General features: G+C 36.3%; 3 protein-coding genes across 5 annotated transcripts; 1 reads left to right on the top strand and 2 right to left on the bottom strand.

The window, feature by feature from the left end:
• Positions 1–17,757: 17,757 nt before the first annotated feature.
• LOC110710618 lies at positions 17,758–20,478 on the bottom strand. Its single transcript, XM_021888944.1, has 2 exons — positions 18,046–20,478; positions 17,758–17,961 (listed from the first exon to the last, which is right to left on the bottom strand). The coding sequence occupies exons 1-2, from the start codon at positions 20,476–20,478 to the stop codon at positions 17,758–17,760; spliced, it is 2,637 nt and encodes an 878-aa protein (XP_021744636.1).
• Positions 20,479–30,249: 9,771 nt separating this feature from the next.
• LOC110710607 (helicase sen1-like) lies at positions 30,250–40,027 on the top strand. Of its 2 annotated transcripts, none has more exons than XM_021888933.1 (9): positions 30,250–30,400; positions 30,507–30,638; positions 32,725–34,126; positions 34,735–34,923; positions 36,034–36,129; positions 36,213–36,375; positions 36,493–36,622; positions 37,008–38,774; positions 38,886–40,027. In XM_021888933.1, the coding sequence occupies exons 3-9, from the start codon at positions 32,746–32,748 to the stop codon at positions 39,168–39,170; spliced, it is 4,011 nt and encodes a 1,336-aa protein (XP_021744625.1). In that variant the 5' UTR covers positions 30,250–30,400; positions 30,507–30,638; positions 32,725–32,745; the 3' UTR covers positions 39,171–40,027. The 2 variants fall into 2 exon arrangements, with proteins under 2 accessions (XP_021744625.1, XP_021744624.1); XM_021888932.1 differs by having other exon boundaries at positions 30,501–30,638.
• Positions 40,028–42,800: 2,773 nt separating this feature from the next.
• Positions 42,801–47,481, bottom strand: LOC110710553 (probable auxin efflux carrier component 1b). 2 transcript variants are annotated; one of them, XM_021888878.1, is made up of 7 exons: positions 45,358–47,481; positions 45,233–45,267; positions 44,376–44,652; positions 44,193–44,278; positions 43,705–43,862; positions 43,518–43,594; positions 42,801–43,302 (listed from the first exon to the last, which is right to left on the bottom strand). In XM_021888878.1, the coding sequence occupies exons 1-7, from the start codon at positions 46,506–46,508 to the stop codon at positions 43,230–43,232; spliced, it is 1,857 nt and encodes a 618-aa protein (XP_021744570.1). In that variant the 5' UTR covers positions 46,509–47,481; the 3' UTR covers positions 42,801–43,229. The 2 variants fall into 2 exon arrangements, with proteins under 2 accessions (XP_021744570.1, XP_021744569.1); XM_021888877.1 differs by lacking the exon at positions 45,233–45,267 and having other exon boundaries at positions 45,380–46,943.
• Between the last annotated feature and the right edge of the window lie 24,608 nt (positions 47,482–72,089).

Raw genomic sequence — 72,089 nt, 5'->3', positions numbered from 1 at the left:
TCTTGATGTTTGGTAAAAGCATAGTTTTAATTTCAGCCCAAACTTATTAATTAATTCTAGCCCAAACCTTTTTTATTTTATTGTTTTATTATTTATTTTTGGCCCAAACCCTTTATTTATTTTTATTTAATTATTTTCTTATTTTAGCCCGAATAATAAAAAGTCAGAAAAGGCCCGAAATTGTCAATCGACACTTAAAATGCCGAAGGAAATTAGGGTTAAAAATGTATTTAGACGGAAAAAACAGGCAGGAATTTCCCGCGCCACGACAGGTACCTACCGTGTCACGGGAATCCTTCCCGTCTGACGGTGGGATTTCCCGTGACACGGGAGGTCTGCCGTGACACGGGACATTCCGTGTCTTTTCCGCGTAAACCCTTGACGCGTTTTCTATCCTGTTTTCTGAAAATTTTCCGCGTCACGCCAAAAGTGTACCGTGTCACGAGAAAGTATACCGTCTGACGGTGGGGCTTCCCGTGTCACGGTACAGTTTGACCGTGTCACGGGATACTTTTTTAGGATTTTTCTCATTTTAGGGTTCCGTGTGCTCCCTCAGCACATTTTCCCTATAAATACCCCCTAATTTCTGATGAACGGGGCACCGAGTAATTCTCTTATTTTATTTTCTCTCTTCTATGCTTTAGCCTAAACACTAGCATACCCTTTTCACTTTAAAATTCCTTCTTCAAGCACTCAAAGGAGTCCATATTTGACTCGAGGTTCTGTCCTTAAGCCAAGGCGTGAAAGGTAGAATCGTTTGAGGGTTTGGCCCCAAAATCAACCTTATTTTATTTAATTTAATTTAGTTATTGTTTTATTATTTCCTTTGAAGTTACTAACTCGTTTATTATTTTGTAGTTGCAAGCAAACATAATCAAAGTAAGGATCATGCTCCTTTTATTTTTATTATTTTTCTAACGATTTTATGTTGTTGGAATTGTGATTAAATTGGTTTTAAAATTAATGTTTATTCTATTATATTTTTTATGATCACCATATTGCATGTTAAAGGGAATATGTAATTGAAAATCACGCCTAATAAGATAATTTGGACAACCGGCTTAGGTTCCTTTTTAAATTTGTTATTAAATCAAGTGATCACAATATTTTAGAATTATGTGTTGCATTAATATTCAACCAATTTAGCATAATAATAGTTTGGAGCAAATTGAATTTTTGTTTGTATGCCTTTGAGATCGCAGGAATGCTTTTCACTATAAGAATCGAGTAGAGGCCAATAAGGGCGAATGTGACTCCATGACTCACTTCGTACCATCATCCCCGATCCTCCTTTCGTGGTTCCGAACCATATGGAGTTAGTAATCTCACGGATTATGTATGGGGTGTAACCTTCACGGGTCAATCGTTGTTGCCTATCGTTGTCCCTTATCGTGGTTGCCTTTTATGATCCGTGAACGGTTTACAAGTTCCTTAAAAAAAACTTGTTGGCGGCTCCCTACTTTTTTGTCCCTAATCGTATATGTCAATTCCCACTTCCTATGAGGGCCAAGCATATTCACAACATGCTTTTAACCTAGGCGCACTTCGAGCGACGCCTACAAAGATCAATCTCATGCAATTAGGAAACAACTCACACTACTAAACTTAGATTCCTCATTAGTTTAGCAATAAAAGATACATAATCAAATTGCAATAAGTAATGCCATGCTTCATTCACATTTCCATGTCAAACTAAGCATATCATGCTATCAAGCTCCTAAATCAAGGGTAGCTAATCCTATCATTGAAGAACTAACAAGCAATCTCATATAATCAATTTAATTGCAATACAAACATCAATGCTTCTCCCACATTTGCATAATTAACCCAAAAGGTCGAGCTTCACCCAACCCCTAGCAAGTAGACTACTCACAACTCATATTTATCAACATGCAATTCAAACAAGTATTAGGGTTCTAACTTCTTCAATAATTGGGGAAAAGTGATTAACAATTGAAATAACTATCATCCAATAACAAATTATCAAGAACTAAAAAGATTTAAATATCATGCAACAACAAATAAAATCAGAAATTGAATGGAGAAAAGTAGAAGGAAGTTACTAATTGAGGCTTGAAATTGTTGAATACAAAGTGTCAATCTTGAGAAACAAACTTGAAACCAACTATTACAATGATTGAATTGATGAAAATTAAGCTAAATTAACTAAAAGGAATGTTTCAAACTAAGAGGAGTCTCTAAAAACTAGGCTATTTTTGTCTCTCCCACAAATGAACTAAGGGGGAAGTATTTATACTCCCCGAATCACATAGGGAAATCCGTCAAAAGAAAACGAATTCCCAGCGAAGGAGCGCCTGCTCCACGGCCAGGAGCGCCCGCTCCAGAATGTTGCGCGCCCGCTCCAGCTGTCTTCAGAATACATACAATTTTGAAAGTTTGAGGAGGAGCGCCCGCTCCTCACAGGGTGCACTTGACATTAAGTTTGGCAGAAACTTGGCAGAAGGTTTGGAGCGCCCGCTCCTGAGGGGTGCACGCCCGCTCCATTCTCAATTTTCCTTGCCTTGAACACAAACCATGCACCGAATGCTTGCCAAATTGAGTCCATAGACCTGCAAAACATGGACAAACACAAACCAAGAGGGGGAAAGCCGAGAAAAAACATTTTCATTCAAAAATGGGTTTGAAAGAGGGGAAATGAATGCAAAATCGGGTCTAAATTGACACAATAAGTGGTCAAATAAACCACTTATCAAATCCCCCCAAGCTAGCCAAATGCTTGTCCTCAAGCAATTCACATTTCTCAAAAACAAACCCAAAGATCAGTTTGCTTAAAGAAAAGCACATGCATAGATACAAGAATCCTTAAGCAATAAAAACTCGAGCATGAGGTATATGCCTAAGGTCAACCACGGTCATGACTAGCCAAGGCCTAGCTAACCTTCTCGAAAATACTCAACTCAAGCCTATTCAACATATCTTACCGCGACCCTATCAAAAAGTTCAAATCCCCCCTAATGGTAGTGTCTCGTGACTCCTCGAAGGAGCCGGAAAAGCATAGATAAAGCGGGTTTCAAACACTCGACATCTCAATGAAAGAGTACCCTCTCCATATGCTTGAGAATCAACTCCCTCCACCGAAAAAGGCTTCCACTACTCTCCTAATCATTACAAGACTCAAGGGCTACGACACGAAGTTAAGGCATATATATAAAACTAGAAGTGTTTCGCAAATTGAGCCAACTAAAATGTATCATGAATAGCAAACCCCAAGAGGCTTCTAACCTTGACCCAAGTTGCAACTATGAATTTTAAGAGCACACCCCCAAGCTTATTTGGTTGCTAGGGAGGTGACAATACATTCCTTCTTTGCATTATCTCCCTTTTCTTTTTATTCTTCATTCATTTTTTTATTTTTTTTATTTTTTGAAGATTTACATCACTAACTACTAATTATAAAGAACTAGAAATTAAATTATGGAAATAGTAAAAATAGAAATAAGGAAAAATAATATGCCTTAACTCTTTTGTGAATAAACAATACATGACACCTTTTATCAATACTAAGAGTAGTTTAGGCCACGGTCTTGGGAGTTGAGACTCAAGTTCTCGATCTAGGTACCAAATCAAAGAGGATTCCTTGCCACTCATGCAAAATCTAGTAGGCTTGAAAAATAATATAACCTCGCTTTTTTTTGGAACAATGTGGGATCAAATACTACCTTTCGGGGATTAAATTCCTTTGAGATAGGCGGCTCCATCTTACCACAAACCTAGACTTTAAGTCTCGTACATTCGGGAAAGTTATCCTTACACTAGCCTAAACTAGCCAATTCTATGTTCAACCAAGGGCATCTAAACCATGCTCGAAATTTTTTTACAAAAAGAAAACAAACATCCACCACATACAATTTAGTATCATCATTGCAAACCGATCAAAGGCAAACAAACTCTTTTTTTCTCTTTTTTTTTAGAAAGCTGAAAATGGGGGAAAGGAAAACTAATTAAAGAATTTGGATATTAGGGTTTTGGATATTAGGGAATTTGGATGTTAGAGGGGTTAGAGGATAAGAAAAAGAAATTTGGATATTAGGGAAAACCATCATCATAAATCCACACAAATAATCATCAAAAATCATCATCAGGAAAGACCAAGGACAATGCCAATCAACCCATGATACCAACCAACAAGCAAACCAACCAAAGCATAATCATATCAAAGCCATAGATAAGATGCTCCATATAGCACACACATAAGGAGAAGTGATACAAAAACATCAATATGCAATTGTTCTAGCCTAGGCATGCCATAAAAACGTAAAAAGGGCAACAACCAACCTAAAATAGGCATGCAAACTAGAACATAATACCATATGAATCCTACCACAAGTCCTAAAGGCTAAACTAAGCCTTTCATGCCAAACATTCCACATACGAACTCAAACTTCTCCATACATAGCACATAAAGCATCATAAGGAAGCACATATCCTACCAAAACCAAAACCTACTCTTAGGAACATAAACCCATAGACTTCCCCCCAAGCTAGACTTTTGAATACCGTTCCCACAAAAGATAGACACGAAGAGGACAACTCTTCCCCCCAATCTAGGACTCGACACCGCCCTCGGTGTCACAAAATACGGGAAAGAGAAGAAGGGAACGGTAAAGACAAAAGCCTAGGCTTACTCCCGATCACTCCTCCCTACTCGGCGATGGCATGAAATTGTAGTTAGGATCTACATCACCGGAGTAAGAAGGTTGATCCACATAAGGAGGTAGATCATAGTTGGGGCTACTACGATAATGACCGTAATCCAGTGCATCACTAGTGCCCCAACCACCATTATACCCGGGTGGAAACCCGAAGTATCCCCTTTGATTGGGGGTGGTTATCGATCTCCTCAGGAGTCATATTACCACATGTCTCGGGGACGTGGTAATAAGAAGGGTCCCCCCTAAAATCACAACCCCCGGGTTGTGTATAATCGTAGGGAGGGAAGGATTGTAACTCCGAAATGGAGCTACGAGGTCCTTGCCAATAAGAGTAGGTGGGTTGGTTGTTGTTCCAACCCGCAACCGGCCCTTCTTGAACGGGTCGGTGAGGATAGTTGACATAAGGGAGAAAGTCTCCCCTTTCAACGAGGTTTTGGTAGGACATTTGGGAGACATAGCTTTGATATTCATTTTCTTGGAGAATTCTTTGGTTAGAAAGGTTAAGGTGGTGGAAGGTCGACTCGAGGCTGAAGGAGGAAGATGAGGAGGAGGATTGACCGCCCATGAAATTAGGAATGGTAGAAATTCTATGGCGGCGGGGTTGAGATGGTTGATCAAGGTCGGGAACATTGTCGGGGAGTGGCTCATTTGGCACTTGCCAAGTGGTTCCCACGGTGTTCATAACCACAGCATTAGGGAGAATGCAACGGTGTTTCCCTTTGACCAACCAAGAGTAGGTGGTCACATTTCCCCGGATTTCCACAATCATATTCATTGTGGCAAAACCGGCAAGGTCAAGAGCATTTGGGCCTTCAATTGGGGTTAATTAGTTAACCCAACCGGTGAAACCCAATGCCTTGGCGATGATTGTGATCATCCCACCACACTTAATCTCACCCGTCAACTCCGTGCTCATCTTGATGCACTCAATCGGCTCTCCTTCCCCACTAGTCTTTATCACGGTTAGGGTGGATAGGAATTCGAGAGTTAGTGATCCGAATGTTTCCTCCCTTTTTTTAAGGAATTCTAACCATCCGAATTTTGCAGCCACTTGACGAATTTCGTCGTCTATTCCTAGAATTTGGCACGACTCTTGGTCATAGAATCGTGTTGGAAGCATTTTTCGTGAGGATAGCTTTTTATGGTAACCTTTGGATTTTCGGGTATTTTTATTAAAGGGGGAGGAATGGTTTGATCTATTGTTTCGTTAGGGGATTCGGTTGGGCTTTCGATGGAACGATTCTCATTTATTTGGATGCCGGAAGTAGTCTTCCTCTTCTTCCCTCCCGTACCTCCAAATAAACGAAGAACCATTTTGAATTTGGACTAGAAAGCTTACTAAAACACCACCAACACACACTCAACACTACACAAACAATCTCTGAAACTTCAAACCCCCGAATAAATCTAATGTACCTGCTCACAATTCAATAGTAATCTAACAAAACCAACCAACAATCTCAACTCAATAATTTCAACACACCAATTCACAATTTCACAAAGTATAACCAATTTTTCATGCACAAGCCATTCAAACTTTAATCAAGAAATTACCTACAATTCTCTATCCACAATTATCCACAAAAATCCGCAATTTAATTATCAAAGGCAAGAAAAATTTGTTTAAATTACCTAATCATGCAACTAATTACACAACTATCATGAAATAAACAAATTGAGAGAAAGATTGAAGAAAAACCCTTAGGTTTAAGAGGGATAGTGAAGTAGGGAAGAAGATTTTACCACTTAGAGTATGAAAATACTCTAAAATCCTCCATTTTCCCCAAATTTCCTCTTTTTCTAGCAATCTTGGCCCCTTTCCCCTTGATATTCTTCAATTCCCACTTGTGGGTCTTCAAAATTTTTGCCCAAATTTGTGTAAAATTGTGGTTTTTGAAGAGAGAATTTGATGTAGATTAAGAATTTGTGAATTTTGATTGAAGAAAGTTGAGATTTGATGATGAAAATGAAGAGAGAAGTTGGAGAAAGTGAGGGTTTTTAGAGTGAGAAGTAGATGGGAATGAGGAGAGAGAGTATGAATGTAAGAATGATTGGTGAAAATGGGAGAAGGAGATTAAAAGTAGGTGAAGGATTCCCTATTTTTTTACCCGGATCGGCTAGATCAGAGCGGGCGTGCAGGGAAGAGGAGCTCCCGCTCCAGACCTGGGATTTCAAATCCTTTTTTTTTGGATTTTCCTGTGAGGAGCAGGCGTGCAATTTTTGGAGCGCCCGCTTCGAACTCTTCTTCACCCTTATGTTTTTTCTGGATTTGGGTCACCCTGTGAGGAGCGGGCGTGCAAAATTTGGAGCGCCCGCTCGTGGCTTTGGAGCGGGCGTGCAGTTCTTTGGAGCTCCCGCTCCAAATCGTTGGAGAACCTTCTGTTTTTTTTTCCAAATGGGGGTGACCCTGTGAGGAGCGGGCGTGCAAATTTTAGAGCGCCCGCTCCTGGTGCTGGAGCGGGCGTGCATATTGTAGGAGCGCCCGCTCCAATCTCTTCTTCACCCTACTGTTTTCCTTCTGTTTTGGCTGAAAATGACGCCCCCTGTGAGGAGCGGGCGTGTAAGTCTGAGGAGCGCCCGCTCCTCACTGCTTATGGCCTTGATTAAATTCTTCCTTGCTTCCTTTTTTTTGCTTCCTTTTCCTACATTAAAACCATAAGGACATAATTCAACAATATTAGCCAAAATCAGATATTCCCAACACTCTTATTCTTTTCCTCTCTCATTCATCATTTTATTACTCACTCCCCCTTTTTTTTCTTTTTTTTTTCCTCTTTTCTTCTTCTTTTTTTTCTTTTTTTTTACTCGGGTTGCCTCCCAGAAGCGCTTCTTTAACGTCTATAGCTTGAAGACCTCCACACTCAGGAAGTAAGATTACATTGAGTTGATTCTAAAACACCTACATGAGCACCCTCGTAGTAAAGCTTGAGGCGATGCCCATTCACCTTGAAAGATCTCTTGCCGTCCATATCCCAAACCTCCACGGCTCCATGAGGAAACACTTCCTTGACAACAAAAGGTCCACTCCACCTTGATAAAAGTTTCCCGGGAAACAATTTCATCCTAGAGTTGTAGAGGAGTACCTTATCGCCTTTTAGAAATGATTTCTTTTCAATGTTCCGGTCATGGCAATCCTTAGTGCGATTCTTATAGTTGATAGTACACTCATAGGCTTCCAATCTTAGCTCTTCAAGCTCATGCAAATCAAGCCATCTTTCCTCTCCCGCACTAGCCAAGTCAAAGTTAATCTTCTTGATTGCCCATTGAGTTCGGTGTTCAAGCTCCACCGGTAGATGACAAGATTTTCCATACACAAGACGATATGGAGTTGTGCCTATTGGGGTTTTGTATGCCGTTCTATATGCCCATAGAGCATCATCAAGCTTTTCCGACCAATCCTTCCTATTCTTTGCAACCGTCTTCTCAAGGATTAATTTAATTTGACGGTTGGACACTTCCACTTGCCCACTAGTTTGTGGATGATAGGTAAGGCCGAATCTTTGGTGAACCCCGTGCTTTCTCAGCATCTTTTGAAAAGCACTATGAACGAAATGTGAACCGTTGTCACTTAACACTGCTCTAGGAATTCCAAATCTTGGAAATATGACTTTCTTGAACATCTTCATGACTACCTTGTGGTCATTAGTCGGGGAGGCAATGGCTTCAACCCATTTTGATACGTAATCGACCGCCACAAGGATTTATTGATTTCCATAAGAAGTAGGGAATGGCCCCATGAAATCAACACCCCACACATCAAATACCTCTAGCTCAAGAATCGGTTGTTGAGGCATCTCGTTTCGCTTGGATATATTGCCGGTTTGTTGACACCAGTCACAAGTCTTCACAAACCCCCGAGCATCCTTAAAGATGTGAGGCCACACAACCCGCTATGCAAAACCTTCAATGCTGTTTTGTTTGCTCCCATATGCCCTCCACAAGGATCGGAATGACACATCTTGAGCACATTTTGCACTTCTTCATCCGGAACACACCTACGGAGCAAACCATCTACTCCTCTCTTGTAGAGAATGGGGTCATACCACACATAGTGCCTTGCTTCCCTTTTTAGCTTCTTCCTTTGGTTTTTGGAGAAATCGGGAGGGAATTCTCCACAAGCCAAATAGTTCACCAAGTCGGCGAACCATGGAAGCTCCTTCTCATTCAAGATATAGAGCACATCATCTCTCAATTCATCACGAATGGGAATTTCATCATCACTAGCTTTCACATTCTCTAATCAGGAAAGATGGTCCGCAACCACATTTACGGCCCTTTCTTATCCCGGATTTCAACATGAAATTGTTGGAGAGACAAGACCCATCGAATAAGGCAAGGTTTGGACTCTTTCTTTGCCACAAGGTACCTAATAGCCGCATGATTGGTATAAACAATAGTTTTGGAACCAATTAGGTAGTTCCAAAACTTCTCAAAAGCATGCACCACGGCAAGAAACTCCTTCTCCGTTGTGGTGTAGTTCCGTTGAGCTTCATTCAAGGTCTTGGACATGTAGTAAATGACGTGAAGTTTCTTCTCAATTCTTTGTCCCAACACCCCTCCAATTGCAACATCACTAGCATCGCACATAAGTTCAAATGGAAAATCCCATCTTGGCCCTTGCACGATTGGAGTGGAGATCAAAGCCTCCTTTAATTTGTTGAAAGCTTGATAGGCCGTCGTCGAGCCTACCAAAGATAATGATTCCTATCTTGGTCTCACTAACAATAGTAAGGGTAAGAAAGGGTCGAACCCAAGAGAGGCGTTGAATCAATCACCGAGTACTACTGTTTAAATTAGCTAAATGAATTCTAAATTGGGTTGGTTTTGAGTAACTTCTTCTAATTCAACTCAACTAAAGCTAAGAGGAGATTAACAATATTAAGAGGAATCTAGGGCTCGGGTTATACCACTCAATTTCATCACAAATCACAATTAGCATGCAACAATCAAGGTAAATTAATGGGATAAATTAGGGGAAGTCATCTAAGGCACCCAACTACTCTCTCAAGCTAGAGGGATTACTTGAATCATGAATACAACCTACTCTCGTGGTTACATAGCATAAAACAAGTGTTAAAGCATAATCACGATGACATAAACATTCCCTTGACCGGTAATCCCTATTCTCATGGCATTTCGGGTCAATCAAGCATAAGGGAGCTAACTCAAGTTCATCTCTCGATCCTTCGTTGAGAAAGCTTGGATAAATAGTTCTAGCAATGGCCATATACAAGAACTAAGCAATTAAACCACTTAAGCTCAACTAATTAACATCCCACAACAACCAAATTAGCACATGCAACAAGTAATTAGTGACTACATTGAGGGTTTTGCCCAAACCCTAGAATTTAGACTACTCACAATCCATGGGGGTTAAAGCAATTAAAGATTTCAAGCAATTCATGAACAAGTTCAAACTAAGGATTAAGCTAATTAACAATCCAAAACATGCAAGAACTAGCAAATAATTAACAACAAAGTAAAGAGAAGTAGAAAAGATGAGTAAGAAATGGTTACTATGAAGCTTCAAAGTGAGCAACAATGGTGGATTTTGTCTTCCACAATGATTGAATTTGAATGTTTCCAAGCTAATAATTGAGAACTAACTAGTGATTTGAGAATTTAATGTTTTAAGACTACAAACTAAGAGGAAAGCTCTAAAAAACTGCATAATCCCTACAAATGAGCTCAAAGGGGGTATTTATAAGACCCCCAAATAAAAAGGACGGAGAAAACAAGAAACGGGCTTGACTGCAGGTCCGCACGGACGTGCCAGATTCGGCACGGACGTGCAAGCATAAGCACGGTCGTGCCAGATTCGGCACGGACGTGCAGAGGGGGCAGAATTGAGGCAGAACGTACTGCTAAGAATCGAGCAGCTCCGCACGGACGTGCAGATATTGGCACGGACGTGCAGCTACATCTGCATGGGCGTGCTTAATTTGGCACGTCCGTGCAGGCCTTGGTAGAATGTTCTAAGTTTCTGGAGCACTCCTGCACGGAGGTGCAAGGTCTGGCACGGCCGTGCAGGGTCTTCTAAGCCCTGTTTTCCATCTTTTATTCTATATTGCTCCTTTCCTTGGCTTCTTTTAACCATCTTCTTGCTTCTAACCTCGGCTTTGTATCCATGGGCTCCATTTGGTCGTTCTTTTGAACCTAGAATCTCAACAAAAACACCAACAACCCGTGAAGCATAGGATACACAAAAATTGCATAATAATAGAGTAAAAATGAACCAAAACGCAAATTTTATCAAGTAAACTAGGTTCAAAACACCCTAAAATCATATCAAATAGCAAGTTATCAAATCCCCCCAAGCTAAGCTTTTGCTCGTCCTCGAGCAAAACAAACATGTCAAACCATAGGAGGGAAGCAACTTGCTGACATCAATCCAAGGAGAGGCAACAAGGAGGAAGCATAAATAAACAAATTCGCATGGTGACAACCATCATCACTTTTAGCACAAATGAGAAGCAATTTAAACCTCTAAGTCGCCTTAGAGGACGAGTTTTTATCTCGTGAGGGTTTCCATTAAGTTTAACCCACAACTCACACAGACCATGACAAAACTATCAACTACACAAATTCCAATATTTTTATCACCCAAGTCAACTCATTGGGATATAAATCGCAAGCAAGTCAAGTGAGAAACTTTCAAGGATTACCAATCATATAAATGTACACCTGAGTTGGGGGTAAAGAGGGAAATTAAGCAGGGTTGCATTAGGATACTTCCTTAGACCTTTTACTAGTTCATTAGAGCACATCTAGATATTCCAAAGTTGTAACAAGCCCTCTTTCGGTTATAAAATCTCAAAATGCTAGTCCACCTCCCAAAATGCACACCCAAGGCCCCTTAATTACACTCTAACTCGGGAATTTCACAAGAAACAATAAACAACATATTCGACAATGTGTGGGAGGCATCCATAAGTTGACCTCTAAAGAAAAGAAAATCAAAATTTTGAGAATTTTGGGGGAGTTTTTGTTCTCCCTTCTTTTCTTTTTTTTTTTTAACATTATTGCCCTCGCCTCTTTTAACTGTGAGAGGCTCTTTCTTCATTCGAAACGTGTGTCTTATTATGCCACTTATTACACATAATACAAGTAGAGATAATTCCTTAATAGAGTTTCATTTCGGGGAGGAGAGGAGGCACATTAAGGGCATAAGGGACCGCAATTTGACTCAAACATATCCTACTTTGGGCAAGTTTAACAATATCCTATGCTAGACGTGCAATTGAGCATTCATCGACTTTCATTTCATATACACTAATGCAACCAGGATTAATAGACCTCTAAATGACCCCAACTCTTGCATACACCCTTCTAAAAGAACTTTTACTCATCACTCAAGAGTCAAGCAAGCAAAAAATATTAGCGTCGTCATTTGAGTTTCATCCTTGGGCAATTTTTTTCATTTTTCAATATTTTTTTCGTTTTTCGATTTATTTTTTTTTTTGAGTAAGAAATGAAAAATTACAGCATTAGGCTAGCTAAACTAAGCATAAAAATAATAAAAAAAAAATAAAAAAAAAAACTATACATCTAAATGAAAAGATAAGAGAGGTATTCACAAGATAAGAAATTTGGATTTAGGGTATTGGATTTCAAAGGGAGCAAATTTGGATTTAAAGGATTTGGATGTTAGGGAAGAAGAGAATGGGAATAAACAACATGCAAACTCAATCATGGAAACACGAAAACACAACACGAACCAATGACACATGAGAGAACACTCCCCCCCAAGCTATCATAAACATTGTCCCCAATGTTAAAGCAATGCAAGCACAAAGAGAAGGGGAGGAAGAAACTAACTCATTGGTTCGGGCCCCCTTGGGAGCTTGAGCCCCCTGGGTAGAGATGCCGGTACACAGTGCGGAAATCGCCCAACTCCGATCTGAGACTTTCGAAACTTGTTCTCATATTGTCAAAAGAAGACCTCATGTCTTCGGTTGATTTCCTTAAGGTCTCGAATTCGGTGGTCATGCGGGCAAAATTCGCATTCATGTTGGCTACTTGCTGCTCAAAAGAGAGGTATGGGTTATTTTCACCCACACCTTGATCTTGGTAACCCTCTTGGTCCCTTTGTTGGAACTCGTGTTGTTGATGAAATTGTTGTTGCTGAAATTGTTGATGATGTTGATGTTGTTGAAATTGTTGATGATGTTGTTGCTGTTGTTGTTGTTGTTGTTGGAATTGTTCCTCACCGCCTTGGGCTTGGTCATCTTCTCCACCCGGAATCCACTCAAAATCCGGCTCAAAGACCCAATTCTCGGGGTCGTAAATAACCGTGGCTTCCGGATTTGGCAAAGTTGCATAGGGGCGCCTACTTACCATCCACGTGTAGGTCCTACCCTCTTCATCTTCCTCCAAACAACGCATAGCCTTGAGGGAGCGGATGTCAAGTGTCGTTGGTCCGGGAATGATTTCCAAATCTGCAAAATTAAGATCAAGAAAAGCAGCAATAATAGTGATCATCCCCCCAATTGTTATCACTCCACTCCCTGAGGATACATCATCTAGGTGGTCTAAAATCCAAGCCCCTAAGTTCAACCTCTCATCACCCTCACTCAAGTGCCAAAGAAAGAGCAACTCACGGTTAGAAACTACACCCGAACTATCTCCCCTAGCAAAAATAGTATTAGCTATTAGGCGCTGGGATAGTCTAAAGGCGGGGTGTACTATGGTCGTGGCCTTGTCGGTCCTAGGATCTCTAGTAAAAAGGCCGGTGATTTTTCTCCAAAAAGATCCCGGGTTATGCTTTCGGGAAGGCTTATCCTTAGGTCCGAATTTGCCATCCGTTGGCCACCCAAATGCTTGATTTACCTGTTCTATGGTCATCTTGTGATGGGTGTTCATCAATTGGAAGGTCAGGTAACGGGGGTTGTTGTGGTTATCTCGGTGGACATATAGTGAGGAGAGGAATTCTAAGGTAAGCCGTTTATAGGTGTTAGCATGCATTTCTAACCAATTTGGGACACCAGTTTGAAAAAAAAGTTGTCTAACATCATTCTCTACACCTAAGGCTTCGGCTACCTCATGGTTGTAAAATTTCGTTGGCCGAATTCTTCTCCTACTAATTCTTAGGTAGTTGTCCATGAAATCCGAATTATTAAAGACAATACCTAAGGTGTCCACTTGTGGTGGTTCGACGGTTGATGGAGGTGGAGGGTTTCTAAGCCTAGCGGATGAGGTGTTTCTTGGTTGGTTTCTTCTTGACATGATCAAATTTTTTTTAGAACACTTCAAGCAAGCACAACACCTAATGAACAAGTATTTGAACACACAAGGCTCTAAGTCTTCCACCTAACCAACACACAACAAGAACAAGCCCGAAAATTACCAACAATGATCTTATCAATTCAAACAATCAAACACCAAAATTGTCAATGTGCACAATTTACCAACAACAATTCAACAATCCAACACCAAAAGCATCCGTACTCACACAAACCTATCACCAACCAAAATTTCAATGCTCACAATTCACCCAAATTTTTTTTCTTTTATACTACTAAACTAACAACAATCACAATTACTTAACAAAATGTCAACAATTTCAACTATTACTACTCATAATATCAACCAACAAGCATTTAAACTATAAAGGAAGAGCTTGAGATTGGAAAGATTATACCAAGAATGTCGTGGGTGTAGAACCCGCAAATGAACCTTTCTAGTACTCCTTGTTGTTGATTGATGGCCCTTGTTCACCCAATTTGCTTAAAGAATCAAAATTCAAGAAACCCCCAAATCAATTTTGAAAGTTAGGGTTTGAGAAAATTTTGGTACTTTGGGGTTTTGATGGTGAAAGGGGGTAGTAATTTGTGAAGAATGTTGAAAGAGGGGTGAAAATTGTAGTTTAGAATGGGGATTTGAGTGAAAAATGGAGTTTGATGGGTGAGAATAAGGTATGGAGAAATAGTAGTAGTATGGAGTATGGAGTATGGAGGAGGAAGTAGAGTTTGAGTGTGAAAGAGGAGTGAGAATTGTGGGGTGGGGCTGCTGTAAGTTTTATTTATTTATTTTTATAGAAAAATCGGCATATTGCTGTTCAAATTGAATCTGCACGGACGTGCAGGTTTTGGCACGGACGTGCAGATTCCTGGCAGAATGGCAATCTGTTCTGTCCTCGAGTGCACGGACGTGCTGATTTTTGGCACGGACGTGCGAAGCTTCAGATTTCACCAGTCAGGTTCTGCCTTCGTCTGCACGGACGTGCGATGTTCTGCACGTCCGTGCATATCTGATGGTGCACGATTTCTTCTTCTTTCCCCCTTTTTTTTTATAAATACCTACAAAAAGATATATATATATATATAAATAAAATAAAAAGGGTTAATAATAATAAAAATAAAACAAATGAAATAATAATAATTGAGGGGGAGTGAGGAACTCGGGTTGCCTCCCGGAAGCGCTTCTTTAACGTCACTAGCTTGACGACATTGCGGGATCAAATGTTAGTGAGGAATATCGAACTTATCAAGGTGGACAACTTTTGCCTCTTCATTCACAAAACCGTCAAAGTACGCTTTTAGCCTTTGGCCATTTACTTTGAACGGTTCACCATTCTCTTTGGAAATTTCAATTGCACCATATGGGAACACCTTCTTGACGGTAAAAGGTCCACTCCATCTTGATTTTAGCTTACCCGGAAACAACTTCAACCGGGAATTGAATAGTAGGACCTTGTCACCTTCCTTGAACTCTCTTTTGTTGATATGCTTGTCATGCCAAGCCTTGGTCTTTTCCTTGTAGATCCGTGCATTCTCATATGCATCCAATCTTAGCTCTTCCAAGGCATGGAGGTCAAGTAACCTCCTTTCACCGGCACTTTGAAGGTCAAAGTTCAACGTTTTAATAGCCCAATGAGCACGATGCTCAAGTTCTACCGGTAAATGGCATGATTTCCCATATACTAGCTTGTAAGGGGTGGTGCCAATGGGAGTCTTGAATGCGGTGCGGTAGGCCCATAGAGCATCATCTAGCTTCGTAGACCAATCCTTTCTAGACCTATCCACCGTCTTCTCTAAGATCACCTTTATCTCCCGGTTTGAAATTTCGGCTTGACCACTTGTTTGAGGGTGGTAAGCCAATGACACCTTGTGCCTCACACCGTACTTCTCAAGAAGAGCTTGGAAGGACCGCTTTGCAAAATGCGAACCTCCATCACTAATGACGGCACGTGGCACCCCAAACCTCGGAAAAATGACCTTCTTGAAGAGTTTGAACACCACCTTAGCATCATTAGTAGGAGATGCAACCGAATCTACCCACTTTGACACGTAATCGACTGCCACAAGAATGAATTTTTCCCAAAAGAGGTTGGGAAAGGCCCCATAAAATCTATGCCCCATACATCAAAAATCTCCAACTCAAGAATGTTGTTCAATGGCATTTCACTTCTTCTTGAAATATTGCCGGTTCTTTGACACCGGTCACAAGCTTTCACTACACCCCACACATCTTTGAGCATGGAAGGCCAATAGAAACCACATTGTAAGATCTTTGCCAAAGTTTTGTTAGCACTCATATGTCCTCCACAAGGTGATGAGTGACACATTGTGATAACACTTTCAATTTCATCATCCGGGACACACCTTCTAAAAAGGCCATCAACACCTTGTTTAAAGAGCAAGGGGTCGTCCCAAAAGTATTGGCGAACATCATGAAGAAACTTCCTTTTTTGTTGATAGGTGAGGTCGGGAGGAAGAATAGAGCAAGACAAGTAGTTTGCAATGTCCGCAAACCATGGTGCCGGTACTTGAAGGATAGCAAATAGTCGATCATCCGGAAATGAATCATCAATTGGCAAGTTATCAAGATCACCTACAAAGATAGGCAACCGTGAAAGATGATCGGCCACAACATTTTCGGCACCCTTCTTGTCTCTAATCTCAATATCATAATCTTGCAAGAGCAAGACCCACCGTATCAATCTTGGCTTAGGTTCTTTCTTAGACAAGAGGTACTTCAAGGCCGCATGGTCGGTGAAGACTATGACCTTAGAGCCCAACAAGTAGGACCTAAACTTCTCAATTGCATGAACAATGGCTAGAAACTCCTTTTCCGTGGTTGTGTAATTCCTTTGTGCCTCATCCAATGTTTTGCTAGTATAATAGATAGCATGGAGCTTCTTGTCCTTCCTTTGTCCAAGAACGGACCCAACGGCGAAATCCGAAGCATCACACATAACCTCGAAAGGAAGCTCCCAATTAGGGGGTTAAATGATAGGAGCCGAAATCAAGGCCTCCTTCAACCTATCAAATGCTAGCAAACAATCATTAGTAAACACAAAAGGGGCATCTTTTACCAACAATTGAGTGAGCGGCTTTGCGATTTTTGAAAAATCCTTTATGAACCGGCGGTAAAAACCCGCATGTCCAAGAAAACTCCTTATCCCCTTCACATTTGTAGGGGGTGGGAGGCGCTTAATTAATTCAATCTTGGCACGATCTACCTCAATGCCCCTACTAGAAATCACATGACCAAGAACAATTCCCTCCTCTACCATGAAATGACATTTCTCCCAATTCAAAACTAAGTTCACCTCTTGACATCTTTTTAACACTTTAATCAAATTTGAAAGACAAGTGTCAAAAGATGAACCAAAAACAGAAAAGTCATCCATGAATACCTCAATTGATGATTCAAGCATGTCGGAAAAAATAGACATCATACACCTTTGAAATGTGGAAGGTGCATTACAAAGCCCAAATGGCATTCTTCGATATGCAAAGGTGCCAAAAGGACATGTGAATGTAGTCTTTTCTTGGTCCTCGGGTTGGATTGGGATTTGAAAGAATCCCGAGTATCCATCCAAGAAGCAATAATGACTATGTGATGCTAGTCTTTCCAATATTTGATCAATGAAGGGGAGTGGGAAGCGGTCTTTCCGGGTGGATTTATTCAATTTTCGATAATCAATGCACATCCTCCACCCAGTGACCGACCTCGTAGAAATGGTCTCACCATTATCATTTTTGATGATGGTCATGCCTCCCTTTTTAGGCACAACTTGAACCGGGCTAACCCACTTACTATCGGAGATAGGATAGATTATGCCCGCCTCAAGAAGTTTTTAAACTTCTTTTTTTACCACTTCCTTCATATTGGGATTGAGCCTTCTTTGGTGCTCAATCGAGGAAGCATGATCATCATCAAGTAGAATTTTATGCATGCATATGGTGGGACTTATCCCCTTAATGTCATCAATTTTGTACCCAATGACATCTCTATACTTCCTTAAAACAACTAGGAGTTTCTCAAGAGAGGTGTCATCGAGCTTAGCATTGACAATAACGGGATAATTCTCACTATCATCAAGAAAAGCATATTTAAGTAGAGGGGGAAGGGGTTTAAGTTCAACCTTAGGAGGAGGAGTAGTCCTCTCCTCTTTTGCCTCCACGTTAAGCACTTCAAATTTTATCACCTCGTGGGCCAAAGGTTGGTTGAGCAAGAGATCATACCCCTTTGCTTCTTCACCCTCCTCAATTAAGCTTCCCGTTAAGGTAGCTTGTAAAGGATCTCTTTCATACAATCTTTCTCGGAACTCTTCTAAGTCCCTCTCCAATGTGTCAATTCTATGAACTTCATCAATCAATGGCTTTTTCAAAGTTTGTGAGAATGAAAATGAAATTTTCTCATCTCCCACATTCAAAGTCAATCTTCCTTCCTTCATATCAATCACCACTCCCGCGGTGTTCAAAAATGGTCTCCCCAAAATGAGGGGTACTCTTGAATCTTCTTTCATCTCCATTACTACAAAATCACATGGCACAAATACTCTTCCAACTTGAACCGGCACATCTTCAAGAATCCCCAAAGGTAGCCTAATTGTGCGGTCGGCTAGTTGTAAGGACATTCTTGTTGGTTTCAAGTCTCCAACTTTCAAGGTCTTTGCAATAGAATAGGGCATCAAGCTCACACTTGCCCCAAGATCACATAAAGCGTCCATAGCTTCCAAATCTCCAATCTTCACCGGTATTGCATAGCTACCGGGGTCACCAAGCTTTTGGGGAAGCTTGTTTTGAATGATTGCACTCACCTCCTTAGGAAGGGAGATGGTTGCACTCTCTTCAAGCCTACTCTTGTTGGATAGAAGATCCTTCAAAAATTTTGCATAGGTAGGCATTTTTGACATAGCATGAAGAAAGGGGATGTTCACTTGAAGTCCTCTCATGACTTCAAGAAATTTTGAAAACTTCTCATTCAACTTCTTCTCTACAATTCTATGAGGAAACGGAATAGGGGGCTTATATAATCTCATAGGGGGCTTTTCTATTCTTTCTTCATCTCCCTCGTCTTTCTTTGTGGATCCCTCATCACTCTTTTGCTCTTTTCTCTCAACTTCAACTACTTCATTTTCAAAATCATCCTCACTTCTCACCACAACTCCCTCATCTCTCTTTTGTGGCTCCTCTTCACTCATAACCGGGCCCTCATAACCCCTTCCCGATCTCAAAGTGATAGCCTTAGCTTGCTCCTTTGGGTTCACTACCGTTGAGCTTGGAAAGTGACCACTAGGATTGGAGGATGAACTTCCAACTTGTTGTGCAATTTGAGCCAATTGGCTCTCCATTATCTTATTATGTGCTTGGAGTTGTTGGATGTTTGCATTCATCTCCGCATTGTTCCTTATTTGTTGAGTCATGAAAGTTTCAAGAACGGACTCAAGGCTAGTCTTTTGAGGAGGTGGAGGAGGAGCGGGTTGGTTATATTGTGATCTTTGGTGGTTTTGATCCCTTTGGTTGGGATGGCGGTATGAAGCTTGTTGGTTTTGAGAATGAGGTTGGTTGTAGTGGTTTTGAGGTTGGGTTTGATTTTGGTTGTAGTTATTTTGTGGGGGGCCTTGGTTGTATTGCTTCCATCCCGTGTTTTGTTGGGGCTTCCAACTTTGATTGTGGGATTGGGAGTATTGTTCATTCCTTTGCCCAATTGTCGTCGCTTGCTCTTGATTCGTTGAGTTGCAATAAGAGGACAAGTGATCATTTCCTCCACAAGTCTCACAAGACATGACTTGCGAGGAAGAGCTTGAGGGTGTGAGGGTGGCTTGATCTAGCTTGTGAGCTAGCATATCAAACTTTGATGCAATAAGATCTATTGCACTAAGATCATGAATTCCGCCCTTCTTTGTTTGAGGTTGCCTTCTATCACCTCCATATGCATAATGCTTGGCCACTTCTTCAATCATCTTGTATGCATCGTCCACCGATAGCTTTTTGAGGCTACCACCGGCCCCGGAATCAAGGTTGGCCCTTGAAATAGGAGTAAGACCGTCATAGAAGCTTTGTACAATGATCCATGATGTAAAACCATGGTGGGGGCATTTCCTTGTGTAATCTTTGAAACGCTCCCAAGCTTCACTCAATGTTTCATCAATGTCTTGATTGAAATTGGTGATCTTTCTTCTTAATTCGGCGGTCTTTTCCGGAGGACAATACTTTCCAAGAAAGGCTCTAGTGACTTCGTCCCATGTACTCAATGATCCCTCTTCAACCATTCTCAACCAATGTTTTGCTTTATCACGGAGGGAGAATTGAAACATGTGCATATGGATGAACTCTTCCGAAATGTTGTTTTGCTTGATGGTTGTACACAACTCAAGAAAGTTGTCCAAATGAGCAAAAGGACACTTATGAGGACTACCTCTGAATTGATCGCTTTGAATCATACGGATGAGTTGAGGTGAAAGTTCAAAGTTGTTTGCATTTGTGGTGGGAAGACGTATGCCACTCCGAAGTTGGAATGCGTTGGGGTGGTCATAGTCTCTTAACAATGGTTGAGGAGGATTCTCTCCCATGTTATCTTCTTCTTTAGTTCCAAAAACCTCTTCCGGATCGGAATCCGAATATACAATGGAAAACTCGGGTGTGCCTTGCAAGAGTCTCCTCACGTTTCTCAAAGTCCTATTTAGCTCTGGATCAACGGGAATAAGCGGTGATTGCTTACTCTTTCGTGTCATGCAAAGTCAAACAAAGCTAAGAAAAACGTTAGCAATGACTATCACAAGTTAAACACACATAAACAAAAATTAAGGTAAGAAAACTACTATACATATACACACATCTAGTCTCATTCAACAATAATACATTCAATGTGACTTTGCCTCCCCGGCAACGACGCCAAAATTTGATAGGCCGTCGTCGAGCCTACCAAAGATAATGATTCCTATCTTGGTCTCACTAACAATAGTAAGGGTAAGAAAGGGTCGAACCCAAGAGAGGCGTTGAATCAACCACCGAGTACTACCGTTTAAATAAGCTAAATGAATTCTAAATTGGGTTGGTTATAAGTAACTTCTTCTAATTCAATTCGACTAAAGCTAAGAGGAGATTAACAAAATTAAGAGGAATCTAGGGCTCGGGTTATACCACTCAACTTCATCACAAATCACAATTAGCATGCTACAATCAAGGTAAATTAATGGGACAAATTAGGGGAAGTCATCTAAAGCACCCAACTACTCTCTCAAGCTAGAGGGATTACTTGAATCGTGAATACAACCTACTCTCGTGGTTACATAGCATAAAACAAGTGTTAAAGCATAATCACGATGACATAAACATTCCCTTGACCGGTAATCCCTATTCTCATGGCATTTCGGGTCAATCAAGCATAAGGGAGCTAACTCAAGTTCATATCTCGATCCTTCGTTGAGAAAGCTTGGATAAATAGTTCTAGCAATGGCCATATACAAGAACTAAGCAATTAAACCACTTAAGCTCAACTAATTAACATCCCACAACAACCAAATTAGCACATGCAACAAGTAATTAGTGACTACATTGAGGGTTTTGCCCAAACCCTAGAATTTAGACTACTCACAATCCATGGGGGTTAAAGCAATTAAAGATTTCAAGCAATTCATGAACAAGTTCAAACTAAGGATTAAGCTAATTAACAATCCAAAACATGCAAGAACTAGAGAATAATTAACAACAAAGTAAAGAGAAGTAGAAAAGATGAGTAAGAAATGGTTACTATGAAGCTTCAAAGTGAGCAACAATGGTGGATTTTGTCTTCCACAATGATTGAATTTGAATGTTTCCAAGCTAATAATTGAGAACTAACTAGTGATTTGAGAATTTAATGTTCTAAGACTACAAACTAAGAGGAAAGCTCTAAAAAACTGCATAATCCCTACAAATGAGCTCAAAGGGGGTATTTATAAGACCCCCAAATAAAAAGGACGGAGAAAACAAGAATCGGGCTTGACTGCAGGTCCGCACGGACGTGCCAGATTCGGCACGGACGTGCAAGCATAAGCACGGTCGTGCCAGATTCGGCACGGACGTGCAGAGGGGGCAGAATTGAGGCAGAACGTACTGCTAAGAATCGAGCAGCTCCGCACGGACGTGCAGCTACATCTGCACGGGCGTGCTTAATTTGGCACGTCCGTGCAGGCCTTGGCAGAATGTTCTAAGTTTCTGGAGCACTCCTGCACGGAGGTGCAAGGTCTGGCACGGCCGTCCAGGGTCTTCTAAGCCCTGTTTTCCATCTTTTATTCTATATTGCTCCTTTCCTTGGCTTCTTTTAACCATCTTCTTGCTTCTAACCTCGGCTTTGTATCCATGGGCTCCATTTGGTCGTTCTTTTGAACCTAGAATCTTAACAAAAACACCAACAACCCGTGAAGCATAGGATACACAAAAATTGCATAATAATAGAGTAAAAATGAACCAAAACGCAAATTTTATCAAGTAAACTAGGTTCAAAACACCCTAAAATCATATCAATTAGCAAGTTATCAAAGCTTGAAGACACTTTTCATAAAAAATAAAGATGGCATCCTTTTGAAGAAGAGCATTTAGGGGTCTAGCAATTTGTGAGAAATCCTCGATAAATCTCCTATAGAACCCGGCATGCCCTAAAAAGGATCTTACTCCTCTCACATTAATTGGAGGTGGCAATTTTTCAATCACTTCAACTTTGGCCTTGTCGACCTCAATCCCCTTGCTTGATATCTTGTGACCAAGGACGATTCCCTCTTCAACCATGAAGTGACATTTTTCCCAATTTAGGACCAAGTTGACCTTCTCACATCTTGCTAAGCATTTGCCCAAATTGGACAAACAATCTTCAAATGAAAGGCCCCCAACCGAGAAATCATCCATGAACACTTCTATTTCGGCTTCAAGCATGTCTCAAAATATACTCATCATGCACCTTTGAAAGGTTGTCGGTGCATTGCAAAGTCCAAACGGCATTCTCCTATATGCAAAAGTACCATATGGACAAGCAAACGTTGTCTTCTCTTGATCATCCGGGTTTATGGGGATTTGAAAGAAACACGAATAACCATCAAGAAAGCAATAATAATTGTGCTTTGTTAGTCTTTCAAGCATTTGGTCGATAAAAGGAAGAGGAAAATGATCCTTGTTAGTGGATGCATTAAGACGTCTATAGTCTATGCACATCCTCCAACCGGTCACCGTTCTAGTTGAAATGAGATCACCATTCTCATTTTCAACTACGGTCATTCCTCCCTTTTTAGGGACCACATGAACGGGGGAACCCATCTAGAACTCGAAATGGGGAAGATGATGCCGGCATCAAGGAGTTTGGTGATTTCTTTCTTCACCACCTCCCCCATTTGAGGATTGAGTTTCCTTTGCCTCTCAATTGAAGGCTTAGCACCCTCCTCAAGTGTTATGTGGTGCATACATAAAGCGGGACTAATACCCTTGAGGTTATCAATGGTATAGCCCAAAGCACCTTGGTGGTTTCTTAAAATACCACATAACATTTGAGTTTGGCACTCGTTCAAAGAAGAATTCACTATTACCGGAAAAGTTGAATTAGGACCCAAAAACTCATACCTTAGGTGTGATGGTAGAGGTTTTAACTCTACCATTGGAACACCCTTACCTTCACTTGAGGTAGCTATTTCCAAAGCATCATTTCTTGTGATTCCCATGCATACTTGCTCAATGCTTTCTTCCGTACTTCCTTCAAGCATTTCTTCATACAATGTCATCTCCTTGCCTTGCTCACCTATCTTTTCCTTATTCAAAAGGACATTCTCAAGGGCATCGTTAGTAGTGAGCAAGTGCTCATGCATAGAAGTCACAATAGAATCAATAGTATCAATCATCATACAATTATCAAGACTAGAGCTTGGATATTTCATGATCTCATTCAAATCAAACTCTATCACCTCATCTCCTACTTTTAGTGAAATTTTAGCACTTTTAACATCTATTAAAGCACCCGAAGTAGCAAGAAAAGGTCTTCCTAGAATTATTAGAATGTTAACATCTTCATCCATCTCTAACACAACAAAATCCACCGGGATTACAAACTTCCCCACCTTTAGAGGAACTTCCTCTACCTGACCCTTTGGGAATTTAATAGAGCGATCGGCCAATTGTAGGGTGATGTTGGTGGGTAGAAGTTCTCCTATCCCAAGTCTTTGGTATACCGAGTATGGAATTAGGCTAACACTAGCCCCTAGGTCACACAAAGCATTATCAATTTGCATCTTGTATATTGCACATAGGATAGAAAAATTACCGGGGTCTTTCAATTTGAGTGGCATCTTGTTCATGATAATTGCACTACAATTCTCGGTGAGACTCACCGTTTCAACCAATTCACACTTTCTCCTTCCACTCAAAATATCTTTCAAAAACCTAGCATAGTTAGGCATTTGCTTGATAGCATCGGTAAAAGGAATTGAAAGGTGAATTTGTTTTAATGTTTCAAGAAATTTTCCAAATTGCACATGTAATTTGTTTCTAACAAATTTGTGAGGATATGGTAGCTTTTGCAATTGTTTTGTTTCTCTCTCTTTTTCACTTCTCTCTTCACTCTTTTTTTCAAAATCTTTCTCTTTCTCAAATTCTTTTTCTTTCTCACATTCTTTCTCTTTTTCATTTTCATGGTTTTGCTCTCTCTCTTGTTCAAAATCACTTTTAAGGGGAGGCTCACTCATGTTAATTATCTCATTGCTTTTTTTAGGAACACTTTCTTCCAACACTTTACCACTCCTTGTTGATATAACATTTACGGGCCTCTTAGGATCTAGTCCTTGGGGTGGTAGTTTAGAAGTGCTAGTCCCTTCCTTAAAAGCATTGGCCAATTGAGAAATTTGTGTCTCGAGCATTTTATTATGGGTCATGACTTCACTAAATTTCTTTTCACTATAGGCCATGAAAGTATTGAACATTTTAGTTTGATTTTCCATCATTTCCTCCAAGCTAGACCTACTATGTGGTGCTTGTGCAGTCTTGGGAAGCCCTATTACCTCTAACATTCGAATTGGACGCATTTTGATTAGAAGAACCTCTATTATTATTGTTGTTCCAATTGTTCCGATTATTAGAGTTTCCCCCTTGGTGAAATTGCCCTTGATTCCCATAGTTTCCTTGATTATTATGATTATGGTTACCATAACCACCTTGTTGGTTGTAGTTACCTTGGGGATTTTGGTCCCTTTGGTTCCTATTTCCCCATTGATTTTGGTTATGGTAATCGTAATCATTTCCTCTTTGGTTATAGGAATTCTCCCCTTGTTCTCTTCGATTTGGTGGTAGTATCTTTGATTGTCATTCCTATGTCTATTATCATAAGACAAGGCATTGACTTGTTCATTTTCATTTTCATTACCATCTTCGTATTAGGGTTGGGAATCATAATTACAAGAAGAGGTATCATGGTCATATGACCCACAATTTTCACAAAACAAACATCCATGAGGCATGTTATTAGAATTAGAGGGAGAAGAGTTAGAATTCATACCTCTCCCCTTAGATTTGGAGGGATGCTCTTGTGTTGAACTAGAGGTCTCTAGTTTTGCCTTGATGGACGTCATCTCCTTTCCGAGGTTGGCGATTTGGGAAGTCAAATTGTTAATGGCATTAAGGTGATCAACGGAGTAAACCGCATTTCCTCCCTTGTTTAGAGACTCTCACTTTCTCCTTCTTGCCAATCCATGTGGTGCCTCACCACATCCTCAATTATCTCTATGACTTGCTCCTCCATCTTGTTCATAATCGGGCCACCCACTCCCGCATCCAAGCTAGTCTTTCCTTGTGGGCTCAAGCCCCCATAGAAAATTTGAAGCACTTGATATGATGGAATTCCATGATGAGGGCACTCCCTTTGATATTCCTTGTATCGTTCCCATGCTTCATATATGGTTTCACTAGCCTTTTGACGGAATCCTTGGATCAAAGCCCTTGCTCGGCCGTCTTCTTTTGAGAATAGAATCTCCCTAAGAAAGTCGTGGAGACCTCGTCCCAAGTTCTCAAGGAGTTAGGCCTCACCTCCTCTCAAGCCATTCAAGAGCCCTTCCTATCAAAGAAAAAGGAAATAACTTTAGTCTCACAAACTCTTGAGTTACCCCATTTACCTTGATCGTGTTGCAATATTTTTCGAACTCGTTCAAGTGTGCAAGAGGGCTCTCATGTTTTGCTCCACTATATTGCCTCCTTTCAATCAAATTAATCATTGCGGGCCGAATCTCGAAGTCATTGGCTTGAGTAACGGTGGAGCAATGTCGCTTGAAGCTCTATAAGCTCCCGGAGTTCCCAACTCCTTTAAAGGTCTTTGAGGTGGTGGTTCCGCGTCACCCATTTGATCTCGATCCTCCTCGAAATTGGTCTCTCTAGTTGGGGGAGTAGTAAACGGCCTAGAACCGGATCTCTTTCTCCTTCTATAGGTTTGCTCAATCTCGGGATCGTAAGGTACCAAGATCCTGTTATGAGTTCTGCGCATACACTCTCAACAAACGCAATTAGTAACAAGGCTACAAGTGTAGCCAAAACGAAACAATCTTTTTGAAATTTTTTTTTGTTGTTTTATGGTGAACTAGACTTAAGTAATCAATTAGCAATCAACAACACCGTTCCCCAGAAACGGCGCCATTTTGATGGGCGTTAGAACGGTCGCACATTCCACACTCAAGCAAACACATTTATTAACAAACACCTTACAAACCAAGCATAATGACAAGTAAGAGTTCGGTCCACAAGGAACGGGATATGGTTGCCAAAGATCTTAACACTTAAGCTAATTCGAAGTCAATGGTGAATTGGGGTTCGTCGAGAAGACAAACAAACTATGGTTCTAAATCAATGGATTAAGGACACTAGGGAATGGGATCCACTCAACCAAGGCAAATAGACAAACGGGGAGTGAAATAGATAAGATAGAAAGGACTATATGTAAGATCAATCTCATGCAATTAGGAAACAACTCGCACTACTAAACTTAGATTCCTCATTAGTTTATCAATAGAAGATACATTATCACATTGCAATAAGTAATGCCATGCTTCATTCACATTTCCATGTCAAACTAAGCATATCATGCTATCAAGCTCCTAAATCAAGGGTAGCTAATCCTATCATTGAAGAACTAACAAGCAATCTCATATAATCAATTTAATTGCAATACAAACATCAATGCTTCTCCCACATTTGCATAATTAACCCAAAAGGTTGAGCTTCACCCAACCCCTAGCAAGTAGACTACTCACAACTCATATTTATCAACATGCAATTCAAACAAGTATTAGGGTTCTAACTTCTTCAATAATTGGGGAAAAGTGATTAACAATTGAAATAACTAATATCCAATAACAAATTATCAAGAACTAAAAAGATTTAAATATCATGCAACAACAAATAAAATCAGAAATTGAATGGAGAAAAGTAGAAGGAAGTTACTAATTGAGGCTTGAAATTGTTGAATACAAAGTGTCAATCTTGAGAAACAAACTTGAAACCAACTATTACAATGATTGAATTGATGAAAATTAAGCTAAATTAACTAAAAGGAATGTTTCAAACTAAGAGGAGTCTCTAAAAACTAGGCTATTTTTGTCTCTCCCACAAATGAACTAAGGGGGAAGTATTTATACTCCCCGAAACACTTAGGGAAATCCGTCAAAAGAAAACGGATTCCCAGCGAAGGAGTGCCTGCTCCACGGCCAGGAGCGCCCGCTCCAGAATGTTGCGCGCCCGCTTTAGCTGTCTTCAGAATACATACAATTTTGAAAGTTTGAGGAGGAGCGCCCACTCCTCACAGGGTGCACTTGACATTAAGTTTGGCAGAAACTTGGCAGAAGGTTTGGAGCGCCCGCTCCTGAGGGGTGCACGCCCGCTCCAGCTGGAGCGCCCTCTCCATTCTCAATTTTCCTTGCCTTGAACACAAACCATGCACCGAATGCTTGCCAAATTGAGTCCATAGACCTGCAAAACATGGACAAACACAAATCAAGAGGGGAAAAGCCGAGACAAAACATTTTCATTCAAAAACGGGTTAGAAAGAGGGGAAATGAATGCAAAATCGGGTCTAAATTGACACAATAAGTGGTCAAATAAACCACTTATCATCATGCTTGTAGCTAAAGACTTAAATTGCAAGTAAATTCCCAAATACATTCATTGAAGTTGCTTTAAATCAATATCATTTCTTTTATCTTTTAGATAATACTCTGTGTAATTCAGTCTTATTCATATCACAGTGACGGATTGTTGTATCGAGTATAGTGACTATAGTATACAAGCTTACTTAAAAGATTGCAATATTCGATACTCCTTTATATATATATATATATATATATATATATATATATATATATATATATATTACTTAAAAGATGTATCTAAGCAAATAATATCACCTACATGCTTGTCAAAAAAAAAAAAAAGTTATGCATCTCTCATAACCATAAAACAAGTTAGCAACTAAGGGCTTATTTGACGTCATTTTTGGTTTTTAGTTCCCTGTTTTTTTAGAAAACTAAAAACCAAAAAAGGAAACAAGAAAAAGGTGCTTTCACTTTTTTGTTGTCAGTTTTCAAAATTATTATGATTTTAATAAGTTTAAATAAATTTTTATTCATTATGTGACATATATCATATATTTTTATACAACAAAAAACCAAAAAACAGAAAACCACAACAATGTCAAACGAACCCTAAATATACACCTTGAACAACAAAACTAGGTCCTGCCTAAAGCACAAATTCGGGAGGCAACTGGGCACTTTATCCTACAATATTGAACACTTGATGTATACGTCTAGCATTAGCTTAGGGAAATGACATTAATCAGTCGATCCTTAACAGCTAAAATATACCCCTTTTTTTTTTTTTATAAAGTCTTCATGCCTACCAAAGTGAACTTTATCACCAATGCTAAAAATAATAATCATAGTTGCAAATAAGTCGGGTAATATAAGGTTGAATGGTGTTATAACATTGTGTATTAGTAATATAGGATCCAAAAGTATTCTAGAACAAATTTAAGCTACAGGAAGCAAAATATTTCGAAGGATATACTAGGAAAGAAAGCTATGTGCAACTTTTTTGAGGTATAAAAAATGATTGTTTTTATTAGTCTTTTGAAGTTTAAGATGAGTTGGAGTTTGCAAGGAGTAAATCAAACAATCGGATTTTAGATGTACAAAACCAATGAAGTTGACTAATACTACAAGCCTCTAAAAAGTCTAGAGCTTTTGACAAAACGACCGAGTAACAAGAAAACACAATTAGTTGCTTCAGAACCAACAATACTCTTAATTTGCGGTGAATAATCTGTTTAAATCACCATTGCATTTGTACATCATGTCAACATGAAGAGAACTAATGTAAATTTCAGCCGAAGAACACTACAAATGTTACAGTAGCAATGTTTCCATTCTATCCAACGAAGAAAGCAAGAAACACACGTGATTTATCTCAGTAGAGTTAAAAGCAAAAAAATCAAATACCTAATGATAGAGATATTCTTCCTTATTTATTTATTATTTATTGCTAGAAAAACGCAAAAACTACTTTAATTCAAGAAAATATGCAACAAAAATTTGTAAAAAGACGATGAAATTGGTAACAAATCAACGTAGATTCTCGAAAGAATTAGGTTTATTAGCATTTCACCTTGTGCCAAAAATTTAGACTCAACAATTTCTCATAACGTTCCTAAACTAGTGATTAACAAGAACCACCATCCATCCCCCCGCCACTGGCTCACGACCTTTCGACTCTAGCTAAAAAAGAGAAATTCACCCTTAACCCATCTTTTTTTTATAAGTTCTACGAACCGATGCCTGGATGTGATATTTGAGTTAGAAAAGAAAGCCAGAGAGTTATCAGGAAGTACTTTCATCTGATGAGAGAAATTTATGGCTCGATGCAATGAAGGAAGAGCTGCTTTCGCATTAACTCACTATATGGTGATTTGGTTCTTATCCTATCCGATTTCGAGCTCTTAAGAAAACTTGATTTCGAGTTACAACACTACCTTAGCAACAAATTATAACACACACTCCGCAGGTTGACACCTTGACATAAATCAGCAAAAACCGATGAAGTTAACAAAACATGAAACATGAAAATTCAATACGTAATACTATAGTTACTTCTACTAACTAATACACAATCAAAGATTTTGATACTTAGTCAAAGTTACGATAAAAGTCAAAGTGTATCAAATATTCAGGTATTGATGGAGGAGTATTATTTTTGGTACGAGAATGAATGTTAACCGTAGATAATATCCAGATCTGATGGATGACATTATATTCGTTTGATTAAATTTCCCGATTTCATCTTCCTATAATTTCAGTTTAATTTTTCTCCCAATTGGAGCTTTTCACTTTTACGCTGCAACTTCTCTCTCTTTCTCTCTCCTCCATTGAAGCATACTCTTCACTTCTCCATTGAAGCGCACTTCCAAGCTTTCTCTCTCCTCCATTGAAGCCATCTTCTAAGGTAATAATACACCTTTCCCTTTTCTTATTTTAATTTTAATCATCGAATAATTTCACAATCTAGGGTTTAATTTTCACACTATCGTTAATTTTATTGTTAGTTTTAGGGTTAGGTTGATTCTCAGATCCGAAGTCAACAAGAGAATCGCTTCAGAACTAACTGTATACCTGAAGTTTGCTTGTTTCCGGGTTATCGGACTCCTCAGATCCAATTTCAGCGAAAGCCGGGTTCTTTTAAGGTGGATTATTGAACTATTTGGTTGTGATTATTCAAGTTACGATTGCTTATTATTAGTGATTTTGTTGCTGCAATTTTGCTATCTGCAATTTGTTTTTATGTGATTTTCTTGGAGCCTAATTTGATGATTGAGTGGTCAAATTTGGTTGTTTATGTGTTGCATAATCGAGCTGAGTTTATTCTGTCGAATTCGAGTTGAGTTAGGCTCTAATGAACCTATCTTAAAGTTTAGTTTGCGCAGGTTGAGGTATTTGGGCATTATATGACATTGTCTTAATGTGCACTATGTTTTTGGTATGGTGTTGCCATTGTGCCCTGAGTTTGCTCGATGTAATATTTGGAGACTGATTTTGTTATTGATCAGTTTTATTTGCCAGTCCGAGCGTGTCTGTTTAGTCACTAACTTGTTTTTGATGCTTTGTTGACTGCTGATTTTTTATTCACTGATATTGGATGATAAGATGATTTGGGACTGTAGAGATTAATATTTGACAATGAAGGTTATGTAGACAGTAGACAAAATATACAAGTTTTTATGTGGTGTGTCAATGGGAACAGCCTATTATATGTTACCATTACTCCCTGCCCCTGTTGTCATGGTAGTGATGGAAGAAACTTGCGGATTTTATGTCTTGCTAAAACAATTATTGTGAGATTCTTACTCTTGACTTCTTCTAGAAATCTAAAACACCCAGCACTAGTACCATGAATTTTCTGTTTATTGATATACCTTACCTTGCTGGTATTTGATTGGAAGTAATGAATTATGAGGAGGGGGGTGTTTACATGTGCGGGTTTTGAGATGTAGGTTGGTGTAGTGGTGAGTTGCGAAAGATTGTCAGTGAGAAACCAACCGTATATTGACCAAAAAGCCCCAAGCAATTGGTCATCGTAGATTAGACCACTGTAAACAAAATTTGACAGATGAAACCCAAACCTGAAGTGTTCCCAGTGCTAGAAAAATCTCAATCCTCATTCTATGTGGTTTATATATGAACACATCCACTATCCTAAGAAAAAACGAAAACCCAATTGAAGTCAATGTGTTATTTACTAAATTTGATTAAAACCTCAAACTCAATTGAACCATTGAAAGTGATTATTATTAATTGGAAGTGTTAAATTTCGACCTAGAAATTAGTTTTACACTTATACTCATTACATTTTCCAACTCACTTTGTCCAACTCGAATGTGTTCAACATGGCTTGACCTTTATTGACATGATAATATTAGTAAAAGTTTGATTAAATTTTACCTGTGTGACCACATTGGCTTGACAATTGCTGCCAGTCGATAAGGCTTGAAAGTGCGATATTTGCCCTAATTATCGGAATCTGAATGCACTCAAATGGTTAAAACTGACCCAGATTCCCAGAATAACACAAACATGACATGATCTGATGGCTATGGGTGATCACATGTGGTGGCTGATTGATTTCTGTGTAGCAAGTTCTAGGTCTAAGTCAGTGATAGGATTGTGAAGATTTCTCTATTCTCTCTCTCTCTCTCTCTTTCTCTCTCTTTTTTTTTCCCCACTATTAATCTATAACATTTGGGGGGGGGGGGTGTTGCTCAGGGTTGTGGGGCTTCCTTATGTTTGCTAACTTTTTTTGCCCATTTAGATGGGGATTGCGGAAAAATTATTAAATCACATTTTGTAAGATAACGCTTCCCTATCCATAGTGATTCAATGCCCACGTATAACTTATTTAAATGAATGTGGCATCTCCTTTTGGAGTTGGTAGTCTTTGAAAATGAGAAAGTTAAGGGCTCTTTTAGAAGTAATGTTTGTATAAAGATGAAGTAAGTGTTTGGAAAACTTTCTGAAAATAGCTAAATTACAAATTGACAGAAAAGTAATTTGTATCTATGTCTACATTTTTACCAGTCTTTTCGATAATTCTTGCTAAAAATGGTGCATAATTGAAGTTTTTGTATCATCTGGACTGTTGCAGAATTCTATAACTTTTGTGTCAATATGAATTGCTTATACTCACTTATTTTCAAATCATTTCTGACAGTTCAAGTATATTTGACAAGTTATAGCTGGAAAAAAACTGAATCTTTTTTGAAATTAATGTCACAGGTTTATGAATGTATGTGAGAAATGGGATCCCGTGGGAGGCCATTATTTGATCTTAATGAAACCCCCGCGGAAGTTGATGAAGAGATTGATGTTTCACCTGGTGTCCAGCCTCAAAAAGTTCTCCCCTCTCTAAATTCTTGCACTTCTGATCTTCTTGTGTCATCAGTTGCCCCACCCAGCATTGTAAATAACAATGCCTTTTCTCACGCTTCTTCTGTTTCTGGTTTTCAACCTTTTGTTAGAATAAAAGAGTCCAGATTAGATAGAATTGATGATCAGAAAAGGGCTGGAGATATGGATTTTAACACAGCCTCATTGCCCGAAGTAGGTGAAAATAGTGATAGGAAAGAGGTGACAATGGTAAATTTAGGCAATAAAAATTCTCAAGCTATCGAAAAAGAAGAAGGAGAATGGTCTGACGGGGAATTTACTGAGCCCCTTTTAAGCCAAAGTGTGTCAGAAAAATCATCTCCCAGCAGCAACAAAGACTTAAATGAGCAAGGAGTTGCTGGTGTAGCAGTAAATAAATCTTCTTCTGGGAAGTCCTTGAAGCGAAATTCCCGTGATTCTAGTCCTGCTGATTCCAAGAAAAGTCATCATGATTATTCTTCAGCTAGATCGGATGCTTTAGCAAATGATATTGCAGGTGGCACCAGCCAGAATTTGAATGGAAATGTTGAACTTAATTCTTCCATGGATATTCAGGGAGATTTAGAGCCTGTCCCTAAACAAAAGGAAGTAAAAGGAGTTGAAGCGATTCATGCTTTGAAATGTGCTAATAGTCTAGGTAAACACAAGCTTGATGAGCATAAAGAAGCAATGCTGGGCAAAAAGCGGAGCCGGAAAACAATGTTTCTAAATATAGAAGATGCTAAGCAAGCTGGTGCAGTAAAGTCTTCAACTCCTAAAAGGCAGACTGTTCCAATACCTATTGGCACTCGTCCGGTCAAGGGAACCCGAAGTTTACGGTTATCTGCAGAGCGTAATGGAGAAAAGCAGAATGAGCAGGCAACTAAGGATCAAAATCAGGTTGATTTTCCGTGCAATGAAGAACGTAGTTCCATGGAACCTATTGATCGTAAATCTGAATCCAACAGTGATTTGAATGCAGAGCTTCTAGCTAGGCCTAGAAGATTAAATAGTTCAAATGATCTCTCAGCAGAGGGAAACAGTAAGCCTAATTTGTGGAAACAACCTACTGATTCAAGGCAGTCTAAGGATCCACAGACCCAATCAAGGAAGCTAGCTTCAAGTAGCCATGGCTCAAGCTCAGTTGATGTAAAACTGTTAAACAAAAAAAATCCTCCTAAGAGGCAACTTGTGACCAATAACCAATATCAAGATACTTCAGTGGAGCGTCTTTTGCGAGAAGTGACTAGTGAAAAGTTTTGGCATAATCCAGGTACATATATTTAAGTATTTTGTTTGTATGTGCATGTATTAATCAGGCTGGCCTTTTTTTTTTTTTTTTTAATATTTAATTTTTGTTTATTTTACACTATCTATCATCTTAGACACATTTTTTGTTGTCTTAAATTTGTGGTTGTACAATTTTATTTTGCTATTCAATTTCATGTTCTAAACATTAGAGGTGATGCAAATAAGAACTTGGTATTAAATGATTTAAAATTGGTTATGCATTCCATTATCCTTTGACAAATGGAGAAAATTATTACAATGGCTATTGCATCGTCATTTTTATATAAAAAAATATTTTTAATGTTAACTTTTAGATATTTTAGAATCCCAAACAATCAACTGATAGTTCTTCCTAGGCCATTATATACTAGGAGTAGTTGATTGAGCATGGAAAATGGAAGTGCATTCTGTATAAATAAAAGCATACATGTGCACTTTTATGAAGTGACTCCTAGACTGGTTTATAATGGATATCCTTGATTCGTTTTGCGGAACAAAGCCCTCTTTTTTTTTTTTGTTCTATTTATAATTTATTGCTTCAATTCCTGACTGGTCTTTTTTTTTTTTTTTTTTTTTTTTAACTTTTGGCAGAGGAATCTGAACTTCAATGTGTCCCTGGTCGGTTTGAATCAGTAGAAGATTATATTAGGGTTTTTGAGCCTTTGCTTTTTGAGGAGTGTCGAGCGCAGCTATACAGCACATGGGAGGAGTTAACTGAAACATCTTCGAGAGATGCGCATGTGATGGTCCGTGTGAAATCTATCGAAAGGCGTGAAAGAGGTAATATGGATATTTCATTTCCTACACGTGATTTAGTAAGAGCAGCAAGTTTTTACTTCTTAATGTAAAAGCAAATGTTTAAGCTTCTGGGTTGATTCTCCAACCTTTGGTGATTAGTCAAGGAACTTGGTGCAATTTAACCAGAATAGCTACATCAGCAGTTATTGCCCAAACTTTGGCTCCTACATCATGTGTTGACATGAATCAACGCACAGCCAGGTATATAATATGGCTTAGACATTGGAAGCTGCACTTTGGCATGATTACTTTAGGGAAGAAAAAAACCAGGAAGAGGGAGAGTAATATGTGTAGACATTCTACCTTGATCATTTCTGTGTTGCCTTTTGGCTATGAGTTGTAGCAGTGTTACTTGGACTCAGGTATTTGTGATGTCTGTCTAAGTGTCTGTCCGACTGCTATTTGGTGAAACTTTACTTGATTCTGGGCCAAAATGAAATGTCAAAGTGTCCTTAATCATGCTGGAGTGTTTAGGATCCAACACGGGTACATGAAGTAAAAAGTAGGAGTAACTTAAAGTGCTAGTGTGATAGTGTCGTACTCTAGTTGATGGTACATGAAGTGAAGTGAAGTGAAAAGTATGAGTAACATAGAGTGTTAGTGTTGTACTCTAGTTGATGGTACTGAATATTTTAAAGTTTGAGAAGAAAACTTGGATCTTTATTTCAAACAGAGTATCTTATGAAGCAGCTGTTATGATATCTTTATTATATGTAGTTTGTAAATGTGGCACTTTGTATATAAAATGTAGTTCTCCATAAAATTGTCTTTTTACCTGTGTTCCAAATTATGGAAGGCATCTTTATATTCATTATTTCCAAAATTAATGTGTCAAACACCCAAATCTGTTTCTGATACCAATTTAGCAATACCTGATTCCATGATATGTTGGTCACTTTGTTGTTTTTATTTCTCTCTAGTTCTTACTGGAAAAATGTGTCTTATCTCTGAAGTGTAATAATATGCTGTCTGACTGTGACAAGAAAAAAATATTACTCGTAATAATTAATAATAATAATAATAATGAGGTTACTATTAGATTTATATGTGTATACTTGGCTCCTTACCTGTTTTTATTTTTTTTGGAGCTAGGATGGTATGATGTGGTGGTTCTACCTGCAAATGAGACCAAATGGACTTTTAAGGAGGGTGATGTTGCAGTTCTTTCTTCTCCAAGGCCTGGTTCAGGTTTGTCCTTATCTTATTTGGTTTTTTGCTTCATCTGTACATACAGTACATATAGATAATTTTTTATTTGTTGTTTGGAGCAGCCAGATCTAGGAGAAATGGTAATTCATCTGCTGAAGAACACGAAGAGCCTGAAGGGAGTGCACGTACTGTGGGTACAGTCAGAAGACACATTCCTCTTGACATTCGCGATCCTCAGGGTGCAATACTTCATTTTTTTGTTGGGGATTCTTATGATTCAAATAGGTCAGTTAAAAGACATCAAATTTGTCTCAAGTTTATTTATGCTCTGCATATTATACCGTTGTATACCATTGATTACTATTCTTGCAGAGTCTAAAATAATCTATACTTCCTGTACAGCACTGATAATGATCATGTAGTGAAAAAACTTCAGCCTAGAAGCATCTGGTTCTTAAGTGTACTTGGCTCCCTTGCAACAACACAACGGGAGTATGTTGCACTGCACGCCTTTCGCCGCCTAAATGTTCAGGTGAAATTTATTTTATTGTGTGTTTGATTAGAAACCTTGAAGGGAAAGGGAGGACAGTGAGAGTGATGGGTCTATTTTCTTTTTTTTTGGAAATAGTAAGGGCAGAGAATAGGGAAAAGAATTGGAGGGATCCGTCCTTTCCCTTTTAATAAACCAAAACTTTCATCTTTTTTCCTCTGATTCGGAAGGAATATAGAAGCGTACTTCTTCCCTTGCTTCCTCATTTTCTCTTTTCACTGTCCCTAACCTTTATCCCTTGTCCTCCTTCCTGTCCCTTACCTCTTCCTCCCCTTCCCTTCCCTTCCCTCCCCCTCCCTTCCCTTCATAAAATCTGAATGAATTCTTCAATGTTATCATAAACCAAATTTCAACTCAACTATTACAGATGCAAAATGCAATACTAAAGCCAAGTGCTGAACAATTCCCCAAATACGAAGAACAAACTCCTGCAATTCCTGAATGCTTCACTCCAAATTTTGTTGATCATCTTCATAGGACTTTTAATGCTCCTCAGCTATCAGCAATTCAGTGGGCTGCAATGCACACAGCGGCTGGTACTAGTAATGGGTTGACAAAAAGACAAGAGCCATGGCCATTTACTTTAGTTCAAGGTCCTCCTGGAACTGGAAAGACACATACAGTGTGGGGAATGCTGAATGTGATTCATCTGGTTCAATATCAACATTATTATACAGCTTTGCTGAAAAAATTGGCACCTGAAAGCTATAAGCAAAATAATGACAGAAATGCTGACAATAGTTCTTCGGGATCTATTGATGAAGTTTTGCGAAGCATGGATGAGAATCTTTTTCGCACTTTACCAAAACTTTGTCCAAAACCTAGAATGCTGGTATGTGCTCCATCTAATGCTGCTACAGATGAATTGCTTGCACGTGTTCTTGATCGTGGATTCATAGACGGAGAGATGAAGGTTTATAGACCAGATGTAGCACGTGTTGGTGTTGATACACAGTCACGAGCAGCACAAGCTGTCTCTGTCGAACGTAGAACTGAGCAGCTTTTGATCAAAACTCGTGATGAAATCTTTGGATGGTTACAGCAGCTGAGAGGCCGTGAAGCTCATTTGTCTCGCCAGATGACTACTCTTCAGGTTCAACTGAATTCAGCTGCAGCTGCTGGCCGTTCCCAAGGTTCTGTTGGAGTAGATCCTGATGTTCTTATGGCTCGGGACCAGAATCGTGATGCTTTATTGCAAAATCTTGCTGCAGTAGTTGAAGAAAGGGATAAAGTCCTGGTTGAAATGTCTCGTCTTCTCATTTTAGAAGGGAAATTTCGTCCCGGCAGCGGTTTTAATTTGGAGGAAGCTCGTGCCAGTCTAGAAACGAGTTTTGCTAATGAGGCTGAGGTTGTGTTCACTACACTCTCAAGTAGTGGTCGCAAGTTATTTTCACGTCTTACTCATGGCTTTGATATGGTTGTGATTGATGAAGCAGCACAGGCCAGTGAAGTGGGTATCCTTCCTCCTCTTGCTCTTGGAGCAGCCCGTTGTGTTCTTGTAGGTGATCCTCAGCAGCTTCCTGCTACGGTCATTAGCAAGGCAGCTGGAACTTTACTGTATAGCAGAAGTCTTTTTGAGAGATTTCAGCAGGCTGGCTGTCCAACGATGCTATTATCTGTGCAGTATAGAATGCATCCTCAAATCAGGGACTTTCCTTCAAGGTACTTTTATCAGGGGCGGCTTACAGACAGTGAAAGTGTTGCTAGCCAGCCTGATGAGAAATACTACCAAGATCCTTTACTTAGACCATATGTGTTTTTTGATATCACTCATGGTCGTGAGTCACACAGAGGTGGATCAGTTTCATATCAGAATGTACATGAAGCTCAATTCTGTCTTCGTATGTATGAGCATCTTCATAAAACAGCAAAATCATTGGGATTGGGTAAAGTCACTGTGGGTATAATAACACCGTATAAGCTGCAGTTAAAATGTCTGCAACGTGAGTTTGAGGATGTCCTCAATTCCGAGGAAGGAAGAGATCTGTACATAAATACTGTGGATGCTTTTCAGGGGCAAGAACGTGATGTCATTATTATGTCTTGTGTTCGTGCCTCTAATCATGGAGTTGGTTTTGTTGCTGATATTCGTCGAATGAATGTTGCACTTACTCGAGCACGAAGAGCTCTTTGGGTATTGTAAAAACTTTCTTTTTAAGTATTGATTTATTCTGAGTCGTGTAATGGGAGAGGATTGTTTATTCATGTTAGTATGCGCTGATTTTGTAATTCATTTTTTTGACAGGTCATGGGGAATGCTAATGCTCTGATGCAATCTGATGACTGGGGAGCCTTGATTACAGATGCAAAAGCTCGAAATTGTTACATGGATATGGATTCACTTCCAAAAGAATTTTTGATAACCAAAGGACCTCCTTACAACTCTTTTTCTAGTAAATTTTCCTCTGGTGCTAGGACCTCACGCCCAGGTGGTCCACGACCTAGGTTGTATGATGTGCACGCAGAGTCCAAGGCCGGGCCGGTTTTAGATGAAGAAAAACCAAAGCATTTCTCTAATCGCAAGGACTAAGAACCTCTAATCACTGGTGACATTGATCAGGATTTCCTCAAGGACATTTTTTAACCAGGAGGTCCCGGTTTTTTGGCATTTAGAAGAAGCAGCCATGCTGGGGATTAAGTGGAAGCACTTGACTGGTCGTCAAGCCGTTGAAAAAGTCTGTGCTGTCAGAAATAGTTGCTACTGATTTGACTACATCTTTTTCGTGTACGGAACTTTCTGAAAAGAATCAAATCAGCTGAAAGATACTGATTCGTCTCTTGGCATTGTGAATTTTTAGTGGCTCTTTGCCAACATTGATGGCTCAGTGCGTTACTTGGCCATGAAGTTTTGCTGCATGGAAAGCACTTTGCTTCAGCACAAGTCGTGCATGCTTTGGTTGAATCTCTCCAATTACTTCAACATGATTGATTGGTAATGAGGGACTTCAGAGGAGACACGGTTGTCTCGTTTTCTGGAGTAACTATTGGCAAGTATAGAGAGCTATGATTTTGTTGGCTAGCTGCTGATGCTATACCTCAATGGAATTTAGCGGCTTGATGACTTTGTACTCGTGCCGAGGCTGGTGACTTCAATGATCTGTGCTGCTGGCCTGCTGCTATACAGAGCTACTTGCAATTGCCATTTGAGGATGCTATGCATATATTTGGAACGTGCATGAGCATTATGATCGTTTGTCTAATCTCAGTTATAGCAGGAAACTACCTTTTATTCATATTTTTTGCATTTATTAAAAGAAATTTATAGAAAAAGTACATGATTTGTACAAGAAAATTCTACTAGTCAACAGGCAAAAAGTATGCTTGTGGAACAATTTTGTACATACACAATTCAGCAATAGATGAAGAATTCTTTCTTTTGCAGGTCTGGTGATTTAGCTTTTAATTATTCTTGCTTTGAAGTACTATTGTATTAATTTCATTTCTGTTTCCTTTTGTTCTTCCCATTTAAAATCTGATACTAATCATGTTTAAAAATAATCCTAGGGAGTTTGTATGCATGAAAATCTGTATGGTATTCATGTGCATGAGTGTCTGCACTGATTATGCGATTCATTTTAGACACTGTAAGATACTTGGTATTGTGAGGATATACGTAGTACATGATGGTTTAGGGCCTGTTCTGAGTTTCTGATTGACTGGGCTGAATTGAATATTTTATGAGAGAAGGAAATTAAGAACTGAACTGAAAATAATCTGAAGAGAATAGACCCTTACTTCCCTCTCTCTGTTTTTTAAACTCAGTAATATAATGTGACAATTGAATACACAACTAAATCTAGAAGATATTGATAGTAGAGTATTACTTGTTCTTAGATAAGAGTTTTTTTTTTTTTTTTTTTTTTGTGTGTGTGTATTTCATTGTCCATAAGATGAAAATTTATCGAGGCATATCCGCAAAAGGCCAAGTGTTGAGAAATAATGTGCAATGTATAACTTGCATTGTAGAATTGTGGTTTTGGTCCATGAATATACAGGGAGAAAATTTTATACAAGAGTACTTAACAAATATATGAACCATTTCCACTGCACAGGATATAAAATATAGGCGAATCTATTGAAAGATTTTAGGTTAGATAAATCTTTGAGCAATACAAAATTTCAAATAATAAGATACTCAAATAGCCAAATGTCTTTCCCATTTTTTCAGTTTTAGGGTCATTCTAACATATGACCAATTTTATCATAGATGACTTTTGATGATCCCTTTATAATCCCTTTTTTTTATATAATTCGTAATCTAGTTAATGAAAAGTCGAAAATAGTTACTTCACTATTTGACAAAACCCAAAAGAAAAGAATAAAATCTATAGTAAAACATGCATGCATGCATGCTCAACCCAAAAGAAAAGAACATAAACATCTTCAAAAGTTTATGTTACTTTAACATTGAATTTCACTTCTTTTTTTTTTTTTTTTTTTTTTTGGAAATAACTTAAAAAAATGTTAAATAAGTTCAAACCATGTGTGCTGAAGAGAGTGATTAAACTAGTGAAAAGTTGAAAAAAAAGAAAACAAGTTGACATAGGCAGGCAGGATGCAACAGCAAATTGTCTGGTTTGATTAAGATGTTATGATAATTAATCACCATCATTAAAATCAATTGTGATAAGTACTGCTATAGCATAGTACTGTACTATAATTAATATTATTATAATTTTAATTTTTATAATATATGCTTTTTACTATTGGTGTTTCATGAAATCCTGCATGCTTTTATAAACAGATGTTACGGCTTTTTAGGAAGAGTAATTATGATTACTACTCACTGTTGTACTATTGCAGCCTCTAATGTAGCCGACCTAAACCTAAAACCTTGCCTTTTCATATTGTATTAAAGACTCTTTTTCCTCCCTCTTTATTACCCTATTTCTAGTCTATTACTCCGTACATGGTACCATTATTTTATTTATTGACGAATTAGAAATAGTTACTACTTCCGTTTAAATTTAGTTGTTAAAAAAGCGCTTGATTCGACATTTCATTATCAATAGTTTTTATTGATCCTCTTTTCATATTAATCTATAATTTCAGATGATTTTTGAAAATAGTTGAGAAAAACTAAATATGTATGCTTTATTATTTTATTCCATATTTTATAGTCTTATTACTTAGGGCATTTTCTCATTGACTAAACACAGCTGAACTGAACTGAATTGAAATAAAATGAATATTTTATAAGAGAAAGAAATTAGGAACTGAACTGAATTGAACTGAAAATAAACGTATGAGAACAGACCCTTATAAAGTAATAGGAGTATTTTATTTTTTTTTGTAAAACCAAGTTATCATTTAAAAAAGACAAGTTCAAATAAAAAGCACAATTTAATGATGAGAAAATCTAATGAGATTACCACGTATCAATGTTGATATGATTAAATTAACACGTATTTTATAAAATAACACATGCAATAATTTTCTCAAGTATAGAGTTAAGGGTCTATTCTCATTGGCTGAACTGAACTAAACTAAACTTATTAGAGCTGATAAATTGAACTAAATGAATATTTTATGAGAAAAGAAAATTAAAAACTGAACTGAACTTATTAGAAGTGAACTGAACTTATTAGAGTTGAAGTGAACTGAAAATAATCTGCACGACCTTAGAGATTCTTCCAATAGAACAAGAAAAGATATACCAGTGTGGAGTAAGAAAAGTTTAATGGTTAATATGTTAGTCCATTAAAAAATGCGAAAACTTTGCTTTTTCTCTTTTGAGGGGATGTTTTGGTAATCAAAGTTTAAAATTCAAACTACTACCTCCGTTACAGATTATGTGCAACGATTAGACATTTTCCCTCTCTATTTTATGTCAAATCGTTGCACATAACATGTAACGGAGGTAGTATATAATATTACATACATCAAAAGTTCAAAACTACATTATCCATTGCCCAATAACAATAAAGATGGATAATTGCAACTTAAGCAATTTACAAAAACTTAACCAATCCTCTTATTCAAAAATATTATATTTATGAATTTTTTTATTACTTCATTTTTATTTTTATTTTTTAGGATTAGCAAGTTTTGTGAAAGAACTCATGCAATCCATTGCCCCTTTTTTTTTCCTTTTTTTTCATACAAAAAGAGATTCTAGCACCTTGATGGTGAAAGTAAATCTGTAAATGTAACCCTTAAGTACAGACAAAGCTTTATCACTTTTTTCTTTACAAAAAAAGATCAAAAATAAAGCACCAATTTTAAAGAGGGGTTAAAATTGAAAAAAACAAACATGTTAACATACCACCAAAAACCAAAATTAATATTCTCCCCCAAAGTCAGCTTTTTTCATTTTTCATCAGAGATTGTCTTTCTTTTTTCTCTCTTTAATTCTCATCTACCCTTTTTTTTCTTCTTTTTTCTACCTTGAAATTCTTCTATGATCTCCCAGTTAGATAATAAATTACAAAATAGGCTTCTTCTAAAAATTTAACCAAAAAAAAAGAACTGCCAAAAGTTAAGAATCTACTACTAATACTACTGTAAAGTGGCACTGCCTTAAGCCATCCTTCTGTGTTCCACCAGCTTTTTTTAATCATATCATAGCTGGCTTTGCTGCTTCTGCTGTTCATCTGAATAGCCCCAGTATGATGTAATATACCAGTGTTATTGGTAGAGCTATCAGCATTCCAAAGATCACACTGCATTTTTTATTTCAAGCATGTTAGTGCTTTTACCAGATTGATATGAGTTCGGCTAATTGCCTAACAGATAAAACACGCAATAGAATAGGGGCGAACATTTCATAAGTACTCTTAACCCGTTTTAGTGTTTTAATATGACGACTATGTTAATTTAGTCCAAAAATGTAACACGGTCACACACGAATTGAGGGTAGTAGGGAGAGAATTAGTACGCTGTGCTGAGGATATCGGGATGGACATTGTACTCCTTAGCGAAGACAAATGGTACGATTCCTTGAGGTAGAGCAGCCTGAGGATCAAATCAAACAATAAGAGTAGTGAGCTCTACATTACATTTATCCAAAAATTCACCAAATGGATGGTTTCAAGAAGTACTTGTATGAATGTAGTTCAAATTACCTGCACTATGGCGATGTGTAAGAGGGTTCCTCGAAGCCCAACTGCAATGGACGCAGCTGCCATGACAGCCGGTCCAGTGATAAACCTTACTGCTGCAGCAAACGTAGCCACTGAATTCCCACAAGCTATTATCTTCGGTTGCAATGCCATGAACAATCCTACAATTCAACATATACAATGAGACCCCAATTAAACACCTCTAGTACACTCAGACACTTCATTTTAGATCAAACAATGTACGCGTACTCCATAAAAAATTCATGATATAACCTTGGAAGGCTTCATTCTGATCACCTAAATGAAGCTTGACTGATATTGTTTCTCCTTATAAAATAAACTCGAATAGCCTATATCTAAAATTTATTTTTCCTTGTCGAAATAATTATTTTGTAACTCATACACACATTGTAGTTATAGAGTAACAAAGAGGTCGAACGATGAAACCATGTATAAAAGCTAAAGAGCGGAGAGGACCAAGCAGTGCTTACCGAGACTGAACATGGCCATTCCTAGCCCAGCATCCGACAGAATTTTGATCGAACTCGCAACAATCGCAGGCATTTCAACATGCCACCTACAAAATATACCAAAATTCAGCAACAAACATTCAAAATTTTGACATTATGATGGTTAATATAGATTATAAAATCCGATTTTCATAAGTTACACACCTAAAACAGACCAAGGACCAACAAAGACCAATAAGACTTGAATAAGTGTTGGGGTTCCTGATAAGTTTCCTCCAAACCATGATCAATATAAGCCTTGTCATCACACTAGCCGGAGGCATGCTAGTCGCCTTAGCTTCACCCTGAGCAGCGGCTTTAGGCCGGAGCTCGGTCGTTGAACTCGAACCCAGCTTCGACAGTGTAGGACCATCAACTTCAGGTCCATTCCCGCCATTTTTATTACCAAAGCTAAACTCATCTCTTCCATAATCATCATAATCTACATTATGGTAGAAATTAACCCAATATTAATTAATGTAATGTAAAACCCATTAATTAATGAAGCATTCATTAATACCAAATTACCAACCAACAATATATTGCTAAAAAAAACAACAAATAAAGCCAAAATCTTGAACAATCATAGAATCATGCTTCCTAATACCTCAACATTTTGAACAAGAAAGAGCCAAATTACTACAATATCCCCAACAAAACTCACCAAAACTCCCGTAGATTATGGAGAGATTTAAACACATTACATCAATCCAAAAACTCCCAAAAAATTGAATCTTTTAAAAAAAGGAAAACAACATAAATACAACATCAACAACTATAATATACTTCCCTAACTACAAAAATTAAAAATTACAACACCAAAATCACATGAAACCAATAACACCCAATTAAAAAATTTAAAACAATCAATCAATCAATATACATAAAACAAGCAACATTGAAATACTAACAAACAAACAATCCAATAAAAACTCAATTTTGTATAAACTAAAAAAGTATATTAATCTATCTACCCTATCATAAAATAAAAAGATGCATTAATAAAAAGTTTGAAATTAGACCTTTAGTATTAGGAAGCGCTCCATGATCATGATTAATAACATTATTGTTATTAATATTATTATTATTATTATTATTATTATTATTATTATTATTATTATTATTATTATTATTATTATTATTATTATTATTATTATTATTATACCCACCATTGCCACCTCTAAAAACATGTAATCCTCCTTCAGAAACAGGTGAAGCACTTGAACTCCATACAAACATATGAAGATCTTTCCCACCACCACCACCATCCGCAACGGTTGCACCACCACCGCCACTCTTTTTCTTTACACCACCGGCACCCGACACCGCGTTCGGCCCGGTTGCAGGAGAAAATATCCCAGCCGTAGGCGGTGCCGGGTAACCCGACCCACCACCACCACCTCCTCTAGCTCCAAATGCAGGGACCCCGGAACCAATTTCCTCGTCGAATGCAGCATTTCCATAATTCGAGGTTCTAGGACTAACAGTACCCAAACCCTTTCCATTCACAAAGGAGTAGAAATCAGTGTGATTGAAACTAGACCCTCTTGGAGTCTGATTCCTTGAAGATTGTAAAGAGTATATTTCAGCATTTGTGAGGTTAGATGGTCTTGGTGTCATGGAATTCAATCCATGAGAATGTCTAGAAAACACTTCGGATCTTGAACTAGTCGACTTCCTAACTTTAACATGTATCTTCCCATCCTCTCCAATGGCCGCCTCTGTTTCGAGGGGCTCCTTCCCATCAAGGGATAAGATGTCGGAATCAACCTTGAATGATATAATCGAACCGGCTGAATCAGGAAATTGTTCTGAAATTAGAAGCTTAGCACCTCTGTATTCAAACAAGAACAACATTAATGTGTACCAAATTATGCACTGTAATACCACAATTTGCACCATTAATGTTCCTGAATCATCTCCATACATACCCTTTAACAGGGGAATCCCCATTACAAGAGTGTTGGGTAAAGTTGAGAGAGAAAACAGAGTGATTGACCATTCTAAGGAGCCTCTTGAACTGAGCTTAGACCAGAGGAAGAGGATGAACAAAACGATGAGTTTTTGGAGAGTATCTGCTGCAATGAATCTGTAATTCATGGAATAAGGGTCGTTTGTTGAGATGAAATGGAATGAAAGAAGAGGAACAGCAAAAAGAGCAACAAATCTGTTGATTCCAGAACATTGATCTGGTGAAAATATTTTCCACCATTTTACAGAGCCATAAGCTAAGATCATAGCAACATACAGTGGAACTACTGCTGTTAAAACATGGTATAAATCTATCCATTTTATCATTTTTGTTGCTCTGTTTTTTGGGTTTTTTATAAGTGGGTTTTTCTGGGGTTTTTGAGGTGAAAAAGATGAGATTTTTTGGTGTTTTTGAGAAAATGGGGATTAACCCATTTGAGGTGGGGGTGTAAGGATGAAGAAAATGTGCCGGAAATTCGCCGGAAAGTTGATTTCCCGGCGAAAGATTGGAGCTTTAAAAGAGGGAGAAAACTCAGGGCTCAAAAAAGAGGAGAGAGAGAAAAATGGTGTTGGTGAGAGATGGTGGAAGCAAAGGAAAGTGAAGGTGTGAGTATATTTATGGAGGGATTGGTTGTATGGCAGACCAAGAAATTAAAGTTGGGTCTTTGTGTCTTTTGCCAATGCCATGCGTTTTTTATTTACCAAAAAAATTGTTAAAAAAAAAATAATGAAATTTTAATTTTTTGGGATTGGAAAAAATGAAAAATAACAAAATATCTAATGGGGTTGAAGATTGTAAATTTGTTTGGATTTGGATGTTAAAACCTCTATTCAAATGAATTCCAAAAATAGTGATTTGCATGGTGTGATGGAGTATGGAATTCTTGTCCAGGGGGGAATCTAGTATGAAACGGAAAGGAAAGGAATTTTTTTATTTTAATTTTTAAAAAAGGATTTAAATTTAGATACTCGGTAGTACTCGTATTGTTATCTCTATTATGAATTGTCAAACAAATCTAATATAAGTTACCCCATATAAACATTCTAAAGAGACAATTACTCAAGATTTCCAATTCAATAGAGTAAATTAGTGCTTGAATTTGTTTCATCTTCTCCATTATTAGCTTTGTAATTATGGTAATCATATGCATTTTCATTAAAGAAATTAAAATCTTTAAGTAAAAATAGTTTTGATTAGACCTAAAAAAAAAAGAGAGAATTTCAAACCTGTATAGATGTTTATAAGGTTTGGAAACTTTAGACTTGGTAAAGTACTATCTTATTTGTTCAATTTATACTACTACCTCTGTTTTATATTATTTGCAACTTTGAGCTATTATTTGTGATATATAAAATATTTTAAAATTACAAATAATATGAAACTTAGGTAATACTCCGTATTACTACTCAATTTATTACAATTTAGCTATTATTAAGATGCACATTTGTTATATATATATATATATATATATACTTCTAATTTATTATAATTTTTTAAAATTATCTTGATAATGTATACTATAAAAATTTGACAATATCCCCATGTGAGAATATATTTCATTATGGTGAAATTGTGGTTTTAAAAAGTCTAGTGGAGCAACTAATTTGAAAATGTGAAATATTAATTTACACAACAATAAGCTATGAAGGTCAAGAAAAAAATATCAAAGTTAATTTATGAAAAACTTGAAAATATATAAAAAAATTTCATATAGTCTCGTGTAGCAATTATTAATCTTTATTTCAATTTATTTTATAGATAAGCAAAATGCATTATACTGAAACAGAATCTCATACAAGACAATTATTTGACTAAGATTAGCGGACAAGACCCCTTAACTATGACTCGCCCTCAAAATATCACTGGTGAACGTATTTCAAAATGAGCACTCGTTATCGGTTCTATACGTATCGGGGCGATGGGGATTTAAGGGGAGAAAAGTGAGACTTTCTGCGATTGGGAAAAGACGAAAGGAAGCCTTCTTTAAGCACAATGCAATGCATGGAAAATAGAGAGAAGAAGAAAAAAAAAAGTGTGTGTTATTTGTTAAAAAAAAAAAAGGTTGGGTTTGTAAAAAAAGTGACAATGAAATCCCGGTGAACTTCAAAAGAGATTCTCTACTTTCTGCAAATGTAAACCCACCTTTTTTTACACTTTTTAGGAGACATTTTTTAAACATAATCTGATTTGTTTTTCTGCTTCTTTCTTTTTTCTTGTCACTTAATTCCTTTGACTCAGAATTCACTGTCTTTAATTATTTTGATTTTTTTTTTAATAAACACAAACATATTTTTGTTTAGATTGTTCATATTTTCTCCCACTTTACATGCTTGAAAACAATGGTATAATTTGAATTTATATAATTGGTGCAAAGCACGCCTGTTTTCATCAGATTATTTTCAGTTCAGTTCAGTTCAGTTTCTAATTTCCTTATCTTATAACATATTCATTTCAGTTCAGTTCAGCTCTAATAAGTTAAGTTCAATTTAGTTCAGCTCATTTCAGTAAATGAGAATAAGACCGTAGTTTTTAAATTTAATTTTATATACGAGTAGTTAGCACATAAAATAGGAGTAATGTGTTTTGTTTTTTTAAAAAAAAAAAAAAAAATAGGAGTAATGTGACTATTAAAAAGTTACACTTTTTGTTATAGATGGCTAATTGACCCTTAAAAGATTAGTTCGATTAAGAAAAAAGGAGATAGAAAAATTTATACTAGTAGTTGGAATAACAGCTCTTTATGATTGCTTAAACAAAGATTATTTTCTTTCTTCTTTTGTTTTATTTCGTTTGTTTATGAAAAGTGTAGGCATGAATCCATGAGATGGATGTTTACAAACTTGTTTGAAGCTTGCTCCTTGCTTATTATACACACATATTTACAGGATTCAATTGTTGGTAATTGTCACCTCATCGAGTAAGGACTAGTATGTGTTGATCGATTGCCATGTTAGATACGGAGTACATGATATTTCTTGGCTTTTTCATTGGTTTTTGTCTTCTTCTTTTTTCACTTTAATAGAGAAAACAAAAGGAATATATAAAGAGTCTTTTAAATGGCTTACTTGACCTATTCACTCAATGATTCTTTTTACAATATTAAGAAATCCTCATAACCTTTCAATATTCCTCAAGCAATATGTTATTAGCCGTCATAAACAAATATAATATACTTCGTATGTTAGAGCATCTCCAATGGTTCAATTATAAGGACTTGCTTGCAATTTATATAAAGTTCCTAGCTATATACTTACCATTGGAAAACAAAAAATTGAGCAACATACAAGCAAATGTAGCCCAACCAAACTACATGCTTGATTGAAAAAGAGACAAATAATCTCCACTCATATTGTAACATGTGTATAATTATCTATTATTTTTTAAAATTTTATTTTTTGCAAACTACAATATGTTGTGACTTACCATTGGAACAATTTGTTGCTTAAAAAGTGTTGTAGCTTAGAAATTGATGTGGAAAAGCAAGCTACAAACCATTGTAACCTGCCATTGGAGATGCTCTTACAAGCTAAATTCAAGGGTTAAGATGAAACCCATCATAAAAGCATAAAATTTTGGGCACTAAAGTGCTCAAGCGACCAAGTTGATGTTTGGGTGATCGAGCATTGCGTGGCACTAACACTTTTTATTCGAATTGCTTAGGCAAGCATAAAATCTCGCTCAGACTGTACCACCAAGTGATCGAGTTCCAACTATACCCTACCCATATATTACACGTTTACACGAACATCCTTTAATGAGGATTTGAGGCACATGACAATACAACCTAAACACTAAGTTAAAGATAAACATAGAATAATATTACAATCAACCACATTTTTAATTGTGTTTATGCCCAGTTCTTTTGAGCTGATCTACTGACTCTTGCTCTACTTTATAGCTTTGCTCTGCTGATTCAATCTGCTATGCTGACACTTGCTCTGCTCTAGTTGCCCAAAAGTTCAAAAGAATAGAGCCTTAGGCCCTGTTCTCATCAGATTATTTTCAGTTCAGTTCAGCTCTAATAAGTTCAGTTCAGTTCATTCAGCTCCTAATTTCCTTCTCTCATAAAATATTCATTTCAGCTCAGTTAAGTTCAGTTCAAGTCTAATAAGTTCAGTTCAGTTCAGTTTAGTTCAACGAGAACAGGCCCTTAGTCTATCATAAATCTGTTAATTTTAACGTATTTAGATATAGGTATGAAAGGTTAGGACTTAAGATTAGCTACCCTCGATTTCATACCTTTTTTTCTAAGTAAAATATGCTTTGTAGAAAGATAATTGAAAATGTTCTTATATACTTTTCTACAAAAATAGTCTTATAAAGCTTTTCTTCTAGCTTGTTTTATTTCACTCTCAAATACTCTAAAGGAGTATATACTTATCATTTCATGATTCCAAATAGATTCTTTGATTTGTCTTCAATTGCTTTGAAAATTTTCTCCATTGTAATATTCTTTGAAAAAATTGTGAGAAAAGGGAAAATAGTAGGGTAAAAGCTGGCTAAAGCACTGGAGTGCTTGCGCGCCACTATCTCCAATCTCCATCATCACAACATATGACCACCATTTGATGTGGGACCCTCCAGCTTCCCCATCTTCCATGCCTAATGTACACCATCCCCATGCAATTGACTCTAAAATATGTTTAGTTGATTTTATTTTTGCTTATTTGATTTGAATTTGACTTATTGTATATGATCTGTTTCAATGATTTGATTTGACTAAACTTTGACCTCAAAAATATGCTATATTACAAGAAAAAATATATGATCACAAAAAAAAAAAAAAAACAAGATCAAGTAGAGTCTTGTTAGACTCGTAGTAATGTATATATTATTAATATATAATTTCATTTTTTTTACTAAATTAAAAATATTTAGCAATAATAAACTGCACATAAAGAAAAAAAAAAGTATGATATCATTGATATGGATTATGGACTAGAATTGGATTTTATTACATATTTTTTCTGATTTAATAAGTAAAAATAAGTTCACTTATCATAGCTTAAAATTTGAAAGAACTAAAATACTCTTAATACTTGCACAACAAAATAATGACAAATGTTATTGGAAGTTATTATGAGAATTTATCATTACCTGGCCTTTTGATTTTATTTAAAAATTAAATTTGTGAATTAGTAATTTAAACGTTTGTGGTGAAAAGTACAAAATCCAACTCTTTTATTATTATTATATTGATTTTATTATTTTTTATTCAAAAAAAAATTTTTTAATAAATTTTGGTAAAAACTTTAGTTCAACATCAAACATCACTAGTAACAATTGGAGCATATACATATTAAAAAGGGTTGGATATTTTCAAAAAATAGATTAAGGACAAGAGAGAATCTAAAAAGTGTTGATGAAGCTCAATGATTATCGTGGATTGTTAAAGAAAAACAACTCGTGGATTTGGACATCAAATGTTATGTTGGCTGCATATGTTAATTTGACACGACTATTTCTCAATAATTTTACACTCTTTTATTAGATCAACTTTTACAATTTCATGTGGGGAACTTGGCATGGCTATAAAACAGTTCTTGAGTTTTTGCTTGTGTACGTTTTAGATTTGTCTCGATGTGCGCATTTGAAATGAGCTAGATTATACAATAAGGGTTTGTTCTCATTGACTGAATACAGATGAACTGAACTGAACTGAACTGAATATTTTATAAGAGAAGGAAATTAGGAGCTGAACTGAACTAAAAATAAACGTATGAGAACAGGCCCTAAGTCCGTTTTATGTTATGACATTAATCTTGGCTAGGTAGGGTCTAATTAGGAGAAAATACAAGTTGATTTTCATGATAAATATCTAGTGACATTTCTATAAATAAGTCAACAACTTTTTATAAATACGAATTCCACAAACATTGATTTATTTTCGAAAATATCATGTTGATTGAAATATTTTATTGATTTATTTTCGATGATTAACCAGGGCTAAGCTAGCTCCATCTCGATTTAGGACTTTTTAAATGTATCCAATATTATCCCTTATTTAATTATTTTAATGGATGAAACCTATAATTAAAGTGGGTATTGAAAAAGTGTTCTTAGAGGATGGTGTGAAAATAGGTTCATAAAAGCAACATAATAGTATGAAATCTGCATATTCGTTGCTCCTGCAAATTCTACTTTTAATGTAAAACCTTAGTTCCAGTTAAAACTCAATTTTCATGTTTTTTTTTTTTTTTTTTTTTACAAAGAGTACTATTAATGAAAAGCATGATTACAACCTAAACTAAGTAAAGAAAGCAGAATTACACGATAGAACATTGAGGGTTGGACCAAATGACTTCTTACGTTTAGGAAACCAAGTATACTCGGTGGGACATGATGCTATTGTTTAGAGTCGCTTAACCTGGGACGGGAAGACGAGACAAAATCCAACAATATTTCAGAGGAGGAAGAGCTTGGGTGAACGAGAGTCTGCAGAGGGGAAGAAACAGGTGAAACTAGTAGGAGTATCGACCCAGCTTCACACGATGACTCGTGACTTGCCATACCTGTGGATGGATCTTCTTGCATCAAATCTGGAGTTGTTTCACACCTATCGTGCCCTTTCACAGGGGGGTGACTAAACTCCATTGGTGGAGAAACATTTTGAGTTTCACCACTATCCATCCTTTTTAAAGGATTGGCTACTCAGATGGTAATGAAATTCTTTTGGCGAGAACAAAAGTATTGTACTGTTCGCCCCTTGGAAATCGCTCCATACATTGTTGGAGTGAGACGCAAATAGGAATCATTTCGCTTTCGTCTTGAGAACCGAAAACTTGACCCTGTCAGATTTGGGTTTTTTGTTTTTGAAGTGCCCTTCAAAACACAATTGTTATCAATAACGTTGGGCCTAAGATCTTGGTTGGTAGGGTTGACTTTATCCTCCAAATCCAAAGAATTGCCACTAACGTCCTTTTCCATTTTGGTGTCGTCTTTCACACCTGAACACCTACGAACATGACCATCTTCACGACTATCTCCTTCCTTCCTTTTCCCTTTTTTCCCTAACTTCCTACTATTATCTTCCTTCCCACAACAGACATAATCTCTAAACTTCTCATCTTTCCTTGTTACTGCTAGTGCCTCATCAACAAAATCTGGAGACCAACCCAATAAGGATATCACCTCCTTAAATTTTTGTTGTGACTCACTATTTTTGGGATCTATTTTAAGGGCTTGTACAAGGTCCATGAAAGCTAAGGTTTGTTTATTGAGCCCTAACGCGGCAATTGCCCTTCTATAGTAAGCTTTCACATTAGTAGTATCAAAACACAAAACCGCTGAACATAATTGACCCACTCTATCATAGTCTTTGACCTTGATGAAGCAAGCAGCCAGGTTCAAATTAAGGGACACAACAGTGACCGAAAACATCAATTTATCCTCTTCATTACAGACTGAAGCAAAAGACAACAATTTAAGAGCCAGAGAGTATTTTGCAATAGCAGACCCCATATGATTTTTCTTGTAGAGCATGTTTCCCTCGTCCTTTAATTTCTTAACAAAATTGAGAATCCCAAAAGGATTTTCCAACTGCCCAACTGAAAATTCTAACTCATGAGAAGAGACATCCTTCTCTTCAACATGGGAAATACACAACATACCCCTAAGTTCCTCAAAGCTAGCCATAAAGACTGAAAAAAAAAACTAAATAACTAGGCTTCCTTTAATAACACAAAACTAAAACCATACTAAACAGACGAGAATCCCGCAACCAAAGGAAAGCAGAAAACTAAACAAAGGCTTCCTTTAATTACACAAAACTAAAACCATACCAGACAAACACGATTTCGGTGACTAAAGGAACCCCAATCTTATTGCCACCACCACCGAGGGGAACCTTGTAATCTTCACCAACAAACCCGAAAAAACAAAATTAAAGGGAATAGACGGGAGGACTGAGCTTGCCGGCGACGGCCAGGCGAGCCGCGCCAGTCGCTGGCAAGCAGAGGCTGGGAAGAAGGGGGACGGTGGAAGCGGTGAAGGGATAGGGACAGGGACGAGGGTTAGAGAGATGTCAAATTTAGTTGACATAAACTCTTAAGGATATGGATGGTTGATTTCAATTTTCATGTTAAATATCAATATTGTGTACATTAATAATTTTAGTAATTTATGTGCTATTTCCTCAAAAAAAAAAAAAAAAAAAAAAAAAGAAGTTATTTATGTGCTAGAGACAAGTTAATTTTTAATTGATTGTATTCTTAAAGTCTAAAACTCAAGTAATTTTTTCTTAGCTTATTGAATGATTTAAATATGTGACAATGACCATTTGACATATTTTCATGCTTGTCTTTCATACTAATTAACTAAATAGGTGACAATGACGACCATTTGACATAATTTCATGCATGTCCTTCATACAAACCAATAGAGTATGTATTCTATCGTTCATTTATATAATCACTTGATTAGCTATTGACGTCAAAATTTGTTTGTGGTTTAAGTTAAGTGAATAAGGAATATGCATGCTTAATCACAAATGTTATAAAGTAAATGAGATAAGATAAGAGGTGCGTCTATTCAATCGAAGTGGAATCTACTACTATACGCTAAAACGAAGAATTATCCATGAAAATCAATAGTTAATATAGTAAACTAACTAATCAAAGTCTCGTACTGTTGTAATGTTGAAGCTTAAGGTTGATTCCATTTTTTACAAAAATCAAGACATCTCTAAGAGCCTGTTTACTCTTCAGCTTAATTTCAGTTCATCTCTTAATTTCCTTCTCTCATAAAATATTCATTTCAGCTCTATTCAGTTTAATTCAGTTCAATTATGCTCCAATCAATCTTGTTCAGCTCCAATCAGTTCAATAAATGTGAATAGGCCCTACTCTAATAATAGGGTTTGAAAAAATAAAATCACCTTTTTCAAGTATTGCAAGTAAATACAGTATAAAGCTCTAATTGCAATTGATCAACTTCACATTTTCTTAAGGATTAATTGTCGATAACTACTCGCTTAACATGTTAATTTGTGAACAACTACTACTTAAAAAAATTTATTAAACAAACTACCCCCAAAGTTAAAAAGTAGGTAGAACTTCTTTTTTCATTTTTCGGCAACTAATTCCAGCGAGTGGGACACATTTGTTATTTTCTCTCAAAAATACATACACCCTCACCCTTGTACTCGTATATATTAACCAACCCTCGTCTTCTTTATAAAGACCAAATCCAAAAAACTAAATATTTGTGATAATCGTTAAACGATTTGTTATTCACAAAGATTTGGAAGATTTGGTTTTTTTGATTGAGTTTTTGCAAAGAAGATGAAGATTGATTAATATATACGAGGGTGAGGATTTTTTTATTTTTTTTTCGGAAATTACATATGGACCTCACTTGTCGGAATTAATTGTCGAAAATGAAAACGGGATAGCGTTACCCAAACTTTTTAGTAAAATTATGGAGGTAGTTTTTTTATACAACTTTTTAGCGAGTAGTTGTTCATAAATTGACTTGTTAAGCGAGTAGTTCCCGATAATTTTCTTTTTGAAATCATATTTGCACTTAAACCTGGGCACGGGCCGGGTTGGCTCGCGTGCCGCCCGGCACGGCCCGCCGTTCGGCGCAGCCCGGCACGGCCCGAATTCAAGCACGGCACGGCACGAAGATCAACTCCCGTGCCACGGACAGGGTTGAGAATTCCCAGGCACGGCCCGGCACGAGCACAGCCATGGCCCGCCGTGCTGGCCCGCCGTGCCGGCCCGTAGGCACGGCCCGGAACGGCCCGCGGGCCAACGGTAATATTACCGTTTATTCTAGCTCCTTAATAAGCCAAAAAAACGGCTAGTTTTTTGCCAATTTGCTCCCCAAAAATTCTATAAATACTCACCTTCATTTCATTCCCAAATCACAAAATCACAATCTCTTCTTCTTATCTCTTATATTCTCTAAATCTCTAATAATCCTTATTTTCTTAAATTCTCTAATTATTCTCTTAAATTCTCTAATTATTTTCCTAATATCGGAAAAAATTAAAAAGTTCGTAATCGTAATTAGTGGAGCGTTGAAGCACGGTTGTAAGATCTAAACTAATCTTAAATTTATTATTGTTTTATTGTTATTATTAGAATAATCTTGTTTAATTATTATTGTTGTTAATTGTAATTGTTGTTGTTATAATTGTTGTTATTAATTATTATTATTGTTACAATTGTTGTTATTATTTATTTTTGTTGTTATTGTTATTGTTATAGTTGTTGTTATTAATTATTATTATTGATATTTTTATTGTTAAAATTGTTGTTATTAATTATTATTATTATAGTTAACCACTTTTTATTAAAAAATTAATTGTTAATTATGGCATCGAACAACCCATCATCTAGGTCTAGGGAGAAAGGCCGACTTATCCGTAGTAGTAGTTCTAGGGAACCACCAAATACAACGAGCCCCCAAATTACGAGTCAAACCAATGACCCCATTTACTTCCCCCCGGGCTATGAGCCATATAATACGTCGGGATTTCCAGCACCACCACTAAACCAATTTCCACTACCACCATACCAATTTCCACCTAATTATATCGGTGATCAACAAAACTATTGTTCTAGCCAAGGTAGCCAAGAAAGTACCCGAATTCCCTCCGGTTCTACCCCTTCTACTGCCACTCCCACTAGTCCCACTACTAACCATCACACACATCATGAATGGTTAACCGAAACTGAGATGCTACTTTTGAAAAACCGAAGGAGTGAGGTATGGCGTTATTTTGTCCTAAGTAAAGATGGTGAACAATGGGCAAAATGTAAAACATGTAATAGTGTATTCACGGCAGTTACCAAAAACGGGACGGGACACTTATCTAGACACATGAAAGCTTGTGCAAAACCAGCTAGTGATCCAACCCAGCCCAAAATTTCCCAATTCCATCCATACGGCTTTACATACAACTATGAGAGGGATAGGGATGAACTAGGAAAAATGATAGTACACGCCGAACAACCTTTTCTTTTCTCGGAAAGTGACGCATTCAACACCTACATTAACAAAGCACTACAACCCCAACATAAAAGAATCTCTAGGAAAACCGTTCGTTCCGCCGCAATGAAAAATTTCCTAGAGTACAAAGTCCGGTTACAAGCCGAATTGAGTAACCTTAACTGTAGAATATCTTTAACAGCCAATTCTTGGGATAGTGGTTATAAATATCACTATTTATGTGTGACTTGCCATTGGGTAGATGATCAATGGATGTTACAAAAAAGAATAATACATTTCAAAATGCTGGAATACCCACACACCGGCATTAACATTGCTCACCATTTAATGCAAGCAATAGACGAATACAACCTTCAAGATAAAATGATGTCTATGACTTTTGATAATGCAACCTCTATGACATACACAGCTAATCTTATCAAACAAAACTTAACCGATGTACTATTAGACGGTGAAGCTCTTCATACTAGATGTGTTTGCCATGTACTTAACTTATGTGTACAGGATGGAGTTCGGGCAATTGGCCCATACTACAGCAAAATCAGAGATGCTATTATGTCTATTAATAGCTCTAACATGAGATACCAAGAATGGAAGAGTTTTCTAAAACAACAAAAGATAAGGGTAATAAAAATTAGAACCGATTGCCCAACTAGGTGGAATTCCACCTATGACATGTTAACAAAGGCAATTGAGTACAAGGGCCCGTTAACATTATTTTACAACCAAAAATTTCCACAAAATGCTTTGTATGATGATGATTGGAATAACTGTGAAAGATATATGCAATTTTTACAGTTATTATATAACATGACGTATTGTTTTTCTACTGTTTACAATCCTTGTGCTCAAAACTTTCTTTCTAATGCATGCTTACTCGCCCAACTTTTCGCTGATCATCGCCATCAAAGTGATTATGATCAGTATCTTCCAGCAATGGAAAAAAAGTGGCGTAAATATTATAGTGAGATTCCTTTGATTTATATTTTTGCTTCCATATTAGATCCTAGGCAAAAGTATGAAAACACATTTATGTTAGTTGACATTTACTTTCAATGCATGTTTCTTGACGATGATGTAGAAAACTATAAGACTAATGTGAAGGATCAGTTTTTTGCTTTATATAGAGTCTATGAAGCCAAATATGGCACCGTTCCTCGCTCAGGGCCTTCCCAACCATCCAAAAACGTAAGTAAGAAGGCCAAACATTTATTTTCACAATCTACTAACTTGATTTCAAGGTTTTCAGGTGATTCATCAATCAGGAGAACGCAAAGCGACGTCTCGGAGTTGCAGATGTACCTGAGTTACGACTTCATCAAAGGCATGGACGACGATGAGATAAACAACCTCGACCTCCTTGCATGGTGGAAACAACAAAGCTCGAAGCATCCAACTTTGGCGGCAATGGCACGAGACATTCTTGCTATCCAAGTTTCCTCCGTCGCCTCCGAACGAGCTTTTAGCGCATCCGGAAGGGTTTTAGACGATAGAAGAACAAGTATAAAACCCGAAACACTAGAAATGTGCGTGTGTTTCAAAGATTGGTTGGATGCGGAAAATCGCTCACAAGACCGTTCTTACGACCACAACGACAACGAAGAAGGAACCTCCGCTTCCGGTTCGGGTTCGGCTAGTTCCCAATCTATGCAACTAGCCGATGACCTTGAAGGCGAAGGCGAAGGCGAAGACGAAGACGAAGACGAGCAAGAAGAAGGAGAAGAAGAATAGACAATTATTGTATATTGTACGATTTTAAAAATATCAATTTTATCATTTTCCAATTTTTGTTTAATACCATCATTGTATGATTTTTATCATTGTTATCATTGTACAATTTTCTCAACTCAAGTAATAATAATATAAAGTACGCATTATTCACATCCAAAGTCCAATTTGCCTTTTTCCCCGTTTTGTTACAATTTGTAAATTCATATTAAAAAAAAATAAAATTATACCAATTACTAATAAATCATAAACATTAAATTTTAAAGTAATAGTATAAAGTAAATATATAAATATAAATATTGAATATACAAATTATAAAACATAAATATTCAACTTATAATTATAAAATTCATAACTTAATAACTTATAACTTATAAGTTATAAACTTATAAGTTATAAGCTTATAAAACTTATAATTATAATTTTATAACTTATATACATTATAAACTTATTAATTTATAATGTTGTCATATAAAAAAAAAAAAAAAAAAAATTTGAAAACTGCACCAGCCCGCAGGCCGGCACGTGGCCGGCACGGCACGAGCCCGCCAGGCACGAGGGTCGTGCCGTGCCGTGGGCTGGCCTGTGAAAATGGCCGGCACGGCACGGCACGAAATCCTGGGCCCGCCGGCACGACCGGCACGGTGCCCAGGTTTATTTGCACTATTAGCTTAGAACATGATTAGAATATGAGACAATGATTGGACCATTATGTTGATTGATGCAGAATTTTTTACCAATAATATCATTAATTATCAATAAATATAAATTATAATAATTGAATATTAATTATCTATTTATTGAGACGATTCTAGCAAATACTTACAATAATATAAATTATGTTTGTGAAACATTAAAATCTGTATTATAATATCATTAAGTAGTGTAAAAAGACTTGAAACATTTTTTTTTTAAAAGAGTAATTTTAAAATACTTGTTTTTTCTTTTTATTTTTTTGGTGAAAACTTGTTTTTTCTTATGTATGAATCACAAACATTATAGGTTAAGTAAGTAGTGTAAAAAGCCTCAATGGAACACTTAAAAAAAAAAAAAAAGGAGGGGGGGGGGGGGGGGTGGGTACTTCCTTTATCTCTTTTGTAAGGTTACATAAAATAAGGTTTGGGAATTGGGAGTGTGTAAAATTTTGGTTAATGAAAATATTAGCTTTAATATTTGTTTTGAAAGATCAAATAATAGTTTCATTGAAAGTATGTACTCCGTAATATACAAGGATTAACAAACACAAGTATTCCATAAATATACTATTGAAGTATTGCGGAGTAATAATTATACAAGGATAAACAAACACAATTATATTATTGAATGCACAAACATAACCATAAAAAAACGTTAAAAAAAATTTAAAAATAAAATAAAGGCAGACTCCAGATCATAATGTTTTTGTTTAACCTTTTTAATACTAACTACAAGCAACTATCCAAAAGTTAAATTCATATTACTCCATACCTTTTTTTTTTGACACACAAATTCATACTCTGTATTACGTAAGGACCTCATGTTTTGGATATTTATACTTGAAATCTACAAATCGAGATGAATGAACCAAAATTATCTTATCTTTATTTTTTTTATTTTTATTTTTATTTTTTTTTACGAATATCTAATCTTAATTAAACCACCAATACATTGAACATGTAAACTGCTACATTTTCTGGTTTTACTCGCTTGAAAATCCACCCACTAGAATTCTAGAAACAAAGAATAAAAAAATTAGTACTCATTTGTGTATATTATTAGGGTGAGTGTTTTTTTTTATTATTATTTATTTTTAATGGCTACTTTATGAAACACTCATATTTATTTATTTACTAGTTTAGTCCCCTGTGTTGCTCGGATTAAATAGCTATTATTTGTTTAAATAGTTGTCAATTTTATATTAAAAAAAAATCATAATATCATTAATTAATTTTGAAAAAAGTATTGTATCTTTGTATTTATTTAGTTTTAGAATATAGGACGGAGAAAGAGGAGGAAAAAAAAAAGGATGATGTCAAAAATAGTTTAGGCGGAAATTTTTATAATAAGAAATTGACATGTATCCCTTAATGATGTCAGCGTGTTTTGTTTTAGTAATAGTTAATAGATTTATTTATTGAGCTAACATCTACTATCACAACTAACAACTACCTCTACAGCTACATTTTGCCGAACATGTTATAGTTATTTAATTTGAAGGCAGTTCATATAATTCCAGGAGTCTGTATAAATCATTAAATCATGAAAAGAAGAAATGGACAAAAGATAAGGATTAAGCAAATAAATTTGTTTTCTTCAAGATAATTTACTAGGTTTAGAATTAGGGGAAAAAATGACAAAAATAGATGAAGAAGAAATGAGGATTTAAAACTTTTTTTTTTTTTGACGGGGAGAATTTAAAACTTGGGGGAAAGGGAAATAAAAAATTGAAAAAAAAAAAAAAAAAAAAAAAAACGGCCAACAAAAACAGAGGAAAAGGCGTTATTGAAACCCCCAATTTGCCGGAATGAAAGCGGCCATTCCACTGGGAATCTCATTATCTTGCTTATTTTGATATTTCATTATGGGCCCTTGTCCCTATACTATGGCCCACTTTATAGGCTTTCTTAGCTAGGCCCAAGTCTACATTATTTGACCCGTTTTTATTTTATCCGGGTCCATTTTATTACTTGAAAATGTTGGATCCATGTTTTGGGGGTTAAAGGTTGGTTGGTTTGATGGTTTGAGTGTTTGACCCTTTCTTTTTTACCCTTGTGAGTTGTGTCATGATTTCATTTGAGAGATTGTGTGAAACATTAATGCAAGTTACTAGAGATTTACAACTTACAACTCCTAACTAGAGATTTACCCCTCTATACTTGACATAATAGTCCTATTTATTCATTTAGCACGAGTGGTAAGTACCGATTATTATTACGGAGTAGGAAATCAGGGATATGTTATACTATGTTTAGCTCACTTGATACGATATAGCATGATAAAATAGATAAACAGTTGACTTAAAGTCAATAAAATTGCAAATTAGATAAATAGGCAAATATATGGTGCAAAGTGTGTAATACTTTGTGTTTTTCTCATACAGAGTATACATACTTAGGGTCTGTTCTCATACGTTTATTTTCAGTTTAATTCAGTTCAGCTCATAATTTCCTTCTCTTATAAAATATTCATTTCAGTTCAGTTCAGTTTAGCTCAGCTCAGTTCAGTTCAGTTCAGCCTATGAAAACAAACCCTTAGGCTATGTTATACAAAGAAATTAATAAATTTTTAATTTTTAAAAGACTTTTAAACTCAAACGATACATAAAGTATATTACATATTTACATGCATACAATAATAACTACGGAGTACTACATAAAACACTATCAAACTTACACGAATAATTTATACTTAAAAAATTGAAACAAAAAGGCAAAATGAAGCCTAAAATTGTAATGCGAAAAATAGGAAAGAAATGATGCAAGTAACCATTATAGCCTAGTCCTAGAACATTAAATAGTTACCAAATTACCACAAGTTCATAACATAAACTTGTACTGCTATGAAATACATAGAGGTTTTTTGAAAGAGACGTTGTTTGAGACACTGCGACAAGCAAAGGATCAATTGTCAAGAAAAATGGCAAAATCAATGTTTGTCAATAAATTCCTTGAACAAATCATTCCCCACCAAACCAAACCAAACCCCCCTATTTATAGCTATTAGCTGATAGCGTTTTAGTGTAAAAAACACATCATTTATTTATGTGGGATATAGGTCATAGAATAGTCTGTTTTCATCAGATGTAAGTCATAATAATGGTAATATCGTCCTTACGCAATACCTTTCATTAAATTGGCTTAATGTTATTCAATTTAATGCATTTTCTCCCCCTATTTCTATGCCACAATATATTGGACACAAGTTTAACCAATTGATTTTATTTTGTGGTTTATTTGGCTTGTTTGATCGGTTAGTGATCTAGATGTTTTCTTGAGTTAAGAATTTACAAAAATGTTTGGTAAATTATTGATTTATCATATTGAGTATGTAACGCTTCCCGCTTTATATGCAATACAAATCATTTGTGGCAAGTTAACCATTTGCAGGGAGTTAAAGTTGCTCAAGCTAGCTTTTGTAAATTTTAATTGACAATGATACTCCCTCCGTTCCTAGGGGTGGGACTTTTCAAACCGAACCGTGAAACCGCCCGTTACCGAACCGAACCATCACGGACCGATCCGTTTATAAACCGATAAATATAAACCGAAAACCGAACTGAACCGTTCAATATCAAACCGAAACCGAATTGAACCGCTCAATGTCAACCCGTTACGGACCGTAAACCGATAACAAACCAAACTGCGCAAATCTGAACCGAAACGAAACCGAACCGAATGGTTTATAAACCCGTTAATGACCCGAACCGTTTATAAACCGAAAAAAAAAAACCGTTTAAACCGGAAAAAAAAACCGTTTAAACCGAACCATTTGTAACCCGCTAACCGTTTAAACCGACCCGTTTATGAACCGAAACCGTTTAAACCGCACGTATAAACCGAACCGTTATAATCCGCTAACCTGTTTAAACTGATCCGATTACAAACTGCTTAATTCAAATTGAATTATTTACAACCTAAATGGCTAAATAGTAAATACAATTAATGTTAATAAATGTAGATCTAATCAAACGGCTTAGGTTTATACAAAGGTTTATATTACCTAGATCTAGGCCAACGACATTATTAATAGCGTTTTAGATTACTTATTTATTTTAATTACAAGATATATCATTTGTATCATTTTCATTCCAGTAATAATGCTAGTCCACCCAAATTATCTTCATTGTTCCTTGATATTCATGATCATCCAATATCACTCAAAGCCTCAAAGGTAACATAAGATTGGAGATGTATGAGATTGCGTTACACAAGTGGCATAAGCATTAGAATATTACTGTACTAGTCAATAAGGCGTACAATCATTCACATTATCACTTTATAAAACTTTCTTATACAAGTATTTTGTAAAGGGGAGGACTAAAATGTTTATAAAACACATTTTTTTAGCTTTTCTTAAATTAAACCAGATATTAAGTAAAAGAATTTTAATAAATACGGAGGCATCCCAAATCTGTAGCCACAATTATTTCATAACATTACCACAAATCTAGCAGATAAATAGCATTAAAATTAGAGTAATATCAACAAGCAATTAAAAAAGTCACCATTTTCATTGATTAAAATTCACAATACATATACCAATACATAATGAAACTACTATCACTACTACCCAGATTAGATTTCAGATTTATCAACTGAAATATCATCAAGTTTAGGGTTGCAAAAAATGATACATGATAAGATGAAGGGAGGAGTGAGAATGTGAGTGATTTGGGAGCAAAATCTTGAAGCAGAATCTTGAAGCAGCAGCACAGCACCCAAGAGCAGAGGAAATAGCAGCAACAAGCAGGAACCAGCACACGCAATAACAAATCAGCAACTTATCAGAAGCAAGGAATAATATAAGCAGAAGGGACTCAGCAGGAACTTATTTTTGTTTTTCAAAATTGCTCTCAGATTTACGTTTATCGTATCATCACTGAGCAATGGCTGTTTTAACTTAAAACTTGAAAAATGCTGCCAGCAAGTACATATACATTGAAGTCTCAACATAAATGACAAGGGCAACGATGATTCAAGAAAAATTAAAACAGCAAGCATAAGAAACAGCAGCAACAAAACAGCAGCAAGCATAAGAAACAGCAGCAACAAAACAACAGCAGCAACAACTCAACAGAGACAACAACCAAAAGGCAAAAGCACTACCAGCAGGCAGCAACTCATAACAAGTTCAAGCAACTTCAAAATTATAGCTTTTGTTTTTTAAAATTGCTCTCAGATTTACATCACTGAGCAATGGTTGTTTTAATAAAAACTTGAGAAATGCTGCCAGCAAGTACCAAAATACATTTAACTATTTAAGTCTCAACATAAATGACAAGGGCAACGATTTTAAAAGTCTTGAAAAATGCTGCCAGCAAGTCTGAAAATAAATGACAAGGGCAACGATTTTAAAAGTCTTGAAAAATGCTGCCAGCAAGTCTGAAAATAAATGACAAGGGCAACAATTTTTCAAGATAAAATAAACCACAATGAGACACAAATACCAGTTATGCAGATGAAGCACTTTCGGCTTCAATCTCTTTACCAATAAGGAGGTCGTCTTCCTCAACATCCGCTTGATAACCACGGCACCAATTTTGGGTGGTAACCAATGCCTCAACATTCTTTGGCAAAAGTTTACCCCTATATTTGTTCAAAATACGACCACCCAAACTAAAAGAAGATTCAGAGGCCACCGATGTAATAGGAATGGCCAAAACATCCCTTGCCATATTAGCTAAAATAGGAAGAGAAGAAGCTTGAGATTCCCAATACTTGAGAACGTCAAAATGTTCCCCTTGAATTAATCGCGAACGAGGTCCATTCAAATATGCCTCAAGATCAGCCAGAGGGCATATAGTTGAATCATCACATTCGTCATCAACCTCACGCAACTGAAACAGATTTTTTATTATAAAAGTTAAATTATGACATTACAAATAAAAATAGCAGACTACCATTAATATTGAGTATATTGTATAACATAAATACCGTGAACATATTTTGAGATCTCAACGTGCGATTAGAATTTTCAGATTGAGCTGTGTTTGAAGAGGCAGGATTTCTGCAGCTTGTATTAGATGCAGTAGAATAAAATTTATAAAGGTCATAAAAAGCTTCCTTAATCATCATAATCTTTTCGTCGCATGCCTCATCATTATACAACGAGTTCAACATATGTCTCACTCGAAACAACTTATAACGAGGATCAAGAGCAATAGCAACTGAAAGTATCAAACTATAATCCTCCCAATAACTCTCAAACTTCTCAAGCATAACTGCTGCCATGGGTGCAAGTTTAGGGTCTTTAAAGGCTTGAGTAATAGCGTACTCAATTTTTAAAACACTAACAAAATACAAATTAGAAGTGGGATATTCGGTACCAGAAAATAACACAGTTATATCATTAAATGGCTGAAGGAAATCACAAATTTTTTGAATGGTATCCCATTGATCAGCATCAAGTCTATAAGAAATACCCAAAAACCTACTAGTATATAGAATCAAGGCATCCTTAGCTTCTAAGGCTTTTCGGAGCATTGTATAAGTGGCATTCCAACGAGTCACAACATCGAGACATAACTTACCATTAAAAGCAGAGTCTAACTCAGACAAAGCATTCTCAAATTGAGTTAATCTAGAATCAGAAGCATCAATATATTTAACAACCTCACGCAATTTTTCAACACTTTCATGAACTTCTTTTAAACCTCTTTGAACAATAAGATTTAAAACATGAGCTGAACATCGAACATGAAAGAATTTCCCATTACAAGGAAGAGGAGAGCATTGCATTAATTCTTTTTTCAAATATTCAACCATAACATCCATAGAACGAGCATTATCAACGGTCATTGAAAAAGCCTTACCTTGAAGGTTCCACTCTTTAATCAGTTTAAACACAAACTTTCCAACCTCAACACCAGTATGGGGAGGGCCACAATATCTAAAATTTAAAATTTTAGACCTAAGAGACCAACTGTTATCAACATAATGAGCAGTCAAAGTGAGATAGCCTCGGTTAGTACATGCAGTCCACAAGTCACATGTAAAGCTAACTCTACCAGAAACATTAGCCAAAGACTCATGCAACAAGGATTTATATTTATCATGCTCAGCAATAACATACTTTAACATAGTTTTTCTACAAACATGCTGCACCTTAGGATTCAAATATGCATGAAGTTCCCTAAGATATTCACGCTCTACAATATTTAAAGGATATGCATGGAAGATAATAGCTTTAGCAAACTTTTGTAAATAAGTTTTTTGATCAAATTGTGATTCGTTACCGGACTGGAGACCATGCTTTTCCAAACATGCATTAATATGAGCTCTACAAGTTGAAGTACCCGCTTTACCAGGTGCTTTATATTCTTTGCCACACAAATTACAACGAGCATAATCTACCTTTTCATTACCTATCGTCTTTACAAAAAAAAGTGTAATGCTTCCATATACCCGCGGTTCTTTGACGTTTATTAACAGAAGGATTGATAGTGCCGGTATTACTAGCATCATCAACCGGGAGTGGGACAGAGGCAGCTTGAGAGCTAACAGTATCAAAATTTGATTGCCTCTCATAGTCAAATTCATCATACTCGCAAGAAATGACTGAAACAAAAAAAAAAAAACAGCATTTATAAGTACCAAATTAAGTGACAGATTCTACTAATAGTGAGCAATTAAGCATGCATTGTCTCATGTGACTGACATATGTGTACATTTTAAGTACTAACTTTAAGCCAACTTTAAGCCAATCATACAAGTATACATTTTAAGTACATACAAGTATACTAACTTTAAGTACTAACTTTAAGCAGAATAAGATTAGCAGAATGGGGACTTATTGAAGAAATTGTGTAGCTTCTAGATAATACAATTAAGCACCTAAGAGAAAACAAATATTGTAGTTAATTAGAGAAAATAAGTTAACTCAATACAAATGCACATCTGTAGTGCTACAATAAGTAAAATGAACCAAATTAAGAAAACAGAAGTTGTTCCTTCAACAACAACAACACCAACAACAAAAAATAAAATAAAATTAATCCACTCTCAAAACAGCTAGCATCAATGTAAATGCCAAAACTAATTCTCATTCAACAACACATCACAACATTTACTGATTACTATGGCCACTCTTCATTAGCATCCTGCTCACAGCTGCCAAAATACTCCTCGTCCTTCTACCACCCCCCTAATTCCTTATTCAACAGAAATGTCAATATATTTCGATAAGAATTCTCTAAAAGACTAGAAAGCTGCACTAGCTAAGTGAAACAAACGTGTCTACTCATTTGAGGTGAACCAGAGTAATCCTTCTCCCTTTCAAACCAATTAATCACATGAATTATGTTCACACAGACAAAACCGTAACCCGTTAATCGCAAAAAAATTGCAACCAAATCAACCAACACAACACAACACAACCATAATTCAATTCCCCTCCCTGTGAAAATCAAGATCTAGCGACTATACATTGCAAAACAACCAACATAACACAACCATAATACAAATACCAAATCTACAAAAAAAAAAGAAAATAAAATTTACGTATAAAAAAAAAATCACAAAATATACATTGCAAAACAAAAAATGAACAAAAGAACTAGAACTTTAAAAAAAAAAATCAGAAATTATAATTTACAAAATAATAAATGAAAAAACAGAACTTAGAAAAAATAATAGGAACTTAGAATGAGAATGAAAAATACAAATACCTTATATCGTCCGTGAGTAGAGAATATGAAAGATCTACAAAAAAAGAAAAAAAAATTAAAATTAAAAAAAAAAAAGGAAGATAAACTCATAAACCAGAATAAATAGAACTTATAAAAAACCAGAAAAATACCAGAAAAATTCGAAGTTTGAGAATATCCAGAAAAAAGATCTACAATAAACCAGAAAAAACAGAACTTAGAACAAAATGAAAAATACAAATACCTTATATTGCCGTGAGTAGAATATGAGTATATGACAGATCTACAAAAAAAACAGAAATTAATCAATTCGGAATAAATGAACAAAAGAATTAGACCTTCCAAAAAAAAATCTGAAATTTTAAGACTAAATGAAAATATCGGATGAGGAAATGAGAGTTTCATAGGCGTGAGAACTGAGAATTTGAGAAAGCTTGAGAGATTCAGATGAAGAGGGAGATAGCTAGGGTTAGGAGGTTAGGAGAGAGAGAGATGTTTGAGAATATCAGAGAGATGAGGAAATGACAAATGAGGCGTGTGTGTTAGTGAGTTTTCTCTAGGTTTAGTTTTAGGTTTTACTTCTTCTCCTAATCTAACCGTCCATTTTTAATCTCAACATCTCACCGTTCATTTTTTTTTTGGTAGTAATAAAGTAATAAAGGTCTGGTTCCAGAATGTTCATGCAACATGCCAGCTTTATCAACGGTCTTATTTTTTTTTCGAGACTTTTTCCTTTTTTTATTAAAATATATTAATATATTATTATTATTATTATTATTTTGAAAACTATTATTAATTATTTTATTATTTTGAGGTTACTATAATTATTATTATTATTATTATTATTATTATTATTATTATTTTGAGGTTATTATTATTATTATTATTATTAATAGTATTATTATTGTTATTATTATTATTATTGTTAGAATGTTAGTATAATTTTATGTTAATATTCTTTTTATAAGTATTATTATTATTATTAATATTATTATCATCATCATTATTATTATTATTATTATTAATATTACAATATTACTTATAAATTGTAAGAAACACAAATGAAACAAAATTGAAATTAATTCAATATGACATAATTAATGACTTAATGACGTTAATGTACATCAATATCTAACATCTCTATGTATAAGTGTATAACTATATATATGAATATATCAGTGAGTCTGTGACTTTAAATATAATAAAATAATAATTTAATAAGTAATAAACTAATAACTAATAAGAGTATAAGACTAATAAAGTAATAAGTAATAACTAATAAGTAATAAGTAGTAACTAATAAAGTAATGAAATCTAACTGTTGTTTTTCATGGGCATTCAATCTAACCGTTGTATATTTGACCATTTGACTATTTGACTATCTGTACATTAGTATTGCTCTTGCATAATGATTTCATCACCACTTTAGTGATTTCGTCATTTCGTCCATTTAACTTATCAAGTTGTTTGAATTAGTAATCTAAACAAAGTACCAAACTAAATAAATAATCCATTTAATCTCGTGTAAGTGTGTAACTTATAAATTATAAGATATGCAAATGTTTGGAAATTGAAATTGATTCAATACGATATTGTTAATGTATATGTATTATGTATATCATATGGTAGTATGGTATGAATGTACGATTGGTATCATAGTATCATTGGCTCATTGCCTCATTGAATCATTGGTATGTAAGTAATTAAGTATGTAACTATGTACGTATAATCGATAAACATATATGTTAAAACTTAAAAATTTAAAACATTTGTTGATCGATCTAATTGAGTACTTGTACTTCCTTAATTATCGATTTATTGTATTCTAAGTATCAACTCATTAAATCATGGTCATGACGCGATCTTTAAAACAATCATGATTCATGAATTCATGACCCAAACCGCTTATAAACCGAACCGGCATGATCCGAACCGTTTATAAACCGAACCGACATTGGACTGGGTAAACCCGCCCCTAAACCGGCCCATTTCAAACCGAACCGACATGATCCATACCGTTTATAAACCGAACCAACAGTGACCAGGGTAAACCCGCCCCTAAACCGACCCGTTTCAAACCAAACCGGCATGATCCAAACTGTTTGTAAACCGAACCGTCATCAACCTGGGTAAACCCGCCCCCTAAACCGATCCGTTTCAAACTGAACCGGGGTGATCCGAATTGTTTATAAACTGACCCGCTTATGACCCCAACCGAATTTAAACCGTAAAGAAATAAACCGAAACCGAACCGACCCGTGACTAACCGAAACCGAACTGAACCGACCCGTCAGCTAAATCAAATCGTTTCAACCCGAACCGCTCCAAACCGAAACCGACTCACACCGAGGTCAAACCGAACCGCCAAACCGAAGTCCCACCCCTATCCGTTCCTATTTATTGGTTACATGTTGATTATGCACGTTTGTCAATGTACTTAATTGACTATTAATATCTTTCATTGCATATTTGTAAAAATTATAACGATTAAATATTAATAAAGTAATCATTGAGACGAATCAAATAAGACCCAAAATGATTATATTATATTTTATATATTAGGACTAAGGGCCTGTTCTCTTACGTTGAAATTCAATTCAGTTCAGTTCAGTTCAGCTCAGTTCAGCTCAATTCAGCTCTTAATTTCCTTCTCTTATATAAAATATTCATTTCAGTTCAGTTCAGCTCTTAATTTCCTTCTCTTATAAAATATTCATTTCAGTTCAGTTCAGCTCAGCTCAATTCAGTTCAGCTCAGTTCAGCTGAGTTCAGTCAATGAGAACAGACCCTAAATTAGAAGATTTCCTTAACTTACAAAAAGTGAAATGTAGCCAATAAAAAATAAAGGAGGGAGTAGCTTTTAAGTCAGTCAATTATAAAGTCTTTAAACCAAAAATCATGTGAATGATGTGATATATGGAGTAATAAAAGGAATGGCATTAGGAAGTATTTCAATTCTATTTATGAAGTCTAGCTAGACAAACTTCATAGGTTATTTGGTTGACACAAATTTATCTACAATTATCTTGTTGAATTAATATTAGAAGTAAGTTTCACTTTCTATGAATTGTAAGAAGTCACTTACGCGACTCTCTTATGTAAATACGAAGTAGAATTTTTCACGAAAAGAATACTTCTGATATTTAACCAAAAAAGAACTTATTTGTAAAGAAAGATACAAATGTATAGGTCTTATTGATTAAAGGTGAATTGAAGGTCATAAGGCTATGATCTCATAGTTTATCTTTGGTAAATTGATTAAACTTATTCTTGCTTAATAACTTGACTAAGTTTTGCCAGTATATAAAAAAATATAATTTATAAACCTAATTTGATTTTCTAACTCTTACCTTGACACCCTCCACCTCTAAATATTTTTCGTTTTTGACAGGTAATTGTCTCAAAGAAAAAAAAAAAGAAAAACTTATAAAGACGGTGAAAGTAATATAATAATTCAAGTGATACATTGATATTACTAACCTGAAATTAATTTTGCTTAAACATAAAAGTATCTAAATAAATTGAGGAGAACAAAACGTAATAATACTTCATGCAACATTGTTAATATGTTATCTTAGCCTTAGGGCAATTAACATAGGAAGTATTAATATTTCATTTGTCTGCAAAACTAATGTTGAGGTTTTTCTTTGACACTCACATTTAATTTTCAATAACAAGTAGTCCAATGGTCCACAAGCCCACCATATTATGGGCTTTTATGTATTTGTTTTGATAAACATTATAGCCCAGCCCACATTCCCAGGCATATACATGAATACATCTCTCTCTATATACGTTTCTGGCGATGAACGCATCATTTCTTTATGCTGTATTAATATGTTATGTTTGCCTAAGGATTTTTTTTTTTAATTTTTATTTA

This window comes from Chenopodium quinoa, unplaced genomic scaffold (assembly GCF_001683475.1).
Source record: "Chenopodium quinoa cultivar QQ74 unplaced genomic scaffold, ASM168347v1, whole genome shotgun sequence".
In the NCBI taxonomy this organism is placed as follows: domain Eukaryota; kingdom Viridiplantae; phylum Streptophyta; class Magnoliopsida; order Caryophyllales; family Amaranthaceae; genus Chenopodium; species Chenopodium quinoa.
This window is presented reverse-complemented; position numbering and strand designations above follow the sequence as displayed.

Excerpts from the sequence above, each read along its gene's own strand:
- LOC110710553 (XM_021888878.1), bottom strand. The coding sequence starts at position 46,508 with ATGATAAAATGGATAGATTTATACCATGTTTTAACAGCAGTAGTTCCA. Across the intron at positions 44,653-45,232 it reads AGCGCTTCCTAATACTAAAG|ATTATGATGATTATGGAAGA; the intron begins GTCTAATTTCAA and ends ACCATAATGTAG. Across the intron at positions 43,595-43,704 it reads TACACATCGCCATAGTGCAG|GCTGCTCTACCTCAAGGAAT; the intron begins GTAATTTGAACT and ends TTTGATCCTCAG.
- LOC110710618 (XM_021888944.1), bottom strand. The coding sequence starts at position 20,478 with ATGGGAGAGAATCCTCCTCAACCATTGTTAAGAGACTATGACCACCCC. Across the intron at positions 17,962-18,045 it reads GGACTACTCCTCCTCCTAAG|CTCGATGACACCTCTCTTGA; the intron begins GTTGAACTTAAA and ends GTCAATGCTAAG.
- LOC110710607 (XM_021888933.1), top strand. The coding sequence starts at position 32,746 with ATGGGATCCCGTGGGAGGCCATTATTTGATCTTAATGAAACCCCCGCG. Across the intron at positions 36,130-36,212 it reads TTCTCCAAGGCCTGGTTCAG|CCAGATCTAGGAGAAATGGT; the intron begins GTTTGTCCTTAT and ends TGTTTGGAGCAG. Across the intron at positions 36,376-36,492 it reads GATTCTTATGATTCAAATAG|CACTGATAATGATCATGTAG; the intron begins GTCAGTTAAAAG and ends CTTCCTGTACAG.